The sequence below is a fragment of the Macaca nemestrina genome, chromosome 15 (genome assembly GCF_043159975.1).
Source record: "Macaca nemestrina isolate mMacNem1 chromosome 15, mMacNem.hap1, whole genome shotgun sequence".
In the NCBI taxonomy this organism is placed as follows: Eukaryota; Metazoa; Chordata; class Mammalia; order Primates; family Cercopithecidae; genus Macaca; species Macaca nemestrina.
The window spans coordinates 37,899,766-37,970,775 of NC_092139.1; the positions used below are offsets into that span (position 1 = coordinate 37,899,766).

Here is a 71,010-nt window from a genome sequence, read left to right on the forward strand (position 1 = left end):
AAAATAATTAGCCAGGCATGGTGGCACATGCCTGTAATCCCAGCTACTTGGGAGGCTGAGGCAGGAGAATGGCTTGAATCCGAGAGGCAGAGGTTGCAGTGAGCCGAGATTGTGCCATTCCGTGTCAAAAATAAATAAATAAATATATTAAAAAATAAAAATACACAGATCACGAGTGTACAGCTTTATAAATTTTGAACCTACCTATGTAACTGGCACCCAGATCAGGAAACAGAAGTATCCCTTTGTTCTTCCAGTCACAAGCTACCATTATCTTGACTTCTAACGCTTTAGTTTAACCTGTGCTCATTTTTGTACTTCATGTAAACATGCCCCATTTGGTTTCTTTATCTCACTTGGTTTCTTTATTTGGTTTCTTTAGCTTGTGTCTGTGAGATCCATCCATGTTGTTTCGTGTAGCAAGCATTTGTTCATTCTTGCTGCAGGATCGTATTCCATTGTGTGATATGCCATGATTTGTGTATCCTTTCTCCTGGTGATGGACATTAGAATTGTTTCAAGTTTTTGGCTATTAAAAGCAGTGTAGCTAGCCAGGCGCGGTGGCTCATGCCTGTACTACCAGCACTTTGGGAGGCTGAGGCAGGCCGATCACAAGGTCAGGAGTTCAAGACCAGCCTGGGCGATATGGTGAAACCCCGTCGCTACTAAAAATACAAAAATTAGCTGGGTGTGGTGGCATGTGCCTGTAGTCCCAGCTACTTAGGAGGCTGAGGCAGAATAATTGCTTGAACCCTGGAGGCGGAGATTGCAGTGAGCAGAGATCACGCCACTGCACTCCAGCCTGGGCGACAGAGGGAGACTCCGTCTAAAAAAACAAAACAAAACAAAAAACAGTGCCGCTACCAACATTCTAGTATTAGTCTTCTGCTGAATATACATATATGTGTGTATAGATGTGCATTTTTTTTTCTTTTCTGAGATGGAGTTTTGCTCTGTTGCCCAGGCCGGAGTACAGTGGTGCAATCTTGGCTCACTGCAACCTATGCCTCCTGGGTTCAAGCGATTCTCCTGCCACAGCCTCCCGAGTAACTGGGATTATGGGTACCCGCCACCATGCCCAGCTGATTTTTGTATTTTTAGTAGAGACCTGGTTTTACCACGATGGCCAGGCAGGTCTTGAACTCCTGACCTCAAGTGATCTGCCTGCCTCGGCCTCTCAAAGTGCTGGGATTAAAGGCGTGAGCCACCGCGCCTGGCCTATGTATGCATTTCTATACCCAGGAGAAGAACGGATGGGTCACAGCTTAGGAGTGGTTTAGCTTTGGGAGTTCAAGGTGTAATGGCTCCAAGCTCCCACATTCCACACTAGCAGGAAGTGTAGATTTATCTCTGGTTCTCCTCCGAGGGTATTGACACTGAGTCATTATGCATCTTAGTTCTCTTCTCCCTGAGAAAATTCACCTGAGCCTCCTTCTAGTTAATATCACCACAGCTGGTGTCTGGGGGTTCTGCAGCCCTCATTTCTATCAAAGCATCTTTGGAGGTTCTTGGGGCCACCACAGATACCAGGGCAGCCAGCACAAGTCCCAGTGGCCAAGGCTCAGTGAGCAGAGGCCCTGGGCTATTCCAGGGCTGGCTGCCAGGCCCTGTCCATTCCCAGCTGGGTTAAGTTGACTATCCGTCCTCCACTCTGGTCCTCCTTGCTTTTTGTCTACACTGTTGTTTTTGCAAGTGTGGCCCCCTGACTAGCAGCATCAGCATCTCCCGGGAACTCAGTAGAAATGCAGAACATCAGGCTCCTCTTCCGACCTGAATCAGAATCTGCATTTTAACAAGATCTCCAGGTGATTTGTGTGCACATTTGGCTTGATCTGTGCTAACTATAATACCTCACTAATAGTGAGGCTCAGCTGTGCCTCATGCTTTTCAGACAGCAGGGGTTAATAATCTCCTTACATCCCTCTCCTTCATGCCCCTTGTCATACATTTCTAGAGCTCACCTCCCAGGGAGAGTTTGCCCATCTTTAAGTTATTTTGCAGGCAGGTGTTAGGGCTTCCCCACAGCCTGTGAGTGTTCCAGTGCTGCAGTGGCCTTCTATTTCTTTTGCCTGTCTAGAGCCTTGCCCTTCTAAGTGTGTTCAGTGGATCAGCAGCATGGGCCTCACCTGGGAGCTTTTTAGAGCGTCAGAATGCCAGGCTCCATCTTCAGACCTACTGGATCATAAAGCAGGACAGGTGAGCCCCTAAACTGGGGCTTAGCTGCCCTGCATTATGAGTTTTTGGCTTTGCCCAGGAAAGAATTTAAGGGTGAGCTGGTGGTGTTAGACAGCGACTTTTACTGAAGTGGCAGTGCACAGCAGCAGCAGAGGCACAGTTCTTTGAGGGGCAGGGCTACCCCACAGGCAGTGTGCCCAGAGGAGCGGCTCAGGGGCAGTCATATCTATACCTACTTTTAATTACATGCAAATTAAGGGGTGAATTTTGCAGACATTTTTAGGAAAAAGGTGGTAACTTCTGGATCGTTGGGTGGTTGCCATGGAAAGGGGTGGTAACGTTCAGGTGTTGCCATGGCAACGGTAAACTGACATGGCACACTGATGGACATGTCTTATAGAGGGATGCTTTAGTCTCTTCCTGTTTCAGCTAGTTCTCAATTTGTTGTGGTGTCCTAGCCCCACCTCTGGAGTCAAGTCCCACCTCCTACCTCAATCAGAACCTGAGTTTTTCCAACACGAGCTCTAGGTGATTTGATTGCACAGTAAAGTCTGAGATGTGCTGTTTACACCACTGGTTCCTCACCATGGCATTAGGATCATTTGGGGAGATTTAAAAAGCCAACAACTCAGTGTTCCTGGCTTAACTTAGAGTTATGGTTCCTGCCCTTGACTGCACATTGGATCACCTGAAGCTTTAAAAGCCATGGGTGACCAGGCGCAGTGGCTCACGTCTGTAATCCCAGCACTTTGGGAGACTGAGGTAGGCAAACCACCTGAGGTCAGGAGTTTGAGACCAGCCTGGCCAACATGGTGAAACCCTGTCTCTACTGAAAATACAAAAAGTAGGCCAGGTGCAGTGGCTCACACCTGTAGTCCCAGCACTCTGTGAGGCTCAGGTGGATGAATCTCCTGAGGTCTGGAGTTCAAGACCAGCCAGCCTGGCCAACATGGTGAAACCCCATCTCTACTAAAAAAAATACAAAAAAACTAGCTGAGCGTGGTGGTGGGAGCCTATAATCCCAGCTACTCAGGAGGCTGAGGCAGGATAATCGCTTGAACCTATGGGGCGGAGGTCGCAGTGAGCCGAGGCTGTGCCATTGCACTCCAGCCTGGGCAACAAGAGCGAAACTCCATCTCAAAAATAAATAAATAAATAAAAATAAAATAAAAATAAAAATTAACTGGGTGTGGTGTGCATGCCTGTAATCCCAGCTACTCTGGAGGCTGATGCGGGAGAATCACTTGAACCCAGGAGGCGGAGGTTGCAGTGAGCTGAGATCATGCCATTGCACTCCAGCTTGGGCGATAAGAGCAAAAAAAAAAAAAAAAAAAAGCCATGGATGCCCAGGGCCACCCCTAGAACTGGTTTGAATTGGCCTTTCCCCCGTGTTCTTCAATGTAGACAGCAACTCCTGCCTCTAATTCCATCAGGGGCCACCTTGTGACTTTTCCTACCATAATGGCTTTCATTTCACAAGTCAGGGGGCCAAAGAGATGAGCTTGACTGTTGCCAAGGATATCTGCCTTTGCTCTTCATGCAGGAACTGGGGAACTAACCCTGCAGGGGTTCAGATTTCTTGGGCTACTGCAAGACAGACTTTGGTCAAAGCTCCATTAACTTACTATCTACATGGTCCCCACTGTGATCAGTGTTATTTAATCTCTGAAAGGTTTTTATCCACCCCTAGTGAACAATCATACAAATACTTTTGTAGAAGGAAGATGTTTACAAAATAAAGCATGTGGATCAAGTGTACCCAGCCTTCCTTTTATTCAAGAGGTTCTGGGACAGTGAACTTATCCAGATTAATCAATTTCACGGGGTATGCCATATTTCAGGAAAAACCTTTTGGACAATTTGTCCGCATGTCTATTTCCTTAAACTTGCCATTTTTTGTCCTTGCACAGTTATTATGTTACAATATATTCTCCACCATCAAATTTTCACACTGCCAGGATTCAATAATAAAGCTTAGCAATGCCTGTGAGGCATGAAGATTACCTTCTGAATCATCAAAGAGAGATTTTTTTTTTTTGTTTTTTTGAGATGGAGTCTCACTCTATCACCCAGGTTGGAGTGCAGTGGCCTGATCTCAGTTCACTGCAACCTCCGCTTCCTGGGTTCAAGTGATTCTCCTGCCTCAGCCTCAGGAGCAGCTGGGATTACACGCATGCAGCACTATGCCTGGCTTTTATTTTTTTATTTTTTGGATTTTTAGTGAGGATGGGGTTTCACCATATTGGTCAGGCTGGTCTCGAACTCCTGACCTCAAGTGGTCTGCCCGCCTCTGCCTCCCAAAGTGATGGGATTATAGGCATGAGTCACCGCGCCCAGCCTGAATCGTCAAAGAGAGATTTGATTAGGAACCATTGCTATATCCTAAGTCTCTTTGGTCTATAATTCTTTCTCCTTTTTACTTCAACTTTTTTTTTTTTTTTTTTTTTTTTTTGACAGGCTCTTGCTCTGTCGCCCAGTCTGGAGTGCAGTGGCGTGATCATGGCTCACTGCAGCCTCCATCTTCTGGGCTCAAGCCATCCTCCCACATCTGCCTCCTGAGTAGCTGGGACCACAGGCATGCACCACCACACCTAGCTAATTTTAAAAATTATTTGTAGAGTCAAGGTCTCACTATGTTGGCCAGGCTAGTATCTAACTTCTGGGCTCAAGCAGTCCTCCTGACTTGACATCCCAAAGTGTTAGGATTAAAGGCATGAGCCACTGCACCTGGCCTTTCTTCAACTTTTTATACTGAAACATAGCATACAGAGTGCAGGACAGTTCTCCTGGTGGCCTTGGACCAACCCAGCTCTTCCCCCTTTCTGGCTTATAGTTCTCAAAATAACTTGAATGTGCTGGGAATGCAACATCCTGTGATAAGGAGGGATTCGCTACAACTGCCTGCGCTCTGTTCCAGTCCCCATCAGAAACAGGATGTCCTGGCTGGGCTCGGTGGTTCATGCCTGTAATCCCAGCACTTTGGGAGGCCGAGGTGGATGGATGACCTGAGGTCAGGAGTTCAAGACCAGCCTGGCCAACGTGGTGAAACCCTGCCTCTACTAAAATACAAAAAATTAGCCTGGCGTGGTAGTGGACACCTGTAATCCCAGCTACTCAGGAGGCCAGGCGGGGAAATCGCTTGAACCTGGGAGGCGGAGGTTGCAGTGAGCCGAAATCGCACCACTGCACTCCAGTCTTGGCGACAGAACGAGACTCTGTCTCAAGAAAAAAAAAAAAAAAGAAAGAAACAGGATGTCCTTCAACACTTTAGTCCAGTGAATCATGTATCTCCGGGGTATAAAGCCCAGGGTGGGCTGCTTCTTGGGGGCTCTCAGCTGCAGTGCAAGTGGGGCATGCACAGTTGAGACGCCTTCTGCCCCAGGCTGCTTTCCTGAGCCTTAGGTGACCAGCTCACAATGAACCCTAGGCTTCTGTTATCCCTTGGTGCCTATCTGTAAGTAATAGATCCTCTTCAGGTAACTTGTTGCATATGTGGGTGTTTTGTCTCACTGGACTCAGATAAGTTGGTAACTAAGTGCACAGTGAACTTGTTTCACAGAGATAATTACTCAAAATATAAATGTATGATGAATTAGCAGAGTAAACAGCTTTGTACCATGAGGCAGGTAAAGAAATGAGACATGGCCAGCACTACCAAAGTCCCTTTCATGAAACGTAAGTTCCTCCCACTTTGCAAAAGGACTTGACTTCTAACACTATCATTTTTAATTGTTTGCCTATCATGAACTTTCCATATTTGGAATCTTACAGAATGTGTTCTTTGAAGCTTGGCTTCTTTCGTGAAGCATTATATTCATGAGATGCATTATGTTGTTGTGTGCGGTAGTAGCTCATGCATTTTTATATATAATACATTTTTCTTATCTGATCCTTTTTTAAATTTTAATTTTAATTAATTAATTTATTTTTTTGAGACGGAGTTTCACTCTTGTTGCCAAGGATTGCAATGGCGTGATCTTGGCTCACTGCAACCTCCGCCTCCTGGTTTCATGCGATTCTCCTGCCTCAGCCTCCCGAGTAGCAGGGATTACAGGCACCTGCCACCAGGCCCGGCTAATTTTTTTGTATTTTGAGTAGAGACGGGGCTTCCCCATGTTGGCCAGGCTGGTCTGGAGCTCCTGGTCTCAAGGGATCCACCCACCTCGGCCTCCCAAAGTGCTGGGATTACAGGTGTGAGCCACCACGACATTTGGGTTGTTTCTAGTTTGTGGCTATTATGAATAAATATTGCAATGAGCATGCTTGTCACATGGTACACATGGGAACATATATATATATATATTTTAAATGTGTAAAAAGACTTTATTTGCAGGGAAGCAGGAATTTAATCAAAGAGGCCAAATCCCATGTCATCGTCTGACTCTTCAGACTCCTTCTTCTTCTCATCTTTCTTCTCCTCTGCTGCAGCAGGCGCGGAGCCAGCAGCAGACGCTGCAGAGCCTGGGGCAGTGGAGACGGCCACAGCCCCACCGGCAGGTACACTGGCAAGCTTGCCAATACCCTGGGCAATGACATCTTCAATGTTTTTTCCATTCAGCTCACTAATAACCTTGTTGAGCCGGTCGTCATCCGCCTCGATGCCCACACTGTCCAAGATCTTCTTGATGTCCTTGACGCTGGGGGAAGAGTTACCCCCGAGGGCAGCCAGCAGGTAGGAGGCGATGTAGCGCATCGGGGCCCTGTCTGCGGCGGCGGGCGGCGGAGAGGCCTCACGCGTGCGACCTCGGTGGTGTCAGGGAGGAAAAAAAAAAACGGGAACACATTTTGATTGGTATGTGCCTGGAGGTGGAACTGATGGTTCATAAAGTCACTTCAACTTCAGGTGATAATTTGAACCAGCTTCCCAAAGTAGTGGTACCAATGGACATACCCTCCTGCAGGTATAAAACTGTCTGGACTCTGTTCTAGTCCCGTTCAGAAACAGGATGTCCTTCAATACATTAGTTCAGTGAGTCATGCGGCCCTGGGATATAAAACTTACCTGGAGTATAAGAATTGTGAAGTGGTCATCCAAGGCTCAGGAAAGCTGCCTGGGGCAAATGGAGCAGGTATGAGACTTCCAGTTGTTCCCCATCCTTTCTTGGAATGTCCCCATCCTTTCTTGTCTGATTTTAGTATCAAAGTTTTTCTGGCCTCATAACATGAATTTGGCAGTGTTCGCTCTTTTTTCAGTCTTTGAAAGAGTTTGTTTAAAATTGGTGTTCCTCCCGGGAGGCAGAGGTTGCAGTGATGTGAGATCACGCCATTGCACTCCATCTCAAATAAATAAATTTGAGCAAACTCCGTCTCAAATAAATAAATAAAATAAAATAAAATAAAATTTGCACCCTTAGATGTGTGGATGGCATTCACAAGTGAAGCCATTTAGTCTCAGAAAGTTTTTTAAGTTGCAGATTTAATTTATTTCTTTATTATAGGATTATTCATATTTTCTTTTTCTTTCTTTTTTTTTTTTTTTTTTGAGGCAGAGTTTCGCTCTTGTTGCCCGGGCTGGAGTGCAATGGCATGATCTCGGCTCACTGCAACCTCTGCCTCCCAGGTTCAAGCGATTGTCCTGCCTCAGCCTCCTGAGTAGCTGGGATTACAGGCATGTACCACTGTGCCCGGCTAATTTTGTATTTTTAGTAGAGATGGGGTTTCTCCGTGTTGGTCAGGCTGGTCTCGAACTCCTGACCTCAGGTGATCCACCCGCCTCGGCCTCCCAAAGTGCTGGGATTACAGGCGTGAGCCACCGTGCCTAGCCCATGTTATCTTTTTTAGGAGAGATTTTGTACATTGTGTTTTTAAAGGAATTTGTTTATTTCACTAGGTTTTCAAATTTATTGGCTTAACTTCATCATATCCATGTATTATTGTTTTATGTTCATGAGTGATTTCTATTTTTATTTTTTAAAAAATTAACTCTATTTTCACTATATAAAAATTTTAATGATACGGAGAAATAAAATTTTAAAAAGAAAAGTAAGCAGATGATCTGCTAAATGGCAATTAAGCTAAACTGTGGCCTAAAAATGGGCTTATCAATAAATATGACTTAAACAATTGATTCAATTTGCTTAATTCTCTTATTAAGACATAAGTGATAAATCTTTCTGCTCACTTTAGTAAAATAAAATCTAAGGTGCAATTGATGGGTTTGGATTTTATCTTTAGCCCTTTAGTGTCATCTCTTCCTTATTTAATAGTTTAAAACTGAAATTTCTTGATTTTCATATGAGTTCACGATTCTTTGAGAATCCAAAGGGAATCAAAATTTTCTTATCCAGTTCCAGCAAGAGTAAGATTGCTCTAGGGAGAATATTTCTTAGAGTAGGAGCTCCATTATTTCAGTCCATTGTCAAGGTAATCTTTTACAGGACAAATTCCCAATCTGATTAATCATCACTTTGACTTTCAGTACCTAAAAATTAGAAGAATTTTGCAGTTGCGATTTACTATATACCTGTAAAATGTGAGCTAGACCTATCTAGTCATGTCAGTGAAATTGTTTCTGCTGTCTTCTAACTATTCTATATGATAAACTGTGTTTGCTTCAGCCACAGATTTGAGTCAAACAAAATATTATGTAAATTATTCATTATAAACATAATTTGATTAACCACTTAAAATTTTAAAGTTCAATTCATAGTAAAATCCTTTTCTTTTATTTTCTTCCATCATAAGCAGTTCTTCAAATTATGTTGCTTCATGTAAATCAAAAAGTCTGTGATGCATCTTTTTTTTTTTTTTTTGAGACGGAGTCTTACTCTGTCACCCAGGCTGGAATGCAGTGCCACTGTGTTGACTCACTGCAACCTCTGTCTCCTGGGTTCAAGCAATTCTCCTGCCTCAGTCTCTTGAGTAGCTGGCATTACGGGTACCCAATACCATGCCCAGCTAATTTTTATATTTTTAGTAGAGATGGGGTTTCACCATGTTGGCCAGGCTGGTCTCGAACTCCTGACCTCAGGTGATCCACCTGCCTTGGCCTCCTAAACTGCTGGGATTACAGGCGTGAGCCGCTGTGCCTGGCCAGATGCATTTTAATTCATGTTATTTTGTTCAGTCTTCTTTAGGTCTTCATGTCAACAGATGTTTGAAACCATTATCATGTCTTTAACTTCCTTTCTCCAAGCTGAGTGCCAAATCTTTACTTTTTTATATATAACCCATTCTTTTCTTTTCTTTTTTCATCTTTTCTTTTCTTTCTTTATTTTTTTGAAATGGAGTCTCACCCTGTCCCCCAGGATGGAGCGCAGTGGCACAATCTTGGCTCACTGCAACTGCTGCCTCCCGGGTTCAAGCAATTCTCCTGCCTCAGTCTCCTGAGTAGTTGGGATTACCAGCTCCTACCACCACACCCAGCTAATTTTTGTATTTTTTAGTAGAGATGGGGTTTCACCATGTTGGCCAAGCTGGTCTCAAACTCCTGATCTCAAGTGATCCGCCTGCTTCAGCCTCCCAAAGTGCTGGGATTACAGGCTTGAGCCACCACACTTGGTCTCAACTTTTATTTTAGATTTGGGGGGTACCTGTGAAGGTTTGTTACCTGGGTATCGTAAAAGGAAAATAAATCTTGGAACTCCCAAATCATTAAGCCAAAGTGAAAAGTCAAGCTGGAAACTGCTGAGGGCAAACCTGCCTCCCATTCTCTTCCTAAGAAAGTTAGCAACTTAGATAATAAAGCTACATCCCCACAAGGAATTTCCTTGTGGACAAAGAACAGACTGATCTCAAAGTCATCCCTCTGCTCACTGAGATAAATCCTTATCTGATTGCCTCCTTTGGAAAGGCTCATCAGAAACTCAAAAGAATGCAACTGTCTCTTACCTATCTATGACCTGGAATCCCCCTCCCCAATTTGAATTGTCCCGCCTTTCTGGATGGAGCCAATGTACATCTTACATGTGTTGATTGATGTCTCATGTCTCCCTAAAATGTATAAAACCAAGCTGTGCCTTGGCTACCTTGGGCAGATGTCCTCAGAACATCCTGAGGCTGTGTCACGGGTGCGCATCCTTAACTTTGGCAAAATAAACTTCCAAAATTGACTGAGAACTATCTCAGATATTTGGGGATCACAGTATACTGTGCGATGCTGAGGTTTGGAATATGAATAATTCTGGCACACAAGTGCTGAGGTAGTGAAAATAGTACGCAATAGTTAATTTTTAAACCCTTTCTCCCCTCCCTCCCCGGACTTCTTTCTTGACTATGGACGCTTTCTCTTTTTCTCTTGTTCAAGCTCACCAGGAAATAATTGCACATTGTCTTAAAAGAAACAACTTTTGGCTTCATGATCCTCTCTTTTGTAAGTAGATTTTTAATTTTATTAACTTCTGTTCTTATCTTTATTATTTTCTGTTTTCTACTTTATTTAGGCTTAATGCACTGTTCTTTTTCTTTCTGAGGTGGGCGCTTGTTAATTTTGACTTTCTTCCTTTCTAACATGTGCCTTTAAAGCTATGAATTTTCCGTTAATCATGGCCTTGACTTCCTCCCGTAAGTTTTTTATTTTATTTTTATTTATTTATTTATTTTTGAGATGGAGTCTCGCTCTGTCGCCCAGGCTGGAGTGCAGTGATGCGACCTCGGCTCACTGCAAGCTCCGCCTCTCAGGTTCACGCCATTCTCCTGCCTCAGCCTCCCGAGTAGCTGGGACTACAGGCGCCCGCCAGGGAGCCCGGCTAATTTTTTGTATTTTTAGTAGACACGGGGTTTCACCGTGTTAGCCAGGATGGTCTCTATCTCCTGACCTCGTGATCCACCCGCCTCGGCCTCCCAAAGTGCTGGGATTACAGGCGTGAGCCACCGCGCCCGGCCGTTGCTCTTCTTTCTAGTTTTGAAGCAGCGTCGTTGTCTGGGCTAAATACCCGAGGTTCGTAGTCTCACAACAAGGAAAATTGAGTATGTGGACACCCAAGAAGTGGGTTTAGGAGTTGAGGTTTAATAGGCAAAAGAAAGAGAAAGGAGACTAGAATAGCACTCTCTCCCGCCAGAGAGAGGGGCTCCGAGTGGGACTTCGGCCCGCAGCAAAGTGCTCTGGATTTTATAGACTGGCTTGATGAGGCGCTGTCTGATTTATAGCGCCCAAAGATTGGTTGGACCAGGTTTGACGTCTACATAGTATGCGAGGAAGCTGGCGACCCCATCCTAATCTTCTATTATACAAATGGAGTCGTTACTTGGCCGGTGCCATATTGTCTTCTCCTCACCGTACACTTGAAGGAAGATGGAGCCGCCATGTTGAACATGCCTAGCCCCCAGGTAGGCCCTTTCCTATTGGCACAGCTGCACGCATTCACTCGTGCAAGCTTCTAGCTTGCCTTTTCATGTTTGCAGGTCGATTTTACAGGCTGTTATTTGTTAGAAAAGAAAATGATTGACCGGGGGCGGTGGCTCACATCTGTGATCCCAGCTCTGAGGTCAGGAGTTCGAGACTAGCCTGACCAACATGGCCAAACCCTGTCTCTATTAAAAATATAAAATTAGTGTGGCGTGGTGGCGGGCGCCTGTAATTCCAGCTACTTGGGAGGGTGAGGCAGGAGAATCGCTTGAACCCGGGAGGCAGAGGTTGCAGTGAGCCGAGATCGCACCATTGCACTCCAGCCTGGGGCAACAAGAGTGAAACTCCGTTTCAAAAAAAAAAAAAAAAAAAAAAAAAAAAAGAAATGATTTGGGGGCTGCTTTGTATTAAAAGGAAAACCTTACTGAGGACTTCCTTACCTTCACTACCTGCTAAATAATTCCTTTTTAAATTCCTGTATCAGTTTCACAGGTGTGAGGTCAGATTATAGATTTGGGACATTTCTTCTTTTCGAATGTAAGCATTTAGTGTCCTAAATTTCCCTCTCACCACTGTTTAAGCTGCGTCCCACAAATTTTGATGTGTTTTCATTTTCACTCAGTTCAATATATGTTTTGATTCCTCTTGAGACTTCTCTGTGACTCAGGGATTATTTAGAAGTGTGTTTTTTAGTTTCCTAGTTTTTGGAGATTTTCTTTTGATCTTTCTGATTGATTTCTAGTTCGATTCCACAGGGGTTGGGGAACACACTTGGCATGATTTCAATTCCTTTAAATTTGTTCAGGTTTGTTTTATGGCCCAGGATATGGTATATGATTATGAAAGGAAAATAAAAACCCAGGATCCCAATTCACGAGGCCAAAAGAAAAAAATTAAACTGAGAGCCGAATCATGCAGGAAGCTGCCTTTCATTGTGTTCCTAAGCAGACAGCTACAGATAACAGGTTAAATTATCTCCAAAGCTAGCTACTCCGTGTTCCCCTTATCTTAATGATTTACTGAGCATGAGACGAATACATAATTGACTCTTTCGCTACTTGCTCCTTTTCTCTTGCGACATGTGGATGACTGTTCCTCTTCAGCCCACTTTTCCCCTTTAAATGCTGACGCCCTTAAATTCATCTTTAGAGACAGGCACAGACCACAGACTGTTTCTGTGATTCTGAGTTTACTTCTGGGCATGTCCTTAACCTTGGCAAAATAAACTTCTACATTGAGCGAGGCCTGTCTCAGAAACTTTTTGGTTTACATGATCTTGGTACACAAGCCATAGGTGCTTGAAAAGAATAATATGTCTTCTGTTTTTGTTGGGTGGAGTGTTTTATAGATGTTGATTAGATACTGTTGACTGATGGTGGTGTTGAATTCTTCTGTATCCTTGCTGATGTTCAGTTTAGTTCTATCAATTGTTGAGAGAATAGTGTTGAAGTTTCCAGCTGTAATTGTGTATTTGTTTATTTTTGTCTTTCAGTTCTGTTTCTTATATTAATAAACTTTATTTTTAGAATAGTTTTAGACTTAAAGAGGCAAGAAGATAGTCTGCCATCCCCCCAATTTCCCTTATTATGAACATTTTACCTTAGTATGATACATTTATCATAATTAATGAACCCATATTGATACCTTATTAACTAAACTCCATCATTTATGCAGCTTTCCTTATATTTTCCCTAATGTCCCTTTTCTCTTCTAGAATACCACATTATATTTAGTTGTCGAGTCTCCTTAGGTTCTGTGGTATAATAGGAAATATACACAGTATTTTGTCTTTGTCCCTGGTTCCTGTCACAGAGCTCCTAAAACCCTTGGAATTTTCTGAATGATTGCAGTGTCCTGTGTTATTCATAATGAGCCCCTTTTGATCATACCTGAGTTAATGCTAATGAGGTGATTTAGGGCTGGTCCCCTAGATAACCTCAGAGTGGGGACAGTCACCAGAAAGACCAAGTAATTAGAGGATTAGAGGGTTGGAATTTTTATCCCCACCCACCAATTTTTGGGAAGCAGGGTGGCTCTGTTACAACTCTTGGGTTGGGCATGGTGGCTCACATCTGTAATTCCAGCACTTTGGCAGGCTCAGGTTGGAGGACTGCTTGAATCCAGGAGTTTGAGACCAGCCTGGGCAATATAGCAAGACCCCCATGTCTACAAAAAGCAGAAAAAATTAGCTGGGTTTAGTGGTGTGTGCCTGTAGTCCCGGCTACCCAGGAGGCTGAAGCTGAGGTAGGAGGATCACCTGAGCCTAGGTGGTCGAGGATGCAGTGAGCCATGTTTGTGCCATTATACTCCAGCCTGGGTGACGGAGTTAGACCCTGGTCTCAAAACAAAAACCAAAATACCCCCTCTTGAACAACAAGCTCTGATGAGCTTCTGGGTTGCTAAACATGTGGAGGTGCTGGGAGGGTGGCACACCCAGAGGAGGCATGGAAGCTCCACGTCCACCCACACCTTGCCCTGTCCATCCATCTCTTTATCTGGCTGTTCATCTGTATCCTTTATAATAAACTGGTAAACTTAAGTAAAGTGTTTCCCTGAGTCTTGTGTGCCATTTTAAGAAATTATTGAGGCCGGATGCGGTGGCTCGCATCTGTAATCCCAGCACTTTGGGAGGCCGAAGTGGGTGGATCACCTGAGGTCAGGAGTTCAAGACCAGCCTGGTCAACATGGTGAAACTCTGTCTCTACTAAAAATACAAAAATTAGCTGGGTGTGGTGGCACACGCCTGTAGTCTCAGCTACTCTGAAGGCTGAGTCAGGAGAATTGCTTGAACCTGGGAGGCAGAGTTTGCAGTGAGCCGAGATTATACCACTGCATTCTCGCCTGGGCGACAGAGTGAGATTCCATCTCAAAAAAAAAAAAAAAAGTATTGAACCTGAGGTGCTAGGTCATGGGAACCCTGATTTATAGCTGATCAGTCAGCTATAAGTTGTTTCTACAACGGGTCTCTACCTGGGACTTGTGATTGGCGTCTGAAGTGGAGGCATCTTGCGGGACTGAGCCCTTGACCTGTGGGATCTGACACCATCTCAGCCGGGTAGTGCCAGAGTGGAACTGAATTACAGACACCAGTTGGTGTCTGCTGAAGAATTGCTTGATGTGGAGGGAAGCCCACCACATCTGATCACAGAAGTGTTCTGTGTTGAATGTGAGTAGAGAGAAAAAACAGTTTTTGTTTCTCTTGGCTATGACGTTTTCTTAGGCTTTCCTTGTTTTTGATGACCTTGAAATTTTTGAGGAGTAGTAGTCAGGTATACTATAGGATCTCCCTCTATTGGATTTTTTTTCTAATTTTTTTTTTTTTTTTTTTTTTTTTGAGACGGAGTTTCACTCTTGTTGCCCAGGCTGGAGTGCAATGGCGTGATCTCGGCTCCTTGCAACCTCTGCCTCCCAGGTTCAAGCCTCCCAGGTTCAAGCCTCCCAAATAGCTGGGATTACAGGCATGCACCACCACGCCCGGCTAATTTTGTATTTTTAGTAGAGATGAGGTTTCACCACGTTGGCCAAGCTGTTCTTGAACTCCTGACGTCAGGTGATCCACTCACCTTGGCCTCCCAAAGTACTGGGATTACAGGTGTGAGCCACTGTGCCCCACCTTTTCTATGTTTTTCTCACAATTAGGCTTGGGTAATGAGGTTTTTTGGAAGGAGGTAAAGTACCATTTTCATCTTATATCAAGGGTATATACTATTGATGTGATTCATGACTGTTGATGTTGAACTTGATCAACTGGCTAAAGTAGTGCTTATCAGGTTTCTCCCCTGTAAAGTTATTCTTTTTTCCTTCCTTTCCATACTATACTCAGTGGATAGTTATATACTTATATGAAGTATGGTCACACAACGAACCTCTGTCTCTCAGGTTCAAGCAATTCTCCTGCTTCAGCCTCCTGAGTAGCTGGGATTACAGGTGTGTGCCGCCACACCTGGCTAATTTTTGTATTTTTAGTAGAGATAAGGTTTTGCCATGTTGGCCAGGTTGGTCTCAAACTGCTGACCTCAAGTGATCCGTCTGCCTTGTCCTCTCAAAGTGCTGGGATTACAGGCGTGAGCTACCATGCCTGGCCTTAAAGTTTCTTTTCTTCCCCTGAGGAATGTTTTTAAGCCTATTTGCATCAGTAAATATTAATTTTTTAAAACTTGCATTTTCCAGCAATTATACTGTTGCCTTTCATTTAATAAATATTTTTTGTACCCCTATTATAGATGTGAACTCCTCAGGGATATGACACAACCTGCAATCAGTGTGAGCCACATAAGACACATGGTGACACTCTCCAATTACCCTGGGAAGAGGTTTACCTATTTACATGCCCACGGCTAGGGTATGAGAGCACTGGCATCTGTACAACTTGGCCATTCCTCAGTGTAATAAAAAAAACGTTGTTTTGGCCAGGTGTGATGGCTCACACCTGTAATCCAAGCACTTTGGGAGGCCAAGGCAGGCGGATAACGAGGTCAGGAGTTCGAGACCAGCCTGACCAACATGGTGAAACCCCATCTTTACTAAAAACACAAAAATTAGCTGAGTGTGGTGGTGCACACCTGTAGTCCCAGCTACTCAGGAGGCTGAGGCAGGAGAATCACTTGAACCTGGGAAGCGGAGGTTGCAGTGAGCCGAGATCATGCCACTGAACTCCAGCCTGGGTGACAGAGTGAGACTCCTTTAAAAAAAAAAAAAAAAGAAAGAAAATTGTTGTTTTTGGCTGGGCATGGTGGCTCACACCTGTAATCCCAGCACTTTGGGAGGCCAAGGCAGGTGGATCACCTGACGTTGGGAGATCGAGACCAACCTGGCCAACAAAGTGAAACATTGTCACTACTAAAAATACAACAAAATAGCTGGATGTGGTGGCATGCGCCTGTAGTCCCAGCTACTCGGGAGGCTGAGGAAGGAGAATCGCTTGAACCCGGGAGATGGAGGTTGCAGTGAGCCAAGATCGTGCCTCTGCATTCCAGCCTGGGCAACAGAACGAGACTCCATGTCAAAAAACAAAAAAACAAACAAACAAACAAACAAACAAAAAAGAGGTTTAGAGACTCAGAAATGTGATGTCCAGACTGCCTGCCAGTAGTGTATCCACCCTCAGAATGTGAATCCCACCCTCCCAGTTATACCTTGCTTGTCTACATGGGGAAGTTATCCCAGATATTATAGCAACTGTCCCTGCCTGTGGTCCACCTTAATTTAGGAACCCTTGCTTGCTGAAAGGAGGCCAACACTCATCAGTTGTAGACTCCAGGTCCCTTAGGATATTCCTGGGCTGGTCATGAGTTGCACCCTGAGATCTCCTGGTTGGTGGCTAGAGAAGGGTAGAAGGCAATTCTGCCAGAAGAGCCAGTCCTCTTGCGATATATTGGAAAATTTTTAGCAAATATTCAGTCACTTTCCTCTCCTTGGAGCAGAGTATATTTTCCTGCCCCATTGGCTTTGGGCTTGGCCATATGACTTGCTTTGGCCAGTGAAATGTAGATAGATATGATGTGTTAGGAACAGAAGCTTTAAAGCTTCACGTATTTGTTATTAGTCATGGGAAGAATGTGCCCCAGACAGTGGATGGTTCAAGGAGAATACAGAGAAAAGGGGAATGGATTTGAGCCATAAAAGCCTAGAACCAAACCTAGAATTTGCAGACAGACACCTAAGCAAGAAAAATAAATGCTTGCTATTGTAACCTGTGAATTAAGGGGTGACTTGTTTTGTAGCATTACTGTGGCTATAGCTGACTAATACACCTTTCTTTGGGGGAGTCATCCAGGCCAAGAGGGAGCTTTCTGGGCACTGGTGATGGAGTGAGCAATGGATCCACAGAATGGGAACCTACCCTTATTGTGACTCAGGTCCAGCAAAGGGGCCTGGCAGGAGTAGGTCAAGGGCTTCAGGGCCCTGGGGAGGATGCATTTCATGACTTGATTCTAGCCCAAGGGGCTGTAGGGAATAGAAGCCAGCGGGCATTCTTTTAGTTCTAATCTATGAGATTGAGGAAAGATCTTCTGTCCCCACTGCCCAATTCTTGGCTGATGAGGAAGAACTTTATTCTAAATATTCAGAGCTAGCTGGGCGCGGTAGCACGCACCTGTAGCCTCAGCTACTCAGTAGGCTGAAACAAGAGGATTGCTTGAACTCAGGAGTCCAGCCTGGCAACATAGTGAGACATGGTCTCTAAAAAGTAGATAAATAAAAAAATTAAAAATAATTCAAAGCTGCTGGCTACTTCTCTTCCATCAGATTAAGACCTGAAAAGCTATGGTGTCTTACCCTGCTCTCAAGATCCCTTTTGATTCCCAACCCACAAACTGGTACAGTCCAGTGGGCATGAAATCTTCACTGGATGTAGAAAGTTCCTGAAAGGGGCTGAGCTTGGTGGCTCACATCTGCAATCCCAGCACTTTGGGAGGCTGAGTTGAGAGGATCACTTGAGGCTAGGAGTTCAAGACCAGCCTGGGGAACATAGTAAGGCCCTGTCTCTACAAAAATTTAAAAATGAGCAGGGCATGGTGGCATGCACCTGTAGTCCCAGCTACTGGGGAGCCTGAGGTGGGAGAATCACTTGAGCCCAGGAGTTCAAGGCTGCTGTGAGCTATGATCTCACCACTGCACTCTAGCTTGGGCAACAGAGCAAGACCGTCTCCCACAAACAAATAAACAACAAAAAAGAAAGTTCCTGAAGGGGATCAGGAGAATGGAGGATCATAACTCTGTCCTCAGCTACTCAGAAAGTAATGTGTGGGCAACAGGACAGTGGCCGGAGGTTTGATGATTAGACGGACTCTTCTTGGAGTTAAGGGTGGGTTATATGCAGTGGAGAGGGCTGAGCCTTTTCCTTCCCCAGGGGTGACTTTGATGCACAGGGTAACACTCTGGCAAGGGCTCTGAGTCTTTTAATTCAGCTTCCTCAGCTCTGGAGTCCTAACTGTTTGCTGATGGCTGGCTGATATCCTCATTTTTTTAGATCTGTTTTGAATTTTTATCCTCTTTTTAGCTCTTTATTGGTATTTTAAGGGGAGGGGTCTTATAAAGGACTTAAATACCAAGATGAGTTAGTAGTATCTGTCTTTGATTAAAAAAAAAAAATTGACTAGGTGTGGTGGCTCACGCCTGTAATCCTAGCACTTTGGGAGGCTGAGGCGGGTGGATCATCTGAGGTTAGGAGTTCAAGACCAGCCTGACCAACATGTAGAAACCCCGTTCCTACTAAAAATACAAAAAAAATTAGCCACGCTTGGTGGCAGGCGCCTGTAATCCCAGCTACTCGGGAGGCTAAGGCAGGAGAATCACTTGAACCTGGGAGGCAGAGGTTGTGGTGAGCCGAGATCATGCCATTGCACTCCAGCCTGGGCAACAAGAGCGAAACTCCGTCTCAAAAAAAAAAAAAAAATATTTCCTGAGGGCTCCTAATAAGGCAGGCAGTTCTAGAGGGTAGCTTGGGAAGGGTGTGCTAAGCATGGGTTGAGCACATGGGAATGCTAGCTTAGCTCCAAAATCTTCGTCTCCAGAATCTCTCTGCCTGCTCTCTTCACTCCCACCCCAATTCCTCTGGCAAAGCCACCATCATCTCTTGCCTGGACGGTTGCAGTTGCCACAGTAACTGGCATCCTTGCTAATTTTTGACTATGCCAGTTACCCTCTTACGGCAGGACTTTTGCACTTGCTGTCTCCTCTGCCTTAGATGCTCTCCTCGGGGATTTGCATGGCTCACTCTTCACACATCACCTAGCTGAGAACTTCCCTGAGTGTTGGATCTAAAAGCACAATTTCCCCATCCCCAACATTTCCTGTTATATTTGCTTATCACCTTCTAACCTACCATGTATGTTGTTTATTACCTATCACCCTGTCCTAGAACAAGAACTCCATGGTGGCAGGTTTCTTTTCTTTTGCACACTGATGTATCCCCATCTACTGCATATATAGTAGGTATGTAGTAAATACTACCAAATGCATGCATTTGATGACCTCACCTGGCCATTCGTTGATGGTTGGAGAGTACTGGCTGGTTGAAGGGTGTCAGAGGGCCCCTGTGCCCCACCTGTGAAGGTGCAGTTCATAGCTGGAGTCAGGGGGACACCGACTACCTAACCTGTATGAAGCCCATGCATTCGGCATTCGTAGGCTTGTCCACTAGGGTGACTGTAAGATGCCCCCTAAGAGCTTGGAAAGAAAAGTTCTTAAGAGTGTCTTCTGTGAGTTCTACTCTGAAATGGACCCACAATGGAGGAGATTAGAGACAAGCAATGTGAACTTAAAGGCACAGAGCAAAATGAAAGGCTATGAATGAAGTGTGAGTCAGACGGGAGGATGGAGAGGGATGTATTGGAAACAGAGGCAGGATGCACCAGGAGGTGGAACCCTGGCCCAGGGACCAAGTCCTGTGCTTGGTGCACTAAATAAATAACCTTTCCCTAACTCCTCAGCTTTGCCTGTGAGCTCACGAAGCAGCTTTCAGACCACAGACTGGCTTCCCATCAAGCTCATTTATTGTCATAAATACATTGGCTTGTTGATGGTTAAGTTATATATCCCACTAAAAATTAGCACATTGGCCGTGGGCTTACAAACTTTATTTCCTAGTGAGTTAGGAAGTCCATGTCAGCTTATATGAGACTGGTCACCAGATCTGCTTTCTGGACCTGTAATACTGAAGAATAGATAAATGACTGGCTGGGGGAAAGTTCACTGAGCAAGTAATACTGCACAGAGTCTTTTGGGATGCAGCTAGCCAGGGATTTCCTAGTGTCCCCCTTTCCTTTTCACAGCTGTCTTTCAAAATCCTAAACATTTGACCAGGGCTGTGGCTCATGCCTGTAATGCCAGCACTTTGGGAGGATGAGGCAGGTAGATCACCTGAGGTCAGGAGTTCGAGACCAGCCTGGCCAACATGGTGAAACCCTGTCTCCATTAAAAATACAAAATTAGCCAGGTATAGTCCCAGCTACTTGGGAGGCTGAGGCAGGAGGATTGCCTGAACCCTAGAGGGGGAGGTTGCAGTGAGCCAAGATTGGGCCACTGCTCTCCAGTCTGGGAGACAAAGCGAGACTCCATCTCAAAAAAAGAAAAGCAAAAACTCAAACCCCAAAACCTAAACATTTGGTCAGTCTGGGAAGATATCCTTGAGGCAGATGGCTTCTGGGATAACTTGTTTTTGCTAGGTTCTTGGTGAGAGGGGGACCTCTTAGCTTATGTTGCTTGCAAATTAGATAACTGGATACAGGCTTGAAATGTGTGATGGCATGTGTAGCAGACACCAGGAATGCCTACCTGAAATCTATTCTCTGTTTCTTCTTGCTGTCAGAATCCTGATTTTGGCAATGATCCTCAATCATCCTAAAGCGAGGGTTGACAAACTTTTTCTGTAAAGGGCAAGAGAATAAAATTTAGGCTCTGTGAGCCAAGAGGCAAACTTGAGAATATTATGTAGTAATGTTCATATAATTTTCATGTGTCATGAAATATTATTCTTTTGACTTTCCCCTCCAATCATTTAAAAATGTAAAATTCAGGCCAGGTGCAGTGGCTCACGCCTGTAATCCCAGCACTTTGGGAGGCCGAGGTGAGTGGATCACGAGGTCAGCAGATCGAGACCAGCCTGCACTTCAGCCTGGGTGACAGAGCAAGACTCCCTCACAAAACAAAACAAAACAAAACAAAAAATGTAAAACTCATTCTTAGTTTGTAGTGGGATGAGTTTGGCCTGCAACATTTTTGCACCCCTGCTCTAAGCCAACCACACCATCCTGTTCCTCACTTTACCAGTCTCCTGGGGAGAGTGGTCATGCCACCCAGTTCTGGCTCGTAAGACCCTGGGTGGAGGTATGCAGAGAGATGGTTTCAGGTGAGCTTTTGCTATCTTGATAAAAGAAGGTGGATGCAACAGCCCAGATCCTTCTCCTCTCTCTGCCTTGAACAAGAACATGAGGATCACAATGGGGCAACGAAAAGGTCAGAAGCCAACACACCACAGAATAAGAAGCAGTTAGGAAGAATTTGGGTCCGGCCAGGTGCGGTGACTCATGCTTGTAATCCCAGCACTTTGGGAGGCCGAGGTGGGTGGATCACTTGAGGTCAGAAGTTCGAGACCAGCCTGGCCAACATGGTGAAACCCTGTCTCTACTAAAAATACAAAATTGGCTTGGAGCGGTGGCTCACGCCTATAATCCCAGCACTTTGGGAGGCTGAGGAGGGCAGATCACAAGGTCAGGAGATCGAGACCATCCTGGCTAATATGGTGAAACCCCGTCTCTACTAAAAATACAAAAAATTAGCCGGGCATGGCAGTGGGCGCCTGTAGTCCCAGCTACTTGGGAGGCTGAGGCAGGAGAATGGCATGAACCTGGGAGGCGGAGCTGGCAGTGAGCTGAGATCGCGCCACTGCACTCCAGCCTGGGTGACAGAGCAAGACTCTGTCTCAAAAAAAAAAAAAAAAAAAAAAAAATTAGCCAGGCGTGGTGGTTCATGTCTGTAATCCCAGCTACTTGAAAGGCTGAGGCAAGAGAATCGCTTGAATTTGGGAGGCAGAGGTTGCAGTGAGCCGAGATGGCGCCACTGCACTCTAGCCTGGGTAACAGAGCAAGACTCTGTCTCAAAAAAAAAAAAGAAAGAGCTTTAGTTCTTGACTGGCAATGCCAGCAACCACCTGTCCTATAACTTGTCAAGTGAGAAAAATAATGCCCCAGGTTTATGCAGCTATTGATCCACTTCCTTATTGCCTGCAGCTGTGCTCTTAGCTGATCCGGTGTGCTAGGGATGTCATCATTATCTGCCCCATCCCCACCCTCAGATGCTGGTGCCCAGACAGCTGTGTTTTGCCTCACATGATCCATCTCACTCCCATGTGCCCGCCCTCACTGTTCAGACCTGACCCAAAGTTAGCCAATCCATAGGTTGGCCAGTGACCAATGACGTTTGTGGCTTGGCTCAGTGGATGAATGGGACCAAGCTGACTCCCTCTCTCAGGAAAAGGAACGGAGATTTCTTTTTTGGGTTCTGGCAGGGCAGAAGGAGGTGGACCAAAACAAAATGGTGGAGTCACGTAAATGGTGAATCCTGGAAGAAACATCCCTAAATGTCATGGCTGAGGTGTCTGCAAATGCTTCTGATGCATCCTTACCTCCAACTCCTGGCTCTGAAAGTTCAGCCTGTTGTGGCCCTAGCTCCTGGATTTCTTCTTGGTTCCAAGCATATCCCGCAAGTTCCACTTAGTTCCTCCCCAGACCGCAGCAATTTTAGAATATAGGCTGGCGTCCTGCTCAGCATTCCCTTTGTTTCACTGCTTCCCGAAAGGGCTGGGGACTGGGGAAGGGAAGAAAGTCCTGGCCAGACCCTTGACAGCAGTGCCATGCCCTCTTGCCCAAAGGCCCCAGCACCACTTGGGCCCAGTGAGTACGGGTCCACTGGGCTCCCCAGAGAGCCATTCCGAGCAGAGAGGCTGCGGGACCAGTTTACCCTTTACAAGCATCTGGTTTTATGCTTTCCTGAAGCCACAAAAAAAAAAAAAAAAAAAAAAAGGAAAATTTTTTCCAAGTGGATGGTGAACATGCAACCCCTGTGGGTGTAGTAGGATGGGAATAGAAACAGGATCAGGAGGTCTCTGAGGAGTTAAAGCTCTGACAGGGCACTGAGGGAGGGTGACTGAGGTCCCAAAACTTTCTCCAGGACCTGTCAGCACCCATTGGAGGAGGGACTAAGGGTCTGGCTTGCAGCATGACAGTGAGGAGTCTTTGGGGGCAGGGTGGGGCTCCAGATGGGAGGGTTAGGTGACCTGGAGGGCGCGTAGAGCCCATGTTCCTGCCAAAGTCCAGGGCGCAGCTGGTTCCTTGCAGCCTCTAGCCCCCAGAGGACTGGTGGGACCAGTGGGGGTGAGGGCCTTGCAAGGTTGGTGATGGTGAGCCAGCCGCCAAACAGGCAACAGGGCAGTGTCCCAGAGAAGGGTCAGTGGGCCACCTCCCCAGATCCAGTATTTAGTAAACACTTCAGCCCAACCCCAAGTAGCCCTGGGGACAGAGCCCTGTCCCCTGTGGTGGATGCAGGTGCAGATTCTATCGCAACCCAGGATGACTGGGTGTGAGCTATGAGGGAGGCTGCAAGAAGTGCAGGGCTTGGCAGGGGATCTGTGTATGGCAGGAGGAAGATGAAGACTCTGGAAAATGGGGAGTGGAAAGGGCCAGCAGGGTCAGGGGCATCATCATGCCCAAAGACAGTAGAGGAGATAGGAGATACTACAGTAGGCGAGTGGCCTTGGGGCTTGTATTTGGGGTGTCTGGGGGTCACCCAGGGGAAGGACGAGCACTAACATCTGGAGCTAGCGACAGCCTCTTGGGAGTCATTTCTGTACAAGTGGTCATTGAGATGACATGGAGTGGATGAAATTGTGTGAAGAGTTGAGAAAAAGAGGAATAAAACCCCGGGGAGCATTTAAGAGTGGAGAGAGAAGCCTGTGGAGGAGGCAGAGAGAGAGTAGGGTCAGCAGGTCAGAAGAGATCCCAGAGGCATGGCTCAGAGGCAGGGAGGGAACATTCCAGGAATCAGGGGGTGGCCACCAGTGTGGACTGCAGCAGAGAAGGAGGGGAGGAGACCAGGGAAATGGAAGGTCCCAGGTGACTTGCAAAAGCAGCCCTGGGGATGCTGGGGACAGAGGTCCCGGGAAGAGTGTGGGAAGAAAGCAAGGTGGGCAGTGACAGCCCAGCTGGAGAGGGAGGGCAGACTGGAGCTGGGGTCCTTGAGTGGGAAGCAGGAATGAGGCTCTTTAAGGATGGAGGTGGGCACTTGGGTGAATGCTAGTGTCCTTGGAGGCTTGCTTCTGTCCCTGTCACATCTCACAAGACCATCCCTTTCTCATTCACAAACTCCCTCAGGCCTCACCCCATCCCTTGAAGATCATGTAAAGAAATTCCTACTGGCTGGAGACAATGGCCCCATTTTTTTTTTTTTTTCCACAGGCGTCTCAGGGACAGTCTTTCTAATCAGATGTGTGGGCCCGGCTGGGGATCTGAGCTACCTGAGGACCCAGCAAATGGTACAGTGAATGCACTTCTTTCAGATGGTCCCCAAATCACTAGCAAGAGGCTGCCTCCTCCAGAAGGGCTGTTGTTATTTTTTCCCATCCTCTTGGCCACCCTATGACCCTTTGCCATGTCCCAGAACCAAATTCAGCAGCACAGTGCTTTACTTATGATTAGAACAAGGTACCTGGATGCCCTTGCTGTGGTATGGTCTCTCTGGGGGCTCTGAAGCCCTCCTGCACCTCCTGTAGGCTCACAGCCTGGTGCAGGGATACAGGAGGAGGTAGCTGTATCTGGGGCCCCTGTATCCCAGAGACAGGCTGAGGTTCAAACATCAGACATATTTTCCAGATTGCTTACCATGCCTAGAGCAAGTACAGGGCAAGCTGCTGGCCTTCCTGCCTCCACTCCCACTCGGTTAACTGGGGCAGGGAGGCCCACAAATCCTCCTGATGAAGGTTCCATTCCCACCCTCCCCTTTTGCCCCACTGTTGACTTTCTGTGGGATTAGCTGCCCTGGCATGTGGGACTGTCAGAGGTGCTGGAACCAAAGTTACTCCATCTTAAATAGGGGCTGGGTAAAATAAGGCTGAGACCTACTGGGCTGCATTCCCAGGAGGTTAGGCATTCTTAGTCACAGGAAGAGACAGGAGATAGACACAAAATACAAGTCATAAAGACCTTGCTGATAAAACAGGTTGCAGGAAAGAATCCGACCAAAACTCACCAAAACCACGATGGCAAAGAAAGTGACCTCTGATTGTCCTCACTGCTCATTACATGCTAATTATAATGTATTAGCTGGCTAAAATACGCTCCCACCAGCACCACGAGAGTTTATAAATGCCATGGCAATGCAAGGAAGTTACCCTATACGGTCTGTAAAGGGAAGGAACCACCAGTTCTGGGAATTACCCACCCCTTTCCTGGAAAACTCATGAATAGTCCACCACTTGTTCAGCATATAATCAAGAAGTAAAAAAAAGTGTGAGCCGCTGAGCAGCCCATGCTGCTGCTCTGCCTATGGAGTAGCCACTTTTATTCCTTTTTTCTTTTTTTTTGAGATGGAGTTGACCAGGTTGGAATGCAATGGTATGATCTTGGCTCACTGCAACCTCTGCCTCCCGCGTTCAAGCGATTTTTCTGCCTCAGTCTTCTGTGTAGCTGGGATTACAGGTGCCTGCCACCACACCTGGCTAATTTTTTGTATTTTTAGTAGAGACAGGGTTTCATTCACCATGTTGGCCAGGCTGGTCTCGAACTCCTGACCTCAGGTGATTCACCCGCCTCGGCCTCTCAAAGTGCTGGGATTACAGGTATAAGCCACCGTGCTCAGCCTATTCCTTTACTTTCTTAATAAACTTGCCTTCACTTTACTCTATGGACTTGCCCTGAATTCTTTCTTGTGCAAGACCCAAAAACCCTCTCTTAGGGTCTCGATAGGGACCGCTTTCTGGTAACATGACCAACTTTCACTCTGCTTGGAGACCCTCTGCAAACCCAAGGCTGCTGTTGAAAGAGGTCTTGCTCTTCCCTGTCCCAGAGGCCAATGTTCAATTCTTTGACACTGCAGTCTGCCCCCTTACTCACCACTGATTTGACAGATGGCCCCTACCTCTGCCAGAAGACAGTGAGGCTGTCTCCTGGTGTCCCCAGCTTTGGGGCAGCCAATGTGCTGCAAAGTGGAGCCCTCTTTGGAGTATGCAACATTCTGTCAGCACCCAACATGCTCCCAGCCATAAACTTCCCTTCCTGTGCCTCCAGGGAGGCCAGGCCTGAAAGCCCAGAACCTGCTGTAGACTCACGGTGTGAAATGTTTGCTTCCAGGCCGTAATACTGGCTGCCTTTTTAACTCTGTAAAACTTGGGTGAGATGCCTGAAATTGTGGGTGACCTTTCAGATAGACTACCTGCCTGGTAAAGAATGGAAACTTTGGGCTCAAAATATTGGTCTATGTGGCCGCAGCAGCTGGGTCATCCAGTTCAGAGCACCCCAGACAGCCCAGTGTATTGTCTAACCCACTGTTCTCCCAAGGGTCCAGTGGGCCACAGCCATCACCTCCATGCTGGTTGGATGTATGTGGTTGATACTATCCAGCTGAAGACTGAAATGCCTGCAATCTCATGGGAATGTGACAAGTAGGAATATGACATTTTACTCAAAGCTAACAAGCATGATTCCTAGGTATGGGTTCTTTTGCTAGCCATGTACAGCTATCTACTCGGGCTTGTATATCTTTTCATGTAAAGTTATATATATTTCACCCATTTACCTGATGGCCACCTTCCTCACTGAGGCCCTCAGAGCATCACATAAGCATCTGGGGAGACTGACAAAAGGACAATCTGTGCTTAGGATTACTATTTGGTTCACAAGACTGATCATGTGAGTTTTAAAACCTAACAACCCGAACAACCCGCCCCCCCCAGGTCCTTTGGTCATGCTAAAACTCCCAACAGACAGCAGCCATCAGTTAAGGAGTCAGTGAAGTTGAAACTAGAAAGGCGAATATAGACCCAATCTTTTCTGTTGCGGGTCTTTAGTTCTTGACAGACTTTAGGGGAAAAAAGTAGTTTTTTTTTTTTTTTTTTTTTTTAATGGGTTATGAGCTAAAGAGGGACAGTTTGCACAGTTTGGACAAAATAGAAGTACTCTTACCAATAAATATGTCTCAAAATGACAAATAAAGCTCTCCAATTGGTGGCTCGGAATCCCAGCAAGAAGTGATGGGCACAGGCACGATGAGCTATGTACAGAGTGTAAACAGTAAGGCCCTTGAGGGGAAGTAATAAGGGCTAGGGCCAGGTGATGGGGTGTGCACGGAGGAGCCTGGGTGGCGGAGAGTGGGCCCAAGGATAAATACAACAGGCTTGTATGACGGCCATACAATCTGCCACCAAAGCTTGTGTGGTGGTGGTAGGTCCACTGGGTTCCTCCAGTCGGCAGTAAGAAGGAGAAATTTGTCCATTGAGGAGCCCTGGTCCCACTGACTTTTTCCCTAAGGGAGGCACTGGGGTAGCCGGCCAAAGCTTCTGTGCCCATTCCCCAGAAGAGGAGGGGCAGGCCTTCCTGGGCATGCTTGGGGCTGTCTACTCAGGGTTCAGGGCATGGAGGATGGGGCAGTGTTTCTCAAATAGGGATTGGGAGCAAATGGCCCCACGGAGCCCGCAGCCCCTCCCTTCTAAGAAAAGAGTTCTGGGCACCTGAGTCCAGCAGGGGGCCCCATTACTTTTCACCTTTCGAGGGCTCCAGCCTCAAGCTCCACCCAGTTCCTCAGGGATGCCACAGAGCAGCTGCCCTGATCAGTTTCCGGGTCTCCGATTTGCACGGGGTCTCTTAGAACAACGCCAGCCTCCCTCTCTAGTTCCCCTTACCCCCAAGCCCAGCACACTCCGCGGCCTAGCTCTGGGGTCCTTAAATATCAGTCTCCCGCAGGTTACTGTAGTCGGCCAATTCGTAGGCCTGGCAGGCGGCGCCCTCGGCCACCTCGTGGGGGACGCCTAGGGACACGGCCTCCACCTCTGAGCGCTGGGAGCACGCTGCCTCTGCGCGCTGCGCGCCCCCGGCGCGGATCTTGTGCGACAGGCTGGAGACTTTGGCGCGCAGCTGGGTGGTGGGTCTCCGGAGAGGCCCCAGCAGCCTCCACTCGCGGAAGGCGCTGGGTGGCTTTCGACGACTGGCCACGGGAGCCTGCATCTCCGGCGTGCCTGGGGGGTCGGGGTCTGGGAGCGCGGTGAGGGCCAGCGGCGCTCCGGGAGGCGCGTCGCCCGAGCTCCGGGTGCAATCCTGGCGCAGGCCGCTGGTGGAGGCCCGCCAGTGGTGGCCGTAGACGCGCCAGAGAGGGCGGCGGCGCCGGCGACGACGGCACTGGCAGCGCAGGAGACGGAGGAAGGCGCGCTTGAATTCGCGGCTGGAACAGGGGTAGATGAGCGGGTTCACGCAGCTGTTGAAGTAGCCGAGCCAGAAGATGACCTTGAAGACGCCCTCCGATGGCTTCAGCTGCGGGAACAAGGAGCCTGTAGGGAGCAGAGACCGATACTGGTTAGCTGCTTGGGGAGGGGGAGGCCAGGCGGATCTGGGCGCAAAGGGGAGATCCTTCAGTAGCCTTGGCTGAGTCATTGACTAGGAGTTCTCAAGGGATCCGTGCTGTAAATCAGGAGGTCCATGAACTTGGATAGAGAAAAATAATAATTGTTTTCACTCACCTCTACCTGATATTGAAGATTACCTTCAATGAATGTAGGCAACAAACCAGAGTAGTTAGACAAAACCAAGTGCAATTGCTGTATTTGTAGCTCAAAACCGGTTCAATATTGGCAGTTTCGAATTATGAGACAAAGTAACAAACATAGCCATGTTTGCTCATTTCTGCCTGCCAGCATAATTTCACAAAGTCCCCGACTCTGTGACAAAGTACGGCTCTCTGGAAAGATGCGTTGAAGATAAAATAGGATAGAACATATGCCCCCGCCTCCCTGCCACATCTCTTTTCTGAGTCACTATATTCCTGAAATGATAAATGACCCTAGTTCTTGCCTCTTCCTACACAGAAGATAACGTCTGACTAGGTTAGTAATTATCCTGCTATGAACAGATATACTCTTACACCCCAAACTCAATATAATTCTGCTTTAATAGAACTTCTGAACAAGTTCAATATAATTTTGTACATATGGAACCCCCGCCACCTATATATAAACAGTAGATTAAAATACTGTGCTGGAGCAGTCTGATATAACCTCTCTGAAGGGCTGGGCTACAGGGCTTAGTCTATAGTCCTCAATAATACTTCTAAATAAAACTAATGTTAATTTTTAAAAGCTTTTTTTCTTTAATTGATAATATGATTCAAACGAATATTAGCAGTCCCCACAGATACTTTCCTTTCACTTTCAGTTGTTGCAGATGTTTTGAAATACTCTCTATGCTCACTTTTGGGAAGTGACAGTCATTAGAATGCACCACAGATCTTGTTTTTTTTTTTTTAGACCCACAGAGTCAATTTATTTGTGATAAAGGTACAAAGATAATTCAATAGAGAAAGGGTAGTCTTTTCATTTGTCTTTTCAACAAATGATCCTAGAACAATTGAACTAGATCTTGTTATGTAATACCTTAATGCAGAAGCATATTCATTACCAAGTCACGCATTTCCTGTAAAAATATTTTGATGGCTTTTCCAATAAAATCAGTTTCATTTGTAATCTTTTGTATTTTGTTTTATGCTTTTGCAAGCGTGACTCTGAGAAGGGACCCATATGCTTCCCTAGGTGCCTAAGTAGTCTGCAACAAAAAGGGGTAAGAACCTTCTAATTAAATGTTGGCCAAGGTTTGCTCCCTGCCAGGTGCTGTGCTGGGTTCACACACACGAGGAGGCATTACACATGGCCCTTATTTCCTAGCTAGTATGTGAATCAATAACTTTGAGATGCAGGTGGGGTGATGATGGTGGTGCTCAGTGTAGACAGTCCCTGACTTTTGATGGTTTGACTTAATTTTTTGACTTTACAATGGTGCAAAAGTGATATGCGTTCAGTAGAAACCATACTTCAAGTACCCAAACAACCGTCCTGTTTTTCACTTTCAATATAGTAGTTAATAAATTACATGAGATACGCAACACTTTATTATAAAATAGGTTTTGTGCTAGATGATTTTGCCCAACTGTAGGTGAATATAAGTGTTCTGAGTGTGTTTAAGATAGACTAGGGTAAGCTATGATGTTCGGTAAGTTATATGTATTAAATGCATTTTGACCTATGATATTTTCAATTTATGACAGGTTTAACAGGACATAACCCCCATTGTAGCTCCCCATTGCCGCTGTGTGTGCATGTAGGGTGGCAGCCACAGGCTCACAGGTAGCTTAGGGGTTTTAGAAGATGTACAAGAGTCAGCCAGGATGAGGCATCGCAGAGGGTATTACAAGTGGAAGGGACAGGTGGGCAAGAAAATACCAAGTTTGGGTCCTGGGAATATCCTATAGGAGAAACTCAGAAAATCTCATTTGGGACAAACAGTGAAGGGGCTTACATGCTGTGAAGTTCAGCTTTCATTTTGTGGATGCTTACAAGCTGTGAATATTTTTAAGTAGGTGAGAGATAGAGCCTGGAATTAAGCCTCCATAAACACACTGCTCATGGGCTGTTGAAATGCAGGGCAATGGGGCTGTTCCAGTGGAAGTGGTCAGGAAAGGCTCCTGGGATGGCTTTGAAAAAGGAGAGTGCCAGGTAGGATGGGGCAGGGACACTAGGATCTGAGTTGTGCCAGGAAGACCCTCCTTTCCACAAACATCTCCCTTGACATCCCTACCATGGACCCAGAAAAGGTCATTTTTCCAGAAAGGCACATGACCAAATGCAAAGGTATGATCCAGGCAGCAGAGGCCACTCTTTCACCCTCACTTACCCTCAGCAACAGTAGGGGCAAGAGAGCAGGGGGCCGGGGTGTTCCCTCCTGGATAGAGGCTGCAGGTGCCTGTGAGACCAAGCAGGCCAGGGGTGGGGACGTCCTTGACAAATTATGGAAGATTCTCTCTCTTCCTCTTGCCTTCAAAGAAAAAAGAGCAGGGATCCCTACTGAGGAGGCAGAGGCACCGTTCCCCTCTCTTCGACCTGGGGATTATTAACTTTACTGATCACTTCTCCTCCCATTATACAGGGACAGTTTCTGGTGCTAACAGCCACCGCAGGGGAAGAGGAGGGTCCCATAGCATCATGGCACAGGCTTCTCAAACCTTGGTCATGTGGCCCTGAGCAAGTTATGTGGCCATCTAAGTTTTTTTTTTTTTTTTTTTTTTTTTTTAAGATGGAGTCTCGCTCTGTCGCCCAGGCTGGAGGACACTGGTGCGATCTTGGCTCACTGCAATCTCCGCCTTCTGGGTTCAAGCAATTCTCCTGCCTCAACCTCCTGAGTAGCTGGGACATGCCACCATGCCTGGCTAATTTTTGTTTGGTAGAGGCGGGGTTTCACCATGTTGGTCAGGCTGGTCTCCAACTCCTGACCTTGTGATCCACCTGCCTCAGCCTCCAAAAGTGCTGGGATTACAAGTGTGAGTCACTGTGCCTGGCCCATCTAAGTCTTACTTTTCTTTTAATATTATTTTTCTAGAAGGAATTTTGTGAAGATTCATATATTTTAGGTCCCAGCACTTAGCAGGTTCTTAAAAAGTATTGGTACCTATTACTTTTTTTTTTTTTTTTTGAGACAGTGTTTCTCTCCCATCACCCAGGCTGGACTTCGGTGGTACGCTCTTGGCTCATTACAACCTCCTCCTCCTAGGCTCAAGCAATCCCCCTGCCTCGGCCTCCTGAGTAGCTGGGACTACAGGCGTGCATCATCATACCCAGCTAATTTTTGTATTTGTAGTAGTGTTTTGCCATGTTGGCCAGGCTGGTCTTGAACTACTGACCTCAAGTGATCTGCCTGCCTCAGCCTCCCAAAGTGCTGGGATTACAGGTGTGAGCCCCTGTGCCTGGCCTATTAGTATCTATTACTTACCCCCATTTCTGTGGCTTTTGAGTGAAGAGACCTCAGATCTGGGAAGGGACCCAGTTTCTAGCTCTGGAGAGTGGCCAGAAACAGCAGCTGAGACCTAGTGGGTTTAGGGGCCACTGGTGCATCAGTCAGGATGTGTGAAGGAGATTATTTTCCCTGGGAGAGGGGTTGGGCCGTCCCTGGAATGTGGCGGCCACTAGTGTTGACCTCAGCCTCCAGGAAAGTGGCCCTCAAGAACAGCATTGCTCAATGGCTGCGAAGTAAGACAGAGTGCTGAAAATAGCCTTCTGACTCAGGCTACAATTCTTTTATATTTAGCCCAGGATGACAAATCAGTGGACTATGCTTTTCAGTGGTGAGCCTGAAGCTGGCCAGAGGGCATTGTTATTTGCATGGTTTTTATTCAGACTGGTGGGCAACATGGTATACTGTAGTATGGCCAGGTCACGTAAACATTAATGTGGTAATTTATGCTCAATCAACCTGAAGTCTGCTGTGAGCAGGGAAGTCCTTACACGAGAAGGAGCTGTAATACAAACTCAGCCTTTAACCTCCAAGGTTTTCCCACTGTATCCTGTTGAGGTTTTGTCTAACTTTGGGCTCTCCCAGAGCAGATTGACAAGAATAGAAATACAAATTGTTAATTTGGGAGATAAATAAAACAGCTTGAGTGGAGTGGGAGAAAGAGACAGGGAAGAGAAGGAAACCAATAAAATGTGTGTTATCAAGTTATTGATCACTATGGGCAATGGGGTAGCTCCGGGTGGCTATGAAGAGGACAAACCTCAGTGTTCTCACACCAGTAGGGTAAGGGAGGTGGGGTATTTCTACGCCCATTCCCATCAGTCATTGTTTGGGCTGCTCCCTCTGGTGTTAATTTTCCACACTTTCTGTCTGCCACATGAGTGTGCAGAGAAGTCCCTGGGCAAAGAAATGCAGGCAGGTGCTTCAACAGAATTTGGCCCTCATGCACTAAAGCTCTGGGGGAGATGGGTGGGGAACCAGTGGCATCTGCCACAGCTTTGTTTTACGTGCTCTCTGCCCACTACATGTAGACATGTTGCCTGGAAATACAAACAATCTGTGCGTTGGGCTCCGGATTCCACAGGCAGTGGCTCTCAAGAGACTTCTCCTGTTCTGCTCACAGATGGCAGGTCTGAACTTCACACCCGCCTCTGCCCACAGTGCTCCAATCCACCACCTACACCTCCCTGCACTTGCCCACTCTCTTGGCTGCACCCCTCAGCATTCTCTCATAGGCCCACAGCCTCATGCAGGGATCTCTGGGAGTCAGAACGACAACTGGGCATTTCCTTTGCTGTGGCATACCATGAGTGTGAAATGGGGAACTGCCCCAAGACCCCTGAGCATGGGCACGTGGCTCACGGGTCTTGTTCTCTTGTGGCTCCAGTGTCTCTCTGCAGTCCTCTGTCTTCATGTGCAACAGCCAAGTGGCCATGCTGAGTCATGCTGCACTCTGGCCACAAGGGGCTCCCCAGTTTTGCCTCTAGGCTCTTGCACATGATTATCCTGGAATGCCCTTCCTCTATATCTGGTAGTGCCAGCTCCAGTGGCACCTCCTTCTGGAAGTCTCTCTTACGCCACCTGCTCCTGACCCAGCTGAGCTATTTTACTCCTTTCCCACCCGCAGAACATCACACTCCCTTTTAAGTGCCTAGAGCAGTATAGGTAATGATCAATTTCCTGTCTATTTCACCTGTAAAGGCTAAGCTCCCCCTACCATGCTTGGCATCTAGTAGGTACCTGATACATTCTTGGACTCTTCTGTGTATCGCATCTTGCAGCTCAGCCATCACCAACTCCTGTTGGCTCCTAAGTCCCCTCTACTTTGTATCACTTTCATGTTACTACCCTAGTCCCCGCTACCATCGTTGTCTACCTGCAGTGCCTCTTTCTTTTCCTTCCTTCCTTCCCTCCCTCCCTCCCTCCCTTCCTTCCTTCCTTTTTTTTTTTTTTGACATGGGGGTTTCACCATGTTGGCCAGGCTGGTCTCTAACTCCTGACCTCAGGTGATCCGCCTCGGCCTTGGCCTCCCAAAGTGCTGGGATTACAGGCATGAGCCACTGCTCCTGGCCCCTGCAGTGCCTTTCTAAGCAGGCTTACTGCTCCTGCCTTGTGCCCCCAAAGCTTGCTCTCTATACACAGCTGGGGATCCTTTTAAAATACAAGCCTGAGCATTTCACTTCTTCACTTAAAACCCATTAGCCAATGAGTGCAACTTCCTGCCTTCTCTCTCTCTTCCTTATCTGTACTTTGACCTCCTGCCAACTCCTTGGATTACTCCTGTCATCTCCTTCTCTGCTTAGCTGAGACTCCTACTCACCAGCACCTCAACTGTTCTCTTTTCCACCACCCCACCTCCTCATCCTTCTGGATCTAGGGAGACTCATCCAGCCAGATCCTGACTCTGGAGCACTCCCTGAACACGCTTGGGGTCTCTGACCTCAGCTCTCTGTTGCATATTTCCAGTGATCAAGGCTCCTGTCCTCTGCCAGCTCTCTCCCTTTTCCTGTATGGCTCTTTACTGCATTGTAGGTAGACAATGATGGGAGTGTTGATCAAGGTGGCATTAAGGAGGTGGCGCAAAGTTGGGGGGATTTGGCAGCCAAAAGGAGTTGGTAATGGATGAGGTGCAAGGTGTGATACAAAGAGTCCAAGAATGTATGAGGTACCTACTACGTGCCAAGCATGGTGTGGGGAGCTTAGCCTTAAAAGGTGAAATAAAGAGGAAACAGAGTTACCTACAGTGTAGCCTTTCCTATACCAAATCTTTACCCCTCTCTCCAAGCCTTGCAGCCTGCCCCTTCTTCTCCGGAGCAGTTAATCTTACCTCCTGTTTCACAGGGAAAGCAGAGGCCACAGAAACTAGGCACTCGCCCCGCCTTCCTCACCTCTCATCTTCTTTGGTAAGGAAGGGATATCTCCTCCCACCCAAGGTTAGTGTCCCTACTTGTATGGTGGAGCCCTTGATCCTTAAGCCGCCCATGAGCCTGCCTTGGTTATAGCTGTTGCCTCTCTGCTGACTCCCTGGCTACCACCTTGTTCTCTCCACCTCTCCAGCCCTCACCTACAGTCTCCTCGTCCCCACCTGACCCTCACTCTTTGCTCTGATGCTTTACCCCACGTGTTCCACCCCTCCCAGGCCTTCAACCTGCGGACACTGCCCTCATCCTCCTGGGTGCCGCTCATCTCATCTGTGGCTTCCAGGATGGCAGTCTCTTGGTTTTTACTACTCCTTGTCAGTTCCCTTGCTGCTCCTTCCTCACATCCTCACTGCTAAAATGTAGGAGTGCCTCATTTAGTCTTGCAGTTTCCTGTCTTTGCATTCTCCTGTCAATGTCATCCAGGCTCACGGTGTTAAATATTGACTTTACAGCTCAGATTTCTCTCCTTAATTCCAGACTCATAGATCCAGCTGCCTCCTAGACATCTCCATTTGGGTGTCTAGTGGATCTCACACTTATCCTGTCCTCATGAAGCTTACATTTCATTGGGGAAGACAGGAAATAAACAGGATAAACAAGGAAAATGTAAAGGTATCAAAGGGTAAAGGTATACTAGGAGAAAAAAATGAAGTGGGAAGGAAGATAGGAGGTGAATGTGCCTGTGATATGTGGCTGGGAGTGGTGGTATAAATTCTGGATAAGGTGGCCAGGAAAGTCCTGATGAGAACGTGACGTTTAAGTAAAGAGCTGAATGAAGTGAGTGAATGAGGTATGTGGAGATCTGGGGAGGAACATTCCAGCAGAGGAAACGGCAAGTGCAAAGGCCCTGAGGTGGCCCTGGTATGTTTGCAGAATGATGACAAGGTTGGTGTGGACAGAATGCAGTGACTGAGGGCAGAGAGGAAGCAGACGAGGTTAGAATTCAACCACCCACCCTCAATGTGCCCTCCCACCCTGTCTGAGACACCATCATCACTTGCCTTGATGAATCCAGCAGCCCCCTCACTGCTTGTGCCCCTGCCCCCTGAATCTTTTCTCAACCTGGCAGTTAGAAAGATTTAAAAGACTGGTCATGTCACTCCTCTGCTCAGAACCCTCCAACAGCTCATCTGCCTCTTCCTGGCAAGAGCCTATGACCTACGCAGCTCAACATGTGCCCCCAAATCTCTCCTCTCCTCTCCTTCCCCTGCCTACTCTGTTCCAGCCACACTGCCTTCCCTGTTGCTTTTTGGACATGCCAGATGCACACCCACCTTGGACCTCTGCACTTTTCCCCCAGAATTTTCTTCCTCCAATATCCACGTGATTCACACCCTCAGCTTTGTGATGAGATCATGCTGACTTCATCTTTATAACTGCAATATCCCCCAACTCTGTGCTCCCTGCCTGGCTCAGCTTGCTCTGTTGTGCCTCATGGTACTTGTCACCTCGTGTCCTATTTGAGTCACGATTCATATGTCTATTGTCTCTCTCCCTGCAACGAACATCCCTGGGGTGGGGCCGGGGTCTGTTTTGCTTGGTGCTGCATTCCCATTGCCAAGAAGACCTCACAGGCATATCATGCACACAGCAGGTGCACAATACTTGCTGAGTTTGCTGAATGAATCCCTCCTCTGTATCCTACACATCCAACTGGTCACCACGTCCTGTGCGGTAGATGTGCTTTTTAGCAGGTTCCCCGCACTTCACCATGTTCGTTAAGCCTTGGCTTGCTCTGTCATTTCATTTTGCTTAGGTGGCGACAGCAGCCTCTGACAGCCCCTGGTCTCACAGCCCCTGGCCTCAGCCCATATCCTTTCCACTCTGCACACAGCTGCTGGGAGACTTTTCCTTAAAAGCTGGTTTCTCTCCTTTCCCTTCTGAAAACTGTCAGTGGCTTCCGGTGGCTCAGAGGAATCAATCGAAACATGTTGCTGCGCACAAGGAAACACAGCGTTTCTAGGGCCAGTGCTGTCTTTGTCCTGCCTTCCTCCAAATTCAGTCACGTTAAGCCCCAAGCAGATCCTCCCACAGCTGGGCTTCTTCTGCCTTTCTGCCAGGACTTGCTGCTCCCAGGAGCCTCCTCCCCCAGTCCCTGCAGCCCCAGGTCAGGTGTCTCCCCACCCAGCCTGGCTCAGCTGTCCTTTCCCATGTAACTACAGGTTCAAACAATTTGCTATTGCTCCATCTACTCTATGTGACTCTTGGTTTCTTGAAGGCAGGGATGGAATTTCCCTCCCTCCCTCCCTCCCTTCCTCCCTTCCTCCCTTCCTCCCTTCCTTCCTTCTTTTTCTTTTTTAAGTTTTTAGAGACTGGGTCTTGCTGTCACCCAGGTTGGAGTGTAGTGGTGCAATCATGGCTCACTGAACTCCTAGGCTCAAGTGAGCCTCTTGCCTCAGTCTTCCAATTAGTTGGGACTACAGGCACGTGCCACTGCACCTGGCTAATTGTTATTATTATTATTATTTTTTTGTAAAGACAGGATCTTGCTATGTTTCCTAGGCTAGTCTTGAAGCCCTGGCCTCAAGTGATCCTCCCGCCTCGGCCTCCCAAAGTGCTGGGATTCCAGGAGTAAGACACTGTGTTTGGCCTGAGAAATTTTCTAAAAGGCATGTTTTTGCACTGTCCAATATGTTTTTCTTTTTATCCCAGCCTCTAGCACAAGTGCCTGACTCAAACGAAGCAGGGACTCTGAAATATCTGTTGAATGAACAAGTAAATGGCACTTGAATATGTGGCTTCTAATGTGCAGAGGAAGGAAAAGGGAGCTGATGTTTTCCGAGTGTTCAGTACCTTCTAGGCACCGTGCTGGGCCTTTTATGTAGTTCTCAATGAATCCTCATGGCATCCCGCTTTGCAGAACGATTCTAGTTACCCAGAGAGCAAGTAGCCCTTAGGGTCAGGACATGTATCTGAGTTGGTCTAGTCCTGAAGCTCCTGGTCCTCTCCTGATGTCACTTAAACATAGAAACAGAACTCCCCTTGGGCTTCCAGGGGCACTGGGGTCAGGAGGCACAGCCACTCCCTTTGTTCTTCCTGGTAGCTGCCCCACCAGCGGTGAGCCCATCCCACCTCTGGGTTTTCTCTCTCTGTCTTCCTTTCTTCTTCCTTTCTTCTTCCATTCTCCTTCCTTCCTTCCTTCTTCTTTCTCCTTCCTTCCTTCCTTCCTTCCTTCCTTCCTTCCTTCCTTCCTTCCTTCCTTCCTTCCTTCCTTCTTTCTGTCTTTTTTGTTTTTTTTTTTTTTTTTACAGAGTATTGCTCTCTTGCCCAGGCTGGAGTGCAATGGCGTGATCCCGGCTCACTGCAACCTCCGCCTCCCAGGTTCAAGCAACTCTCCTGCCTCAGCCTCCCAAGTAGCTGGGAAAACAGGCGCCCATTACCACGCCCGGCTAATTTTTTGTATTTTCAGTAGAGATGGGGCTTTGCCATGTTGGCCAGGTTGGTCTTGAACTCCTGACTTCAGGTGATCCACCCACCTCGGCCTCCTAAAATGCTGGGATTACAGGCATGAGCCACCACGCCCGGCAGCCTCTGGGTTTTCACAAGGCTGGTCTATCGAGGAGGCTAGTCCTCCTCCTCTCTCCATAGGGGGCATTTCCCCTGGAGCTCAGCCTCGGCTCAGCCTAGAACCTTCTCCAAGGATGTTCCTGTGATTGCCTACTCTGCTGGGGTTTGAGGGGGTGATAGCGGCTTCTGGAGCGTGTGTGCTTGGAGCACGCTTCATTCTGCTTACACCAGGCCATGTGGCATTTGCTGGCCTGCATGTCCTCAAGGGCGCCTTGCAGGGCCTGCCACATCAGGTTCAGCTCCATGTCCATCCATCCAGACTGCTCAGAAGGGTTGGGGTGGGGCTTGCTAGCTGGAGAGAGTATCAGAATGACCCCAGACTCCTGGGAGGAACCCAGAGAGCTGCTTGGCCATCTCTTTCACCTCCTTCAAGTCTTTGCTCACAAAGTCTCTTTTGGGCTTGACGTCAGGTGCTGTTGGTGCCCTGCCCAGGGCCCCCCAGGTGCTGTGTTTGCTGTCAGAGGCTGGCCATTGCGCCTTCTCTGGACAACTGCCCTCAGTCAGTGGGAGCTACTTCGACTGGATCCATGACACCTGCTTCCCAAGGGGACAGCCTGCAGCCAATGACAGCCAGTGTGGTGATAGAGAAGGCTGGGCCCCTTGCCTCAGCACAGTCCTGTTCTGCCTTTCTTGCACCAGGGATCCCTGTGGGGTTGGGCTAAGGCCAAGCTTTGCCTCAACCACATCCTGGCTTTAGCTCTTCCCCTCTGGCTTCCTGCCCTCCCTCACAGGTGTCTCCTGAAATCCCTCTTTCAAAAAATTCCTAACTGGGCACAGTGGTGCACGTCTGTAGTCCCAGCTACTTGGGAGGCTGAGGCGAGAGGACTGCTTAAGCCCAGGAGTTCAAACCCAGCCTGGGCAATTTAGGGAAACCCTGACTCTAAAAAATAAAATAAAATATTTATTTTTAAAAAAATCATCCAGGCTGGATATGGTGGCTCACGCACATAAATCCCAGCACTTTGGGAGGCTGAAGTAGGTGAATCTCTTGAGCCCAAGAGTTCCAGACTAGCCTGTGCAACATGGTAAAACTCCATCTCTATAAAAAAATATAAAAATTAGTCAGGTGTGGTGGTGCACACCTGTAGCCCCAGCTACTTGGGAGACTGAGGTGAGAGGATCACTTGAATGTGGGAGGTTGAGGCTGCAATGAGCTATGATTGCACCACTGCACTCCAGTCTGGGCAACAGAGGTGGGTACATGCAGCCACTATGCAGGTGGCTGCATGTACCTGCCTTTTTTTGAGACGGTGTCTCGAAAAGAAAAAAGATCACCCAGCACCATGATATCTGTTAGAAAAAAAAAGACAAAATCCTTCAAGAAGAATCCCCATCTCAAACTCTGCTTCTAGGGAACCTGACCCAAGACATTCTTTGTCAGCGCATGGACATGTCTTCAAGTGTTTTTGCTTGATCCCCAAAACCTTGGGACCAGGGATTAGCCCTTAATGGCCATCATCACTCTTCTGCCCCCTGCTGGGGAAAGGTGGGACCTGAGTGTGTACGTTTGTGTTCATTTCTCCCCATTCAACAGGAGACTTGCAGTGGGGTAGGGGTGAGCATGGCTGCATGAACCCACCTCTGAGGAGACCCAGTAAGGACGCAGGGAGGAGACGGCCAAAAATAGCACTCCCGCCTGCTCCTCTCTGTTTCTTGTTCTTGTTCTCCCATGTGGCGAGTCGCCATCCAGCTGGCTGGGCTGCTCCAGCCTGCCTTCCCCATTCCCTGTATTGGGGTGCCCATGTCAGGAGTCTAACCTAACGTTTGGGGGACTGTGCATCCTCTGGTCAGAAGAAGTGGGGCCTCTCCTGTGTCAGCAAGAAAAGCCACTCTCTGGCGTGTTGGCTGGGCCGACCTGGCCCACATATTGCTGGGGAAACTGAAGCAGGCGGTTGTTTACAGCCCGGATTATCATAAGCCAGTCCGTTTTCCTAAGGAACAGGAATGGCCAGGCCTGCAGGAGCTGCTGAGATGCTGCTAAGGCAGGGAGGGACATGGCTGGAGTCGAGCAACTGACTGGCCAAGGCTTGCTGAGGACAGACGGCGCTGAAGTCAAGGGGCGGACTGTGTGATTAATAGCACTCTTTTGGCATCACCAGAAGGAACTTGTTCTTGGCAGATTGACAGAATTCACAGCCAGCCTTGCTCCATAACTTGTAGACGACCATGAAATATCAGGCTGCACCTCAGCCTCCCCCATCTTCCTACCCTCTCCTCCACTGGGACTTTTCTATCCATAGTAAGCCATTCCCCTGGCCACAGAGATACAGAGGAGTAAAAACACCCCATCCTTCTAGATATTCAGTCTCCTCCCAGGGCTAGAAGAGAAGGAATTCCCAGTCCCAGACTCCCTTCCTCTCCCCCAGTTTGCTCAGCTGCTCACGCAATGGCCCAAATCTTGGAGCTCAGTAGCAGCCCTCCCCAGGAAAGGCTAGGACCTCTGTCGTTCACAGGCCTCTTTGCTACATTATAAAGGGTCAGCAAGCCTCTCTAATACAGTACACTTGAGCTGAGACCTGAAGACCCTGTGAGGGAGTGAGCCACGCATCTATTGGAGGAAAGAAAATTCCAGGCAGAGGGAAAAGCATGTGCAAAGGCCCTGAGGCAGCAGGGTGCCTGACAAGTTGGAGAGACACCCAGGAAGTTAGGACTGCCAAAGTGGAGAACGGGAGGAGAGGAGAGTGGTAAGAGATAAGGCCGTTTTGAAGGGGACACAATCATGGAAACCTGTCAGGAGGAGGTGGCCTGGATACGGTCCAGATGTCAGATGGATTGTGAAGACTTGAAGGGGTGAGTCGAGGGCACCATGGGGCCTGCTGTGCCAAGCCAAGTCTCTTGCCTTCCTTGCATCACCAATTTTCTGTGGTGAGAGGTAACTGACAGGGTCCTCTCACTTGAGATGCACCAGCTGTAGGTCAGAAGTCCTTCTGTGCCCTTGTGTTTGCCTTGGGATCCTTGAGCTACCTGGGGCTGGCCCCTGACTCCCTTCTGTAGCTGAGGGGCAGGTGAAGGGAGGGCAGTTCCTAGAGCAACGGAGGCTGCCTGATGGAGCCCAAGTTAGGGAGATGAGCCACAGGCCTGTCCCACATCCTCTTGCCTCCTCTAGGCCTCCACCACGCCCCACCCATTTCTCTTTGACTCTTTGTTTGCCTCCTCTTCTTCCTTCTCTCTTCCCACACTCCATCTTTCTCCCCCTTCTTTCTCCTCTTTGTTGTCACTTCTTAACTCACTTATTTCCTGATTTGTGGTTTCGGAATGGCCACACCCAAGCTCTGAGTGACCAAGGCTGCAGTTCTGCCCCACGGCCAGGCTGGACCCTGATCCAAGCATGAGCCTCTCGGCTCTGGGGCCACACTGACAAATGGCTCCTGGGTGTGAGCAGAGCAGCACTAATAGCAGGGGAGAGAAGGTTCTCAGGCAGTGGCTGTGCTGTCTGGGAGTCCCAGCACTGAGCCGCCTGGGCTTTGCCCACTGGGCTCTGCACTGGCTTTCAGAGACTCAAGACCCTGTTCTCCTAGGTGACCAGTTGCAAAGTGAGGGAAGTCCTACCCTCCAGCATGCACAGGGTGCATGGCGGGGCTGGGGGGTGCACGGCAGGCCTGGGCTCAGGTGGGGGCAGAGATGGGCTTAGGGACTCAGAGACTTCCTCAGGGACTTTGGGGGTCTGCCAGGGTCTGGGAGAGGATCGGGCCATGCAGGAAGGGGCCATGTCCCATGGCAGTCCTCAAGATCCCCTCGTGGCCAGTATCCAAGACATGGAAGTGAGCCTGGGGGATGTGTGTAGGGGCTTTGGGCTTCGGTGAGATGGAAAGCTGAACACGTGGCTTCTAACTACGGCCCTTAACCCTGGCCCCAGCCCGACCTCTGACCCAGGCAAGAAATAACATGGACTCTGGGGCCAAAGTAGTTGGGTTACAATGCTGGATCTGACGCTTATAAGCTGGGGGGACTTTGGTCATATTACTCAACCTCTCTGGTGCCTCAGTTTTCTCATCTGTAAATGGGGCTGCTACTAGCATCTGCCTCATAGGACTGTTAGGGGATAAAATGATTCGAACAGCACCTGGCACGCAGGATATATGTGTTTGTGATTAATTAATTAATTAATTAATTAAGGTGGGAGAATGGGAATGGGAAAAACAAAACAGACTGAGGGATGTTTGGGAGGTCGGAGTGTCTGAGTGGGGCATGAGGAGGAGCTGAGGCTGATGCTCAGGTTCCTGGCTTGGACTCCAGAGGACAGACAGAGATGCCATTTGCCAAGATGAAGAATTTGCGGGGAGTGGCAGGCTCAGGGGGAGAAGCAGAAAGGTGGGCCTAGAAGAGGAGGACAGTGTGGCTGGGGTGTGGGAGTGTGGTAGATGGAATAATGCCCCCAAGACGTCCAGACCTGTGAATGTCACCTTCCATGGCACAGGGATCCTGAGATGGGCAGATTGTCCTGGAGGATCCAGGTGGGCACAAAGGAATGACAAGACTCCTCAGATGGGAAGGAGGGAGGCAGGAGGCTCAGAGCCAGAGAGGGAGAGGTGGCAACAGAAGCGGCAGTCGGACCATTCTGCGGATGGATGGAGGCAGGGCCACGAGCCGAGGCATCCAGTGGTCTCTAGAAGGTGGAAGGGGATTCTCCCCAAGTCTCCAGAGGAAACGTGGCTTGCTGAGGCTTGGATGTTTGGACTTCTGGCCTTCAGAACTGGGAGGTAATATATTCTTTGAAGCCACTCAGTTTATGGTAATTTGTTACAGCAGCAACAGGAAATGAATACAGTTTGTCTGAGGGGCTGCTGGCACCTTAGCGGCTGGACTTGGGGCTGGAGCTGAAGAGGGCTTGTCTGGAAATGTGGATCTGAAGGGGAGAGGGGTCTCCGAGGAAGGCTGAGAAGGAGAAGCCAGAGGACCAGGATGGGGATGGGAGAGAGATATTAAGGATCATAAGAAGAAAGGGGAGAGGGACAAACTGATATACAGGAGTGAATGAAAGGACTTAAAAGAGACCCCTAGCCAGATGTGGTCTCAGTTACTGGGGAGGCTGAGATGTGGGAGACTGCTTGAGCCCAGGAGTTGGAGGCTGCAGTGAGCTGTGATCATATGACTGCACCCCAGCCTGGGCAACAGAGTAAGACCCTGTCTCTTTCTTTAAAAACAATTAAAACAAAAATTTCACTCCATTATTCTGCTCTGATAGACTCTGTCTCTTGAAAAAAAGAAAGAAAGAAAGTAAAAAGAGCCCTCTGAATGTGAGGATCTGGCAGCCTCCGGTGACAGTGCCAAGGCAGATCCAGGGAAGTGTGTGCCCTTAGCTCTGGGGCAGGTGTGAGAACGGCAGGAGCTACCCTGAGTGGGGCTGATGCATGTGGCAGGTGGAAAAAGGTGTTCTAATCAAGACAATGTCAGGACTTTTTTTTTTTTTTTGAGATGGAGTCTTGCTCTGTCACCCAGGTTGGAGTGCAACGGCTCCATCTCGGCTCACTGCAACCTCCGCCTCCCAGATTCAAACGATTCTCCTGCCTCAGCCTCGCAAGTAGCTGGGACTACAGGCGCATGCGACCATGCCTGGCTAATTTTTGTTTGTATGTATGTATGTATGTTTGTATTTATTTTAGTAGAGATGGGGTTTCGCCATGTTGGTCAGGCTGATCTCAAAATCCTGACCTCAGGTGATCCACTGGCCTCAACCTCCCAAAGTGCTGGGATTACAGGTGTGAGCCACCACGCCCAGCTGACAGGATATTCTTTTAAGAGTTAAGAGGGTCGGCCAGGTGCAGTGGCTCAAGCCTGTAATCCCAGCACTTTGGGAGGCCAAGGTGGGCAGATCACTTGAGGTCAGGAGTTTGAGACCAGCCTGGCCAACATGGTGAAACTCCATCTCTACTAAAAATTTAAAACATTAGCTGGGCATGGTGGTGGGCGCCTGTAGTCCCAGCTACTTGGGAGGTTGAGGCAGGAGAATCACTTGAACCTGGGAGGCGGAGGTTGCAGTGAGCAGAGATCATGCCACTGCACTCCAAACTGGGCGACAGAGCAAGACTCTGTCTCAAAAAATAAAAAACAAATAAAATAAAATAAAACAAAGCAGCTATTAATCTTTTAAAAAAAGATTAAGAGGGTAAGTAGCAAAGAATATGAAAGACTACAGCACTAAGTGGGGGAAGGCTGAGGACAAAGGGGTCCACGGGTTGAGGGAGAATCTTTAAGAAAGCTCTGGACATGTCAATGTGCTGTGTGTGTGGACAGGAGACAGGTGGGAGACAAAGACATTTGAGGAGTAACTGAAAGAGTAAGTCTCTTTAGAAAGGAAAAAGGGTTGAGCTCTAGAGAGTCAGAGCTCACAGAGAATCTGCAGGACTTTTGGGGAGACCCTGAGGGCTGTGTCGAGGCAGCAGCCTGACTATGGAAAGTGTGACTTTTCTCCAGCAAGTGCTCAGCTAGACCTTGGTTTGCACTAGTTTGCTACAATTTCAGAAATGCTGTGATCTCTCTTTGGAATATTTACACCATGAAAATAGGCAGATGCTATAAATCAGCCTCCATCTCAGAGCCAATTGTTAAAAATTTACCAGGACATCATAGGGAGGAATGGTGTAATTCAGGATCTGGGGCTCACAGAATTAGGAGGAAGTGAGGGAATTAAAGACGGCAAGAGAGAATGAGGCAACAGATCATGGGAGCTGGCTGAGGAAGGGATGCATAATCGACTGGGAGACAAGGTGAGGGCAGGAAGGTGAAGGCTTGGTCAAGGCTGGGGTTGATAAGCAGGTGTAATGGGAGCCAAGCAGGGAGGACAGGAGCAGATGGACTCAGGAGGAAGAGCTTCACTGAGAATTCTGGGGGAGGGAGATTAAAATGGGCACATGGACCAGGGCATAGGCCTTGGAGGAGAGGAGGAGGGGAAGGTCACTGTAGTCTCAAGGCCAGAGTGTCATCATGGGTCATCCTCAGTACAGTGGAGTCACACTGATGACCAGGGTAGGGGTGGGAGTGGGGAAAAAACAGTGTGATTCCGATGCCCAGATCTTTAATGAATGGAGCAGGGTGATCAACAGTTCGTCAGATGTTTGGGACAAACATATCAGCAGGAGCTGGGCAGAGGACAAGATCTTCAGGGGAGGCAGAGGAGGAATATATGCCCAAGGACAGAAGCCCCCAACAGTGTTGTGTTTTTCTTCTACCGAAAATAAAATGTATTTCCTAGATCTGTCCATTGAATCAGTGACCAACTCAGTATCAATGAACAGCTCACACAGTCATCTTCCATTTAAAGAGACTAGGGCTCTTTAGAGAAATGGCTAATTCCAGGTCTAGGGCAGAAAAAAATGCAAGCTGAGCCTGAAGCATCTTATCAGACCAGAAAGCGAAGAAGAGCTCAAGATGCTCCAGGTTCTGCCAAACATCTCTGAAGCCAACTGGAAGGAGTACCCACTGGCCAAGCCCAAAACAATGATGTCTGTGATGTGCTGGAACAGCAAGGATGTCTAAAAATAATGACATTACCATGGTACTAAAGCAGCCTCAGTGGTCACGTCTGGAAAGAATGCTAGAGAACTGACTCTTTCTCTGATAAATAAAGAGGAATATTGAACATCTTCCCTGCCTTTGCTGTACAGATTCTATTTAAACCAAATAGTTAGTGGTGAAATCATTTTAGAATGCTAGTGAATAAGTGCAGAAGGAATGACAGGATTAGAATATCCCTACTTCAAGCCCCAGTGATATAATGGGTCCAGGCCATTGGTCAATGGCTGCCAAAACCAACGGGTGAAAGGCTGATGGGTCACTTTGTAATGGACAGAGCAGGCTGACAGCACATGAACTCTGGTCAGTCTTCACATCACAAAAGAGAAGAATTCTTGCCAGACCAAACCTGCACCCAGGAAGGACAGGGAACAGAGGGACATGTTAAATGGCACTGTGGAGATGCAAACTCCAGACTGTGGGATACACCTGGGGACAATCTGGTTTCTTCACTAAATAAATGGAAAGAAAAAAAAGCAGTGGAGGCTTCCCAAGTAAAGAAACCTAGTAGGCAAATTGACCATATGTGATGTGTGCTCCTTCTGTGGATTCTGCTTCAAACCAACCAACCAAAAATTTACGAGGCAGACAGCAACATTTCAACACTAGGTAGATATTTGATGATATGAAATGATTTTATTTTATGTGTTATAATGGATTGTGGCCCTTTTTTACAGTTATTATCTTCTAGAACTATACATTGAAGGGTTTACAGATGAAGGGATACCGTATCTGGATGTTCTTCAAAATAATCTACAGTGGCCGGGCACAGTGGCTCATGCCTGTGATACCAGCACTTTGGGAGGCCGAGGCAGGTGGATCACCGGAGGTCAGGATTTAGATATCAGCCTGGCCAACATGGTGAAACCTCATCTCTACTAAAAATACAAAAATTAGCTGGGCATGGTGGTGCACACCTATAATCCCAGCTACTTGGGAGGTTGAGGCAGGAGAATCACTTGAATCTGGGAGGTGGAGGTTGCAGTAAGCTGAGATTGCGCCACTGCACTCCATACTGGGAGACAGAGAGACTCCATCTCAAAAAATAAAATAAAATAAAATAAAATAATAAAAAAAATAAAAATAAAAAAATCCAAAATAATCTGGAGTGATGGGAAAGTGGGTGAGGATGGAAAGAATCGAGGTTAGCTTTTGGGTTGAAGTTGGGTCACAGGTACACACGGGTTCATTATACTAACAGGGGTTCTTTCTACCAATGTATGTGTTTGAAACTTTCCATGATGAAAACATGAAAAAACCCCAACCCTAGCTCATTGTTTACTCATAATAATCACTCAATAAATATTAACCGTTCTGTTAAAGATTTTTTTTAGGTCACAAAAATGGGGAATCACCCCCAACCCACGACAGATAAGAAGAGTTGTCTTTCAATAGAGGGCTGTTATGCTAAGCGAAATAAGCCAGTCACAGAAGGAGAAATACTGCATGATTCCACTTGTATGGGAGTCTCTAAAATACTCAAATTCATAGACTCAAAGAGTGGGATGGTGGTTTCCAGGGAGAAAGGGGGCCAGGAAATTGGGAATTGCTAATCAACGGGCATAAAGTTTCAGTATGGCAAGATAGATAAGTTCTAGGGATCTGATATGCAACAGTGTGCGATAGTTAATGATATGATATTTACACTTAAAAGTGTGTTAAGAGGGTAGTTTTCATGCTACATGCTCTTGCCACAATAAAAGAAAATTAAAATAATAAATAAATGGAGGGCTGTGCTTTGCCACCCAGACCCTTGGCACGGCAGGATGGGAATAGAACATGGGTTCTACTGTTTCCTTCTTCTGCACACATTTACTGAGCACCTATTATGTGCCAGGTGCCACAAAAGCACAGACAGGAGATGTAATGCCAGCCCTTTCTTCAGGCTTTTGGGGCAGGAAACAATGATGCCATTACTGAGGACCTACCACAAAGCACCCCTCGCGTCTCCCCTTCATCCACAGACTCCTGCACAACCTCAGGCAGCCTGTGGAGATGAGTCCTTTAGCACCTGGCCGACTCTCAGACATATGCATAATCCACTCTCCACATGGGGCCACCAAAGTATGCCTTCCAGCCTGGACACCAATCACTAAGCATGGCTCACAGTCTCCCTCCTGCCTCTTCCTGCCTTCTCTCTAGCTATAACGAAGGCATAACATGTAGACAGTTAAATTTAGAAAGCATGTGTGTCTGAAGCACACAGCCTGATGGCCTTGTATATGCAGGCACCAATGTCATCACTGCCCAGGTCAAGGTATGGAGCTGTCCCAGCCCTTCAGAAAGTTTTCTAGCATTCTCTTCCAGTTAGTACGCTCACTGCACACACACAGGTGGGTAACCACTATCCTGGATTTTATCACCATTGATAAGTTTCCCCTGTTTTTGAACTTCATCTACACAGAATCATGAGTGTACACTTTTAGTTTCAGATCTGGCTTATTTTGTCCGGTGTAAACATCCATGAAATTCATCCATGTGCACATCAGTAGTTTGCTATTTTTCCTTGTACAGTGGTCCAGTCTATGAATACATGGTTTATTTATCCATTCTCCTGCAGCCGGCATCTGGCCTCATCTCTTGACCCCTCTTCTCATAGGCTACACATTTTTGGTCTCCCAAACCACATAGCAACCCAGCAATACTGCTACTCCTGTGCCTACATATGTGTAGTTCCCTTTGCCCTCACACTTCATGATACATATCTGAATATTGACAATTACAGTGCATTGTGATAAAAGTTCATGCAGAGTGTTTCAGGAATACATGGGACATCTAAGTCTGGGGGTGGTGAGGGACACAGGCACTGCCACAGAGCACAGACTGACAAGATACGAGAGAGGCTCAGGTGTGGCTCTCAGATGGCTGGAGTGGGACATTGGCTGGGCTGTCCTGGGACTTCTGATATCAGAGCCTCTGCCCAGCTTGTATGCCTTGAGGTGCATTTGAGAGGGGGCCCTTTGCTGTGAGTCTCTGGGCTGCTTTGAGTGGATGGCATTTGGAGGGCGGAGGTCAGTGATGCTCGGTGACCTGTCCAACAGGAGAGAGCTGGGATTGAAGGCCTGGGGTCTGTGAGTGGTCACTAGGAATGACGGGTGGGGCTGGCGTGTGTGTGTGTTTGTGTGTGTACGTAGGTCTCAGCAGACAGTCCACCTCTGGGCATGGCTGGGGGACACTTGCCAGGCAGCCCAAAGCCAAACGCAGTGAGATGCTGCCGCCATGAAAATAGGCAGGAGGGACACGGCCTCTGGAGGCTCTTGGGAGAGGAGGAAGCTTTTCTGCAGGTGGGTGCTTGCCTGGGGCAGGGTTTCCCCACCCCCTCCGGTACCCCTCACACCCACAGGGAGGATAATCTGCATTCTACACCACACAACTGGCCTAGACCTCTAGGGTCAGGGGATTCTCGCACGAAGTGTCTCTGCGCAGAGGCTGCAGAGGCTTTTATCAGGGACTTTTCCAACAGGCCCACCTGTCCCAACGACGCAGCCCCGCCCCAGCCACGCCCCCTCTCTCTGGGTCCTCCCTGGAAGTCCGCAGGCAGCAGGCTCTCACTGCGGCCCCTCCCACACTCACTCTGCAAGTCTGGGCTCCTCAGGGCATCCGGCTGAAGGATCCCGTTGAGGAGGGCAGATTTAGACAATTCCCTGTGATTTTCCATGGCACCCAGCTCTGCACCAGCTTGCTGCGGTGAGGGTAGGGGATTGTACCTGGCATGGGCGGGGCTGCCAAGAGCGCCTCCTCCACAGGCCCCAGGGATTGGTGTCCCTACGTTCCATCTCCAAAGTGGAGCACCTCTGACTGAAAGCGGAGCACTACTAGCTATCCCCCCCCCCCCCCGTGTCACAGGCAGGGAACAGGACTGTCGTGGGTCACTATGCACGGAGCAGATGGCTCAACTGGACATCACCACGGAACGCGGCAGGAGGGTGCCCTCCCCTCTCTCTAGGCAAGGGGCGTTCTACATGCACCTCCGCACCTCCCGCACCAGCAGCTTCCTGGGGGTCCCAGAGGAGCCGGTGCTGCCCTCCCTGGCCTTGCTCCCTGAAATCGCAGCATCCGGGCACTTGAGGTCTAAGGTGCTCGGTGACCCTCTGCCTGCCTTGGGGACATGCCCTGCAGTTTGTCCTCACAGGGGAAGTGGGGCAGCTGGAAGTGTGGGGGATGATCCCCAGCTACTCTCTGGGATTCTCTGGATTTTAGGTGCCCACATCTGTGTCCCAGTCTCTCCCAGCCAGTGACTTGGGTCCTTAGATGCCCCCACAGTTCAGGACAGCCCGCCTGTGGTGCTGCCTCTCTGGCCTGACCACAGCATTCCAGGTTTACAGGTGACAGCCCATGGCTCACAGTGCCAATGTTCCTCTGGGACTCCAGGCCCTTCCCTGAGGCTCTTGATGCCCTCCAGGCCACTGTGGCTGCTGCTACCACCTGGCTTTGTGTACGGAAGTGTGAGCGAGGGCACCCCAGTCTGCTGTGGCCCTACTGGGTGCCTTTACTTCCAGGGCCTAGGTGGGCCCATTTCTTGCTGGCATACACATTGTTTCTCAATCTCTCCGTCTGTGGTGCTTGTCACAGCTGGTGTGGTGATCAGGACGTGGGAGAAGGCAGGTACCACCTCAACAGCCATCCTGCTCCTCCTGGCTGCCTCTTTTTCTGCCTCCTTTGGGTCTTTCAACATCAATGCTCCCCGAAGCTCTGTCCTGAGATCCTTTCTTCTCTTTTCTCCCCTCCTCTTTCTGGGAGACTGCACCCCATGCTCCTGCAACCATCCCAGTCTTTGATCCCTGCATCCAAGTTTCCAATGTTCTCTATCCCCTACCACATACCTGGTACCTCCATACCAACAAATGCCAGCCCCTGGGATTTCCCCCAAAAGTTGCTGCTCAGTGTTCCCTGTTCCTTTAAAGGCGTATCCCTCCTCCCAGGCCTGGGCCTCATGCTGGGGGTGTCAGGACCTCCTGGCCCCCTCTCCTTCCTGCACAACCTTCAGACCCCTCCTGCTCCAAATGGGCTCTGCCCTCCCTCTCTGCTGCTTCTGCCCTCCAAGCCATACTGGGGCAGATCGCAATATTTTGTTTCCTTGTTTGGCCTCTGTCCTGTTTGCTCATCATTGCCAGATTCAACTCAATTCAGCTCCACCAGTGTCCCTCGGCCCTGCTCTGAGGCACTCGGAAAGGTGCCTTGAGAAGCCTGGTGCAGCACAGACCATTAGGAAGGAGGAGGTAGGGCCTCCTCCACCCCCAATTCCCTACATCACATGTGAGGCACAGCAGAAATGTAAGGATTGAGAAAGAGCTGTGTGTGCCAGCAAGGAGCAAAGGTCATGGAAACTAAGGGATGACTTCCTGGAAGAGGGAGTCACGTGATGTGGACCTCAAAGAAAGCAGTGGCCTTTTGCAGTGTTGATTGGAACAAGGAAGAGGTAGAAAAACCTAACATTCAGCAGGACAGCACACTGTGGAATACCCTCAAATGTACTGCTGTGAAAATGGCCCAGCATGGATAAATCTCAGCCACATAATGTTGGGTGAAATGGCAAATTGAAGAATGATGATATGCATGGCATGGTGCCATTCATATAAATCTCGAAGACACACAAAACAATATATTATTATGGATACAGATGTTTGTAGCAAGAGTATAAACATCTGTATAAGAGTGATAAACTCCAGATTTATCTCTGGGGAGGCAGGGAGAGAAAGAGGAAGGGACAGGAGGAGGGGATCTAGTATGGCTTGTTCTATTTATTTGAAAAGAGAGAGGAAGGGGTCTAAGGCAAATATGGCAAAACGTTAACATCTGTTCAATATACGTGATTACAGGTATGTGGATTCTTGCGTTATTGTTTTCTCCTTATTTGTGCATTAAACTAAAATTTTAAAGGAAGTTAAAAGGAAAAAAAAACAGGGAGCTGGCATTCTACACAGGTTGGGCATTCCCTACAGGGGCCCAGTGTGAACCAAGGGGCAGGGGTTGAATGAGGGTACCCAGGAGCCCAGCACAGCTGGGCAAGGCTGGAGCAGGGGTTGGGGCGATGGGCCTGGGGGATGGGCTTGGGTGTCTAAAGGGGTGGGCACCAACTTTTTCCTCCCTGCTTACTTACCTCCTTCTCCTAGTGTGTTGCTTAGGTTCAGCTGCTTGCCCCATCCCTGCAACAACCTTTGGCTGGCTGATTTTCAAGGGTTACTTATTCATTCCTTACCCCGTATTGAGTATCCACTACAAAAGCTACATTTCCACGATGGCCCTATAGATAGGCATTATTACCATCACCTCTTCTCTATTTTATAGATAAAAAAGCAAGCAGAGAGGGGTTAAGGGATTTGCCCATGGTTACACAGCTAGCAGGAGAGAGGCAGAGCTGGGATTGGCGCCAGAGCCTGTAGTCCCCACTGCAGTGCTCTCTATTGCTCCGCACATACCAGGCACCGTGCTGAGTGCCGTGGACTCAGTGATGACCCAGGTGACACCGCCCTGCCCTCACACAGCTTCTGGGTCAGTTCCAGAAACACACCAAGCAGCACACAGATGTAATTACGACCGATGATCTAGTGAAGGAAGAGAACCTTGTGCTTCAAGGGAGAAAACAAGGACACGACTGAGGGTCAAGGGTCCAAGAAGGTCCCTCTGAAGAGGGAACATTTAAGACCTAAAGGATAGAGTTGGCCAGGAGGGATTGGGAAGGGCAGTGAAGACAGAGAGAACAGCAAGTGCAAAGGCCTGAGGACAGGCATGGGCTCCGGCAAGAAACCCGGGAAGGGTCAGAGGGGAGGAACCCAGAGCAGAGGGAAGCGGCAAGGCCGTGAGGCAGAGGGGGAGAGGGCAGAGAGGGAGACAGCTCTCATTTGAGATCTCCATTGTAGGAAGGGGGACCACATGTCTGCGTGGCTCCAGTTCTAGCCTGTGGTCCCGGTGTAAATATTCATAGTGTCCTATTTTGGTTTGGACAACAATGCATTTGAAGGTCACCCTCTCATAGGTGATGATAGAGAGTTTGGATTTTGTTCTCAGGACAGTGGGAAAGCACTGAGGGCTTTTAATAGGAGAGTGACACATCTAATTTATAATATATAAAGTTCACTGTGGCTGCAGTGTGGAAAGGGCTTTCGGGGGCACAGGAAGGAGGCCATTGTCTCTTTCCTGACTCAGCCTGGCAGTGTGGAAGGGTCCAGGCCTGGGAAAGGCAGAGAAGGCCCAGCTTGGGCCTGCGGAGGTTGCAGCCATGGGTGGATCTGACTCCCGGCAAATTTGTCCCCGGAGATGCTCTTCCCCCTCTACTCCTTGCACTGGTCCAGCCTCCAGTCCCAGACCAGGGGCTTCCAAGAGAGGCCTCAAGGGGTAGAAGGCGGCCTCTGAAAACAGCTGCCCACCTCCCAGGACTGCAGGGCAGCTTGTGAAAGAAGCAGGAAAGTTCCCCGGAAGAGCTCAAGGACTCAGTAAGCTCAAGAAATAACGATTAACAATATGAACTTTCCGTTTGATAATTTATCCCTATCCCTGTGCTTCTCATCGCTACACAACCTCCTTCCTTTCCAAGAGGGGATTTCAGAAATGAGAGCCCAGGGCACTCAAAAACACAGCTGGGGAGGGTCTCAAAATGGGGCCAGCTTCCAAACTGAATGAGTGCTGGGGAAAAGCGGGTGGCTTCTGGCATCTGCTAACGTACCTGTTGACTGGCCAGGGCTCGCTGCCCGTGAATGAACACATGGAGGCCCACCCACTCTGTGCACCCACCTCCAGGGAGGGGGATCTGTAGGGGGACACACACACTGCCGACCACATATGGGCAGATGCCTGCCCAGATTTTCACAGACGTTTTATTTTTAGAGGGGCCAGCAGCATAAGCCCAAGGCTTGGAAGAGAAGAAGGGAAGGACAGAAAAGTTAGAAGCCTGTGAAACAAACCTGGCGAGGATGAAGACCCTCTCTTTGGCACTCCACAAAATGGTGCATGCACACCTGCCTCTTAGGAGACTCAGGACTTGCTAAGCCAACTTTCCAGGTTCAGGTGGGGGTCGCCCAAGTCTGGGTGCCACGAGGACACCGCCATAGGCTCAGGGAGAACAGGAGGGGCCGGTGGGAGAGGGGTCACTCACCGAGCGGCAGGACAAAGAAGAAAGGGAACCAGCAGAGCACGAAGACGCCCACGACGATGGCCAGCGTCTTGGCCGCTTTCTTCTCACGGGAGAACTTGAGCAGGCGCACGGAGAGCGAGCTGCGGAAGGTGTGGCCCTTGGCGCTGCGCAGGCCGTGCGCCCCGTCGGCGCCCGTGGCCGCGCCACGACAGTGGATGCGCAGCACCACCTCGGAGGCCTTGCCTCGCTCGCGCTTGATGCCCGCCTCGAGGCTGCGCGTGGTGCTGCGCGCGACCACGTACACGCGGCAATACATGACCACGATGACCGCCATGGGCAGGTAGAAGGAGCACACAGAGGAGAAGACAGCGTAGCCCGCCTCCTCGGTGATACCGCAAAAGCGCTCGTCAGGGGGCACGGGCTCCTTCCAGCCCAGCAAGGGCCCTACGGACACCACCAGGGCTACGACCCAAAGCAGCGCCAGGATGGCGGCCGCCTTGCGCTCGGTCATGATGGCTGGGTACTTGAGTGAGTGGCGCACGCCCACGTACCGGTCCACGGAGATGGTGCAGAGGCTGAGGATGGAGGCCGTGCAGCACAGCACATCCACGGCGGCCCACACGTCGCAGAAGGCCCGGCCAAAGGCCCAGAAGCCCAGAACCTCCATGGTGGCCGAGAAGGGCAGTACCGTGGCACTCAGCAGCAGGTCGGCCACGGCCAGGTTCACGATGAAATAGTTGGTGACAGTCTGCAGGTGTCGGTTGCAGGCCACTGAGAGGATGACAAGCAAGTTACCTGCCACGGCCATAAGGATGAAGGCTGCCAGGAAGACGCCCACGCCCACGCCCTGCGCGCTCACCACCAGTCCCCCGACGGCCGCCGTGCCATTCACGTCGCTGCCTGGGCCAGCGCTCCCCGGCTCCCCCGCGGAGCTCCGGTTGTCCTCGCCGCTGCCTGCGCCAACCACGCCGCCACCGCCGCCCGCGCCCCCCGGCACGCCGCCCACCGCCGGGCCCTCCGAAGGGGCCGCGCCGCCCGCGCTGCCCCCGCCGCCGCCCGCGCTGGAGCCCCCTGCGCTGCTGTCCGGGCGGGGTCCCTCGAAACTGACGCTCAGGAGATCGCGGAAAGTCATCTCAACGCGCGGCCGTCGGTGGCCGGGCCGGGACGCAGAACGAGCGGCCGGCAGGGAGGGGAGCACAGGGCATAGCCGCGGGGCTCCAGATGCAGCTCCGCACGGTCTTGTTGGGGTCCTGCCTAAGTTCCTGTGACGCGGAGCGCGGCTGTCCGAGAGCGGAGCTGCCTGGCCCCGGCGGCGGCCGGGCTCCCCGAGGCCGGCAGTGGACTAGCACCGAAGAGCCGGGGCTGGCGACGCGCGCGGCGCTCTGATCGTGCCCAGCAAGCGGGCAAAGCGGCGGCTCCGGGGCCGGGCGGTGCAGGCAGCGGCCACTGCGGCGCTCCCAACTCGGCGCGGGGGGCGGGACCGAGGAGGGGCAGCGCCAGGAAGGAGGAGGGGGCGACCCGGGCCGAGAGAGGGGCGCCACACCCCAGGGGAGAAGGGACCCTTCGCTCAGGACAAGCGAGTGTGTCGGGGTCTAGGGGGGCTGCGGCGCTGGCGCGTGCTCGGGTCCCGCAGCAGCCACCCACGCCTGTCCGCAAGTGCCCAAGCCCGCCCTCTCCCCTCGCGGTGCCCTTTGCGTTCCTTCCCGCTCCTCTCCCGGACCCCCTCCCCCTTGGTCCTCAGCGGCGTCCCTGTTCCTCCCGCCCTCTCCCCCGAGTCTCTCGGTCACTCGCTGGTGCCCTTGGGCGCGCGGTGCGTTGAAGGCGCGAGTCCCGGGTCTTCGGGATACCGGCTTTGGCCGCCAGAGAGCAGCAAGCGCCTGGGATCTGGGGACTGCGGACCGGACGGCGCAGTGCCGCTGCGGGTTGCCTCCTGGGACTGCCCATATGGATCTGCCGCACCTTCTTTTTCTCAGGCCACTGGCCAGGGCAGGGTTTCAGACACCTCTGCCCAGTGCGATGTCGTGAAGAGCGCCCAGGAAGGGTTGGAAACCTGTTCTGGGCTGAGGCTGGGTACGATGGGCTCAGGAGCAGGATGCTGTGGCTACAGCCCTCGGACCCTGCCCAAGACACGCTGGTCTACATACACTGTTACTTTTCTCTGTATCAGATGCGGGAATAAATCTTTCTGTAGCTACCTACCCTAAATAAGGGGCCTTGTTCTTGTTCTGGCCTTGTTAAGAGGGAGGGTGTAAGTGCCGGAGGGTGGGAAAGGGCACTTGGCAGGATGGTTAAATGGGGCGGGTGTGAGACAGTCTGGCTCCGCATCTGAATCCAGGCTCCGCCCCATATTAACTGTGAGACCTCTTTGTGCCACAGTTCCTCATCTGTAAAATGAGAATAAGAAGTGATGTCTACCTCCTGGCCTGAGGGTTAACTGAGTAAATATGGGTGAGGGCCCCAGAGAAGTGCTTGGGTATGTCAACGGAGTAGGACTTGTTCAGGGCAGGCTTTTAACAGGGAGGATGGAAGGCAGAGGAGGTGTGGGGCTGGTATGGACTCCGGATGCAGGTGTGGGAGAGGGTATGAGAAGCTTCTTGAGCAGCAGCAGGACTGAGTAGGGAGAGGCTCAAAGAAATCATACAGTTAGCCAACATAAAAATACCAGCTGCTGGCACATGGCAGGCACCATGCTGGATACACTAACTGTAAGGAGGGTAATGCCATCTCATAGTTGCAGAATGAGGAGGGCTTGAGCCCTACCAGGGAGATGAGGGCCTGTTTGCAGAAGTGTCTGGGAGGGGACAGAGAACCCATAGCCCTAGTGTCCACTGGTTGTGGTTAACACAGGGGCAGGATGTCTGAGTTTTAGATGAGAAGCTGCTTTGGAGAAAAAGTAAAAAACTGGAGAAATGTTGAGAGATGGGTGACCTCCCTCCTCTCCATTGCCCAGTCCAGGAAGATAAAGCTTTTATAATCATATCTTGGAAACAGCTCTTCCATAGCCTTCCCCATTAAATCTTTTATTTTGGTTTTTGGAAACTTACTATAGTGAGTTGAAATGAAAGCAACGTGACTTCTAGGGATTAGCCAGCAGCTGACCAAAAGTAAAATCTTGGGTTTGGGCTTCCTCTCTGAGAGGGAAGGGACAGTGGGAACTGAAAGGGGAGGCCAGGAGCTCCTCTCTGGGGAGAGTTAGATGGCAGGTCAGTGTCCATGGGTGGCTGCTGTCACATAGTGTGGAATAGGTGCAACCCTGGTGGAATCCATTCGATTCTGGGATTGGCCAGTTTTCAAAGACTGGGAAGAGGAGACATAGTTAAACCTAGAGCTGGGGCTGGGGTGCTGGGGACTACTTGACTGGTGTCACATAGAGATGTGTGCCTGATTCTGGTGTGGGGAGCCAGCAGAAGGCTGGTTGGAGGTGTTCCTGCCAGCAGGGTAGGAAGAGTTGTGGGATAGAATGCCTGGAAGAAGATGGGGAAGTCTTTCCCCATTTCAGGTCTTGGTGGTCCTCAGAAGTTCTGCAAGATGATTCCAGACGTTCTGGAGCTCTTGGGAAATGAATATGGAAGGACAGTGGTTGTGAGATCGTTGTGAGTTTCCTGTACCTGCTTATCAGAGGCTGAAATCCGGGAAGGGGCCGGCACAACGTGCTGGTGGCAGGGGCAACAAGAGAAAGAGCTGTCTCTCTCTGAAAGGAGATCTTAGCAGTGGAGGGCTGGGATAAAGCTCAATATCATCCCAAGCACACCATTCACACCCAGATCTTTGCTTGGATGCCTCATGAGCACCTCGAATTAAGCATGTTCCTAAGTTAAACTCACCATCTCTGACACTAAAATCTTCAACTTACTGTATTCACTTATGAAAATGGAATCAGCATCTATGCAATTGCTGCAGTTGGAAACCTAAACTCCTTCTGTTTTACTGTCCACCCCAAATTTAGCCAGTCCTAGAGTGGTGTTGATTATGTTTGCCTACTTGACTTTGTGAACCCATCCCCTTCTCTCCAACATCTCTGCCTAAGGTCAGGCCCTGATCATGCCTCACTCAGATTTTCATTCATACTCCAATAATGCCTCCTAGTCTGTTGCCATATGGGTCTTCCCAAATCTGATCATTTCACTCTTTCAAAAATATTTCTTTGATGACTCACCACTGCTTTTAAGTTCATAGCACACTTAGTCTAGTGGGACTGGACTCTTTCCTGTTTCTTACTTTTTTTTTTTTTTTTTGGTGGGGGAATGCTCAAAGTAAGTTGTTTGGAAGGCGATTTGTAGGAAGCATGTTGAGGTGGTTGTTTCTTTAAAATGGATGCTGCTTTGAAACTGGGCCACATGGGACCCTGGGATTTATTTGGATTATAAATGAATGAATGTGAATCAGAGGCTTTTGTTCCTGAAATGATTCTTACATGAGATTTGTGTTCTAGCATCTCATACATGAATAGAATGCTATCCAGAGGGACATGCTCTGGAAAAATGACTAGAACCTTTCCTATCTGAACTCAGGGTCCAGAAACTGAGTCTCTCAGGCACATAGGTACAGCATTTTGTTTGTTTGTTTGTTTATTTATTTACTTAGTTTTTGTAGTGACAGGATCTCGTTATGTTGTCCACGCTGGTCTCAAACTCCTGGGCTCAAGCGATCCTCCCACCTTGACCTCCCAAAGTGCTGGGATTACAGGCATGAGCCACCATGGCACCCGGCCTCCAAAGCATTTTGATCTGGAGTCTGTCACCTCCAGATTATCCTTAAGGATGATTATCCTTAAGGGCTTCCTGGAGGAAGTGAATTTTAGAGAGAGCTTAAATGCCCTTTGGGTCAAGAATTAACTTCCTTCCTTCATCATTCCCTACTTTGACTTGGTCTGTGAAAGTGGGACCATCTTTCTCTAAAGAAATGTTGGGGCCGGGCGCAGTGGCTTACGCCTGTAATCCCAGCACTTTGGGAGGCCGAGGTGGGAGGATCACGAGGTCAAGAGATCGAGACCATCTGGCCAACATGGTGAAACCCCGTCTCTACTAAAAATACAAAAATTAGCTGGGTGTGGTGGCGCGTACCTGTAGTCCCAGCTACTCAGGAGGCTGAGGTAGGAGAATTGCTTGAACCTGGGAGGCAGAGGTTGCAGTGAGCTGAGATCGCGCCACTGCACTCCAGCCTGGCAACAGAGCAAGACTCTGTCTCAAAAAAAAAAAAAAAAAAAAAGAAAGAAAGAAAGAAAGAAAGAAAGAAATGTTGGTGGGCTTTCCGAAACTACCATGTGTATGACCCGTCAGTGTTCTCGGCTGAAGGATACTGCTGGGTTTATTCCTTTGGGTAAAATATTTGCCATAGGTGATAGAAGAAGAATGATTGGGGCTGGTGGTAGCATCATTTGTGATATTGTGATATGATGTGAACTCCTCTCCCTTATTCCATCAACTATCCTCTCAGCTGTCCCCATTAAAGTCAAGTTCCTAGCAGGCCATATATTTTCTAAATGCAGAGCCTTTCCTGGGGCAGCAAGGGAAGTCATCAGCAGTTTTGGCAGGAACTCTTACCTAAGAGCCAAACATTGGTGTTCTGTGCTTCCTCCCTATATAGTCTTTGGCAAATATTTGGACCTGGTTGTGTCCTTTATAAAATGGGGCAAATGGGATTGAACTAGATCAGAGATCAAAGCAAGGTAATTCTTTAAGTGAAGCCTTCATAGAAACCCAGTATAGCTTGGAGTATGGGAGCTCACGTCTGTAATCTCAGCAATTTGGGAGGCCAAGGCAAGAGGATTGCTTGAGCCCAGAAGTTTAAGACCAGCACGGGCAATATAGTGAGACTTTGTCCCTACCAGAAAAAAAGAAAAAGAAAAAAAAGAAAAAGAAAAAAAAGAAAAAGCTGACTGTGGTGGTGTGCAGCTGAAGTCCCAGCAACTCTGGAGGCTGAGGTGGGAGGATCGCTTGAGCTTGGGAGGTTGAGGCTGCAGTGAGCTGTGATGGCAGCACTGAACTCAGCCTGGGTGACAGAGTGAGACCCTGTCTCAAAAAAAAAAAAAAAAAAAAAAAGAAGCCCAATATAAACAAGCAGATATTTGTGGAGAGGCTTTGATTGGATCATAGGCAAAGTCCTGAGACCCTTGAGGACTCCCTCTCACGGTGCATCCTGTTCCCTGAGGGATTCTCATGGCCTTGTGAGTCCAGGAGCCTTGCGGGCAAATTCCTGGCCCAGTGAGCCTGGAGACCCTGTTGGTCTATGGGTTCTGTGTGATTTGGCAGTATGGTGCCCAGTTTACATGGAAGACTAAGCACCTGCATTTATCTCTTCTCCCTTATGAGACATCTTTAGAGTGACAGCAAATAAAAAGGAGCGGTTTGTCTCACAACTGAGAAGTGAACTCCTATACTGACAAACCCTGGACTGTAGCCCCTAAAGAGGAGGCTTGACGGAACCCTGCAAGGGGTCATGAAGGCAATGAGGAGTTCTGGACCACCTCCTTGCTTGTGAAGATGATACAGATTGGTTGGCACTGTCAGAGTCAGGATGCCAAATGGGAGACAATGGTGATGGAGAAGAAATCATGACAGATGTATCCTGTTTGCGGGAACCAGCTGGTCAACCCCCAGTTTCCTCCCACCTCATCAAGCCTGGGCAGCCTTTATTCATTCATTCAATACAAGTTAACTAAGCACCAGCTATATGCCAAAGAACTGTTCTGGACATGTATATGTTTATATATATATATTTTCTTTTTTTTGAGAGAGAGGGTCCCACTCTGTTTACCCAGGCTGGAGTGCAGTGGCATGATCATAGCTCATTGTGAACTCAACCTCCCAGGCACAAGCCATCCTCTTGCCTCAGCCTCCTGAGTAACTGGGACAACAGGCACGTGCCACCATGCTCGGCTAATTAATTTTTTTTTTTTTTTTTTGTAGAGACAGGGCCTTGCTATGTTGCCCAGGCTGGTCTCAAACTCCTGGGCTCAAGCTATTGTCCTGCCTCAGCCTTCCAAAGTGCTGGGATTACAGGCATGAGCCACCTCGCTCAGCTCATGATGGTAAATAAAGCAAATTCCCTGCTATCCTGGGGCTTGATTCAAATGGCAGAGAGTGCTACCCAGAAGAGTTAGGAGGAGAGTTTCGCATTGCCATGGGCAAAAGTTTTCTCTGGGTTTGATATCTGGGTCTTGAAGATTCTTTGCAATGAAATTGCCAAAGAAAATCTAAATCTAAAAGAACCCTTTTCCAGAACCTCCCCATCCTAGAATAGCAGTGGGAGCTGATTGCCAGAGCAAAGGGTGCAAATTCATGCATGTCATTGGAAGACTTCGTTAAAGCTGCCAGTTCCTGGGATCAGCTCCTATGAAGAATATGGACATCCATTCCATTCTTCAGCTGCACATTGATCTCTGGCCCTGGCTTGACCTTTTACCTTACCATGCCTGATCCTTACCCTGGCTACATCCTAACCCATAATACTGACTGACCCAACACCTTCCTGATCCCCTTAATTAGGCCATTCTTCCCTAGATCCATGCTGTGGTAGGGAAGGGCACTGGGTGAAAGGGTAAGGTCTCAGTGCGACCCTCCCATACCTTCAGGACAGCACAGTTTGGTGCTCAGGTCATGGGCCAGGGAGTATCTGGAGAAAGAATGTGATTTCTGCAGGAAGGAATTTCTGAGTAGTCTCAGCCCCATTCCTATGTCAGCAGAGGCTGGAGGGAACTTGAGCCAGTTATGATTTGATGATTTGTGCTAATATTTGCCTAAAATTAATAGAGTTGGAAATTAATAGAAATGGTAGCGGGTGGCAATGAAATGAAATTCCCACTCAGAACCTGGCTAGCAGCCCACCGCTCTAGGGACCCTTGGAATGGCTCTTTGCTTTGCAGCTGTGTTTGCTTCTGCTTCTAAGAGATATTCTTTTGTTTCTTTTTACTTTCTTCAGGAGAGGAGATAAACTGGGAAGCAGGATAGTGAACAAAGTTGGAACACACACTGGAGTGGAAAACTCTCAGGGCAGAGATTAGTCAGGATATGTTAAAACCCATAATGAGCAATGCCCACATTTCAGTGACTTAACACAATACAACTTCATTTCTCATTTACTCAAAGGCCAATGTGAAAGTACCTGATTGAACAGCTGTCCTGGACAGATCTCCTCTATGGGACCACTCAGGGATCTAGGCTCCTTTTGATGTGTGAATTCATTGTTTTCTAGAGACTTGGAATGCTCCAGAACCCTGGAGATCTCTTCTGGATTGTCTATAAAAGACATCCAAAGAAGAAAGGGAGACTGTGGAGAATTACATGGATATTTTAGAAACCAAAAACAACAGTTGTGTCTAAACCCATTAGTCCCATGCCTTCACTTACTTGCAAGGGGGAAATGTGGTTTAGCCAGGTACCTAGGAATAGGGAATGGGTTTGGCAACTGTCCAGCTTGTCTATAGTGCAGGACAGCAAGCGTCCCAGGAATACTCAATTTGGGTCTTGGCTAGGAAATGCCTTATGAGGTGCATAGTGAAAAGAGCAGAGAGATTGACTGCCCTGAACACCCCCCCCCCAACTAGAACTCTACCCAGGCCCAGTAGACTCTTCCATGACTTTTCATGTTTGCTGTTTCTTCCAGACCAGGCTCAACATGTACATTTCCAGCATGGCTTGCTAAAAAGGGCTAGAATTGGGAATGCCATTTGGGGATGTGCTGCTGACAGTTGGTGACAATTCCAACTCACTCAGCTCTGGGAATGCAATAGGAAAATTAAGGTGGGCATCAGGGGCTCAGCTAACATTGCCCTAACCTTCACAGAGAGTAAGCAATCAATCCCTCCCTATAGAATCTACCTCATGAGATTCTCTTACCTTCCTTTATCAGGAATTTTACCTGAAATTCCACCCCTATAATCTGGGTTTACTAACTCCAAGAGCAAGTGTGTTTCTCATTATATTAAATTCATCTCCTAGTAGACGTGACATACAAGGTCACTATCTCCTCCATCCCCTTAGATCTGCTTAGCCATTGTGGGATGGTGAACTAGGAGGAGTAGGGAACCCATCCAATGGGGATATTCGGTGGTGATGGAAAGAAAGGTGAGAAAGTTCCGGGGATAAACTTTACTAACCTGACAAGTGCTCTGGCTCCCAAATGGAGCAGCAAGTGCTAATGAGGGAGATTTCCTAACACAGAATTAAAATAGGCAGTCCATTCAGAGGAAGTGACCTATAATCAGGTTGAGAGGCTAGGCAGGGTTGCCTGACTCCAATCCCAATTAGGGAGGCTGAGATAACTCCTGCTGGGATGTCAACCCTCCAGCTCATGAATAAGATGGCCCAGAGCCATTTTCCATTTCCTTTCTCCTGGGCCAAGATTCAATATCTGGAGAAGACAGTGAAGGAGGACTTCCCTTGATAATGATTCCCTGGAGAAATGGAAGAATGGAGAAAGCAAAAAATTCCAACTGTCCCAGGAAAGAGATTAGGAATTGAGGCTGGCCTTTCCTACTTCGGAGTTCTCCATGCCTGATCCTTTGGGCTCCTACAACTCTCCTTCCTCTCCTCTCTGTGAGTTAGTCACTTAATCTTTCTGATCTTATATTTTCCCATTTGTAAAATGGTGATAATAACCCTGCCCCCTTTGGGGATTAAGTGTCTGCGAAGCTCCCATTTATCTTCTCCATTGTGTCCCTATTGTCTTTGATTTATTCCTCTGTAGAGTACTATTTAGTAATTTAGTTGCTTAGCTGTCCTATTCCTATCTGGAGATAGTGAACTTCTTGGGTTTTTCAGTGATTATAACATATTTATCTTTTTATGCTCAGCAGCCAGTGCAGTGCTCGCTTCTTGAAGTGGCTCAGTGAATGTTTGTTGAGTCAGTGGATGAAAACATGCATCAACAAATGAGTAAACAAATGAATGCATGAAGGACTGTGTACCTCTGAGTGTCACTGAGGGTTACAGTATATGTCTGTGTCCCAAGGTGTCAGCTCTTCTGCAAGAGATGATTGGAGAGGGCTTTCATTCATCCCAAGGAGCATAGTCTGTCGAGGGTAGGACTGGGGACCTTTCTCCTAGGAGGAACACTTTGAGAGGCACGAACACAGAGTTGGATCAGAGGAGTACATGCCCCTGGTGTCAACGTGGGGGTGACTGTCCCATGGAATAGAACTTATCTCTGATGTAAGCCATGAGCCCTACCTAGGAATCCCTTCCTTAGGAGCAGTCCCTACATTCATGTAGATAGACCTGTGTAGGAATAGTGTTGCCTGGTAGCGGGTGGATAAATCTGCTTAAGCATGGGGCTCTTGTCTCATCAGGCTTGGGATTTAGCAGAGAGGTTGGAGCCTAGCACACTGGATTTTCACCTCAAGGAAGATGCTGCTGCATACTATGTGGGTGGATTTTTTCCCCAAAGCAATTGTGGCTGAGGCAAAGATTGGTCTATAAGTGCATGAAGATGGAATAATTAGTGACCACATTTCACTCCTCTGTAGTAATATTATACATCCGTACCCCTTCCATAGCCTCATGGTGGGAACAATAATTGTCTCTGCCCCTTGATATTGAGGTTGGTCATATGACTTACTTTGGCCAAGGGGATGTTGGCAGATGTGACAAAAGCAGGAGCTTGAATTTGCTTGTGTGATTGGGTTTGTGTTCTTGTGCTTCTGCCATCACCACAAAAATACCATATTTCAGGTTGCCATTGCATCTTCATGTCAGACACCAAAATGAGACATCTGGAGTGAAGCTATGCCAACCAATCTGCGGACATATGAACGAGAAATAAATGTTTCTAGCCACATGTTATGGAGATGTCAAGGGAGTTTGTTATGTAGCAAAAGTTGACTGATACAAGGCGAAATGAGTTTTTTAAATTTCAGGCTTTTTGACATCGACAGTTGAGGAAATTATTTACTGCCTTTAATTTGCAAGGCAGCAGTTACTAAAGCTTAATATACATATAGCCTGTGATCTAGAAATGCCTACGGGGGAGATAATCAGCTTATGTCCCCCCATAGACATGTATAAAAATATTCATAGCAACTTCGGCCATAATACTAAACCTGGAAATAACTCAGGTGTCCTCCAGTACAGCACAGAAGGCCAAGGGGGGAATGGGAATGAGAAAGTAGAGGCAGGAAGTTGTGGCGGATGCAAAAAGAGATGAAAGAACAAATGAGAGCAGAATCTTTCTGATGGAAGAGGTTTGAGTGTGTTTATAAGCATTGAGAAAAGATTCAATAAGGGGTAGAAGTTGAAGGTTCAGGAGGAGGTGCAGAGGGATAGAGTCAGATGTTCAGTAGGTAGCAGGGCGTGGTATTCTAAGCCCAGATGCAGGAGTTTGCTTCAGAGAGAAAACTGGAACAGAGGGTAGGAAGATGAAGATGTTTGTAGGTTGCTGGGGTCAGAAATCCAGAAGTGTCCTTCCTGATGTGGGTGGTGGGGAGTTAGGGGAATTAAAAAGAATAACGAGAATTTGTAATAACCATTGTGGGAAATGATAAAGGGGCCAGTAAGATTGTCCAGGGGCAAATATGATTGCTAATCAGTTCCAAAAGTCCAGCTGAGAGGCTGGAGACCAGGAAATTGTGATGCTTTCTAACAAGATTCAGCAACCTGAATATGGGAACCCAGAAATTAAGAGATTGGCCTGCTCTATGTCTGGGATTTTAGGGTATAGAGAAGCCTGCGGAGCTAGTGATTCTGTGGGAGGAATACATGTTGGACTCAATAGTCCTACTCTTTTATTTTATTTTTTTGAGACGGAATCTCACTCTGTCACCCAGACTAGAGTGCGGTGGCATGATCTTGGCTCATTACAACCTCCACTTTCTTGAGTTAAAGTGATTCTCCTGCCTCAGCCTCCCAAGTAGCTGGGATTACAGGCGCCCACCATGACATCTGGCTAATTTTTGTATTTTTAATAGAGGTGGGGTTTCACTGTGTTGGCCAGGCTGGTCTTGAACTCCTGACCTCAAGTGATCCACCCTCCTCAGCCTCCCAAAGTGCTGGGATTACAGGGTATAAGTCATCGCGCCCAGCAATAGTCCTACTCTTTTTAGTGATATAAGGAGATTGGTGCCTTAGACCCTGGTGAGTCTGAGGATCTAAGAAGTCATTTAAGGCAGTGGATGAGGCCTTGGAGGTCTCTCCCTCTATTGCTCCAAGCAGAGTGGCTCAGCTGTTATCTTTTGGGTAAGATTGACTTTTTTTTTTCAGACAACTTTATTGAAAGATAATGGGCATCCAGTTAATCGTGGACATTTAAAGTGTACAATTTGATTAGTTTTACCTTATACGTACAACTGTGAAACCGTCACCATAATTAAGATAATCAACATAAACATAAGCCCTCAGATTTCCTTATGCCCTTTTGTAATTCTTCACTGATCTGCTTTTTTCACTATAAATTGGTGTGTATTTTAAAGAATTTTATGCAAATGAAATCATAGAGTATGTACTCTTTTATTGTCTGGCTTCTTTCGTTCAGCTTAATTATTTTGAGATATTGTTTCATGTATCAATAATTCATCTTTTGTTGCTGAGTAGTATACCATAGTGTGTAGATGCCACCATGCGTTCACCCATTCACCTGTTGATGGACATAGCCAATATTTGGCTATTACAAACAAAGCTGCTGTGAACATTCAAGTACAAATCTTGGTAGGGACACAGGCTTTCATTTCTCTTGGGTAAATATCTGGGAGTAGCATGGTCATGTGGTAGGTGTTTGACTTTTGAAGAAACTACCAAACATTTTTCCAAAATGCCATACCACTTTAAATTTCCATTAGCCCTGTATGAGTGTTCTAGTTGCTCTAGATCTTCTCTGATGTTTTAAATTTAGCTCCTCTAATAGGTATGTGATAATATCTTATAGTGGTTTTAATTTGCATTTCCTAATGATGGTGAGTTATTTTAAGGAGCTTATTTGCCGTCCATGTATATTTGGTGAAGTATCAGTTCAAACCGTTCCCCATTTTAAAAAATTGGGTTGTTGGTTTTCTTATTATTGGCTGTTGAGAGTTCTTAATATATTCTGAATACAAGCCACTTATCAGATATATGATTTGCAGATGTTTCTCCCGGTCTGCGGCTTGTCTTTTCATTCTCTTGACAGTGTCTTTTGAAGAGCAGATGTTTTTAATTTAGTTGAAGTTCAAATGATCAAATTTTCCTTTATGGATCATGTACTTGATGTTGTAACTAATAAATCTTTGTCTAACTCTGATTCACAAAGGTTTCCTCCTATGTTTTCTTCTCACTGGAAACAATGCAGGAAAGAATGCAGCAAAGCAATATCTTTAAAATACTGAAAAAAAAAATGGCAACCTAGAATTTTGTGCCCAGCAAAAATTTATTTCAAACACGAATAACAAATTAAAAATGAGATGACAGATCTAAACTTAGCTATATAAATAATTACATAAAGTATATATTTCCCTATCCTTTTGCTTTAACCTATTTTTGTCTTTATAGGTAAAGTATTGAAAGTCATGGTAAAAACTGCAATTACTTTTGAACCAACCTAATATATTTGTTGTAGCCAGCCTGTAGTTTGGTGTGCTGTCATACTTATCTTTGTTCCTCTATATGTCATACATCTTCTCCCTCAGTCTACTTTTAAGATTTTCTCTTTTACACTTAAAAAATTTGGTTATGATGTGTGTTGGATTGCTAGATTTATAGTTTGCATCAAATTTGGGAAATCTTCAGCCATTATATCTTCAAATATTTTTTCTCATCCTTCCTGCCTGCTTTAGGGACTCCAATTACCCATATATTATACCACCTGAAGTTGTCTCATACCTCACTCATGGTATATTTTCCCCATTTTCTTTCTCTTCCTTCTCTTTGTCCTCCTTTTCCTCTAATTATTTTTTTTTCTCTGTGTGTTTTATTTTGGACAGTTTATCTTGCCATGTCTTCATGTTACTAATCTTTTCGTCTGCAATGTCTAATCTGTTGTTAATTTCCTGTAGTATATTTTTTATCTCAGATATTTTAGTTTTCCTTTATACAAGTTTGACTTGGGTCTTTTAAATACTTTCCATGAATCTATTTAACTTTTTGAATATGTGAAATACTGTTACAGATGTTTTAATGTCTTTTCTCACTTAACATCTATGTCAGCTGTGGTGTGATTTTGATGCGCTGATTTTTCTCCTTATTACAGGTGATATTTTTCTACTTCTTTGAAGATCTGGTAAATTTTAGTTGTGGATTGAATTTATAGACATTGTGGATTTTGCCTGTTTGAGTGCTGGATATTTTTTGTGTCATTATAAATATTCTTGAACTTTGTTCTGGGATGCAGTTAAGTTACTCGGAAATAGTTCGGTCCTTTTAGATATTGTTTTTATGTTTTTCTTTTAGATGGGACCACCATAATGCTTGATATAGGGGTAATTTTGCCCTGCTACTAAGTCAAAACCCTTTTCAGTACTATTCCTAGTGGTCTGTGAATTGTGAGCTTTTCCAGTTTGGTTAGTGGAAACAGGTACTATTCAGGGCCATATGTGAGTGTCAGGAATCATAGGTCTAATCCTTTAGGGTGTTTTTCCCCCAGCTTGGGTAGTTTCCTCACATTCATGCACAGATCATTGCTTTGCTGAGTGTTGAAGGGGGACTGGGTGCACATCTGAAGAGCTCTCTTTCCATGCAGCTGTCTCCTCTTTGGTGCTCTATTCTACACATTCTAGCTTCCCTGGCTCCCTGAGTTCCTTGCCCCATCTTCTCACCTCAGGGAGTTTCAGGACTCCACCTGGGTGCCCCTTCTCTTTGGCTTGGCCTGGAAAATCTCTCAAGGGAGTAATGTGAGGCAATTTTAGGACTCATTTGTTTTTCATCTCTCAGGGATCACTGTTCCTACTTATTAATGTTCAATACCTTGAAAGCCATTTTATTATATATTTTGTCCAGTTTTTTGTTTGCTTCCAGTGGAAAGTAAATCTGATCTTTGTTAAGCAGTCTTGGCTAGAAGTGGAATTCTGATAAGGCCAACTTAGAAAAAAGCTCCCTGCATATCTTCAGCTCTCCAGAAACAGATCTTGACTCATGTATAATGATTCTCCCAGGAGAAATAGGTAACGTTTGGGACACAAGGCAAGGGAGAAAGCCAAGCAAGGGTATTGTCTCCCGCAATGTCCCACAGAGGAAGCTTTAACCCGATCCTGCAGGGAAGCTCTGAAATATACATTATGCCTCAGAAATGTCTCCAGAAGAATGAAGGAGCCGGATTCTTAGTTCCACCCCCACTTGGCAGTCATTAATTCAGGGCCGTCATTTAAGAAGGGCCCAAAGGTTACATTTAAGGGCTAAGACATCGGGAAATTTTGTGGGCTATTTGACATATCTGCCACCTGTGTGGTGTGTTTAAGGAAGAGGTTGAACGAAGGTGGCAGCATTCATTGTAGAAATAACAGCACCCATATCTACCAGGAGTCAATGAGGTTGACCATCTATATTTATAATAGTTAATTTGCCTTAGATGTTTAAGGGTAAGGCAGGATATTGAGTACTTTTTCTTTCCTTAGAGAACCCTCATCCCTCATTCATCTAAATTGAGAGACTTTTTTGTTTTTTTTTTTATGGGATTTTTTTTTTTCCAGTGTCCCTTCTGTTTATGATATCTAAATATATCGTCATTAGTACAGGTGACCAGTTTGGAAGTGAGCCATCCAGAGCTCTTTGATCTGCAGGGTTGTAACAGTTGGGTTCTCCCACTGTCCCTCTCCTGGCGGAACAGAACCAACAGGATATATATATGTGTGTGTATATATATATACCTGTTTGGTCTGGGTCTGTTTCTCTGGGATATATATACATATATATATATGTGTGTGTGTGTGTGTATATAACATTTTTTTCTTTATTTTAAGGAATTGACTCACTCAATTGTGGGGGCTGACAAGTCTGAAATCTGTAGGGCAGGCTACAGGCTGGAAACTCAGGCGGCATTTCTGTTACAGTTTTGAAGCAGAATTCTTTCCTCTCTGGAAAATCTCAGTATGTGCTCTTAGGGCCTCTTAAGCTGATTGGATGAGGCCCACTCACATAATGGAGGGTAATCTCTTTGACTTAAGGTCAGCTGATTAGAGATGTCAGTCACATCTATGAATACAAAATACCTTCACAGCAGCATCTAGACTAGTGTTTGAGCAAACAATGGGGTATCATAGCCTAGGTTTTCTTTTTTTGCATGATGAGATTATAGTCCAATAGGTTTTTATCGGAAATATTTCAGGTAGGGCTTTTAGGAGATTTTGCCCTACTTTTTGGGCCTGTTTTTTCATCTTGAGGTTTGTTGTGGAAAGAGGGATCCAGGTCGGTCCAATCACCTTTAGTAGGATTTAGCATCTGATCCAATTTTCTTTTATGGATCATGTACTTGATGTTGTAACTAATAAATCTTTGTCTAACTCTGATTCACAAAGGTGTGTAATGTGTCACAAAGGTGACCAACGTGTGTAAAATTGATAGAGGTCTGGTAACCCTGGGTCACATGCACCCCAAATAATTCTAAATTCATCTGTGAATAGTTGCTGGTCTTGTCTGGGTTTAGGAAAATCTGTTCTTATGGTTATTAATTCAATTCCGTCCCAAGCTTTAAATTCCACAGTTGCTTGCCTATCTGGCTCATGGAAGGGGATGTATCTTTGAGGCACCTGGCATTTAAAGATCTTAGGAATTGTTGACAAAGGATTGGGAACTGGGTAAGGGAAGAGGAGGGAAGAGTCAGTAGAAGTGCAGAGGGAGAGCAATAAGTGGGGAGAGCGAGGACTGGATCCAGGGAAGGAACTTGAGGACAAGGAGCTGCAGATTGACTAGGAGAATGTGTCTAGTCTGCTGTTAAGTTTTTCAACTTGCTCATTACCTTTGGGTAGATAATGTTTCAGTGAAGCAATTTTAAAATCGGAATTGTATCTGCAGGCCTCTGCACCCTGATCAAAGTATCTTATTCTCT

The 71,010-nt window shown here is 47.7% G+C and overlaps 1 protein-coding gene, 1 long non-coding RNA gene and 1 pseudogene across 3 annotated transcripts; 1 reads left to right on the forward strand and 2 right to left on the reverse strand.

Annotated features, from left to right (window-relative positions):
- Positions 1-6,495: 6,495 nt before the first annotated feature.
- On the reverse strand, positions 6,496-6,883 carry LOC105481572 (large ribosomal subunit protein P2 pseudogene; annotated as a pseudogene).
- Positions 6,884-10,141: 3,258 nt separating this feature from the next.
- LOC139358494 (uncharacterized) lies at positions 10,142-26,547 on the forward strand. 2 transcript variants are annotated; one of them, XR_011613491.1, is made up of 3 exons: positions 10,142-10,486; positions 24,415-24,491; positions 25,542-26,547. It is a non-coding gene; the product is annotated as an uncharacterized lncRNA (long non-coding RNA). The 2 variants fall into 2 exon arrangements; XR_011613492.1 differs by lacking the exon at positions 10,142-10,486 and adding an exon at positions 10,774-11,442.
- A 433-nt stretch (positions 26,548-26,980) lies between these two features.
- Positions 26,981-55,789, reverse strand: LOC105481571 (adrenoceptor alpha 1D). Its single transcript, XM_011741225.3, has 2 exons — positions 54,091-55,789; positions 26,981-28,493 (listed from the first exon to the last, which is right to left on the reverse strand). Exons 1-2 carry the CDS (start codon positions 55,199-55,201, stop codon positions 27,892-27,894), a joined length of 1,713 nt encoding a protein of 570 aa, XP_011739527.2. The 5' UTR covers positions 55,202-55,789; the 3' UTR covers positions 26,981-27,891.
- Positions 55,790-71,010: the final 15,221 nt, after the last annotated feature.

Bases quoted from the DNA above. Each gene is read 5' to 3' on its own strand.
- LOC105481571 (XM_011741225.3), bottom strand. From the start codon at position 55,201: ATGACTTTCCGCGATCTCCTGAGCGTCAGTTTCGAGGGACCCCGCCCG. The intron at 28,494-54,090 runs GTGAGTGACCCC...TGCTCCCTACAG, and splicing joins CTTCTTTGTCCTGCCGCTCG to GCTCCTTGTTCCCGCAGCTG.